We start from the raw sequence: 72089 nt of genomic DNA, 5'->3' as shown, positions 1-72089 counted from the left end.
CCTCCACCACCTCCTCCGGCAGCACATTCCAGACACCAACAACTATTTATGTGAAAATCGTTACTGTCAGATATCCTTTAAACCTCGTCCCTCTCCCCATGAACACTGCACCGTCTAGTTATAACATTCTTGATTGTATAGCTCAGTTGTTGTCCAGCATGGTTAAGCCCCTGTCCCACGATGCGAGTTCACCCAAGAGCTCTCCTGAGTTAAAAAAAAATCAAACTCGTGATACCTCATCACAAGTATTTTTTTACTCTTGGAAATTTTTCACACTGTTGAAAAAACTTCACATGTTTCCGCTTTTCCCGAGTACCTGCCGTTAGCATTACGAGCCGCTGTGAGACATCCACGAGCTCCGACGTACCCGCTACGTACATTCTACGTACTTATCACGAGTTTGATTTTTTTTTAAACTCGGGAGAGCTCTTGGGTGAATTGGCATCGTGGGACAGGCCCTTTAGTTAGTGAGTACCCTCTCGTTAGAGACACTTGTACCACTTGATGCTACTCACACATGATATGATTTGATTTGACTGTATAGCACACAAAACAAACTGTATCGTGGTACATGTGACAATAATAAACCAATACCAATTCTATGTGTATGCCTGCTTTCAGAAACCTCTTCCAAACTCTCTATAATTGTGAAACATCGATAATTGTACTTTCAGTTCCATTCTCATATGCAGCTTCAGAGTTTACTGCATTAATCCTCCATTCATTGTGAGATGTGTTTCTGCCAACGAGGCCATTGTATAAACGTAGTCATTTTTTTATTTTTTTTAAAGGACCCATTTATCAGATTATTTTGTAATGTTATTCCATTGATGATGCTATCTAGTAATGCCATCAGATATCAACTCCCCCAATCTAATTATTCTGTTAGTGGCTTTAGAGTTCACAGGTCAAAACGAAACACAGCAATAATCCTGGTTACATATACTATACCACCCATTCAAAAGAAATATACACCTTGCATTGGTCCAAAACTGTGCGTGGAGTTTGCAAGTCCTCACTATGACTGTGTCGGTTTCCTCTGTGTGCTCCGGTTTCCTCCCGCATCCCAAAGATGTGTGGGTTTGTAGGTTAATTGGCCTCTGTAAATTGCCGGTTTTCATGCTGTATCTTGCAATCAATTAATTTGCCTTCTAGTGTAGGGAGTGGATGCAAAAGTGGACAACATAGAACTAATGTAAACGGGTGATTGATGTTCGGCGTGAGCTTGGTGGGCTGAATGGCCTGTTTCCATGCTGTGTCTCCTAAGCTAAAAAGAGCCTGTGCTGGCACTCAGCGTATATGTTGCCTAAGGCAGTGAAGTCCTTCATAACTGTTCTCCTAGTACAAATTTAAGCTAAAATCAATCTTTAATGCAACCAAAGGTCCACCACACATGTCTTTATCATTCAAGAGAGAATCAAGAGTCATATGTATCGACAATGAAACAATGAAATTCCATGCTGCATCTCCAAAGTAAAACAAAAACAACACACACATGTTACAAACAGGAAGAAAATGCAATCTCTCAAACTGCACTCAAAGAAGTAAATATGGCCTTTATTTTAATGAGCAACATAAACGGCAAGGATGAGTTCTGATGATAGATGTGAAGCAACAGAACTGGGGTTTTGGAGCTTTGGAGAAGTTCCAGTGCTTGGCATTCTTGCATTGTTCTCTTAATTTAGCAAGTGCACATGTCACAGTAGAAGACAAAGAGTGAGCGAGGGCTAAGGTCAAAATCTTAAAAGTAGAACAGGCTCTGACGTATAACGTTTCTATAACCTTGAGGGCGCACATTCAAACACATCATACCAGGGATGAAACCAAATAGTTTTAAAAATGGTAGGGGTGGTGTTCCAAGGAGCAGATTACTAAATAATGCCCAAAGTAGGAATACATTTATTTTTACACTTAACGAAGAGTATATATTCCACTGTGTGCATTGTATGAGCATTGTGTCCCTCCTGCAAGCAACATCACAAAGGCTGTAGCAATGGTAAGCATCTGTGTTAATACCATATTATATTACATTAGAAACGGCTAGCACAGGGGAACAAAGCAGCTAAGGAGGACTTAGGAAAGCAACAGTTTTGCTGCATCTCCATCTACATGCTTGAGTTCCTACGGTATTTTAAAAAAAAATGGAAGCAAGATTTATTATGAGGTTAACAAAACTGTGACATTTAATTTTTGTGACTTGGCAGTTAGTTAATAGTTCTGGGCAAATCTCTTAATGATAAAAAAGATTTAAGTTTCTACAGGGCTTCTGGAATGAAGGAACAATGTAACTGAGATAAGCACAATGCGTTGGAGGAACTCAGCGTGTCAGGCAGCATCTGTGGAGGGAACGGACGGGCGATGTCTTTGGTCGGCGCCCTTCTTCAGACCAAATGGTCCTGGTAAATCTAATCCTGATCTCATCTGATAAAGAGTCTCGACTCAAAAATGTCGCCTGTCCATTCCCTCCACAGATGCTGCCCGACCAGCTGCGTTCCTCCAACGATTTGTGGTTTGCTCAAGATTCCAGCATCTGCAGTTCCTTGCGTCTCCAAGTATTTAAGATACTCAGGCAGCCAAGATGCAGATTTGATCCCCATTCCTCACTGACCTGGTTGCTTGCAGCTAAGTTAGATTGGGTTGGGGGATTCCTCCAGCAAGCTAGCTTTCAGAACTGATTAGGATGGTATTTATTTTTCAGGCACCCAAGAAGGCAAAGAAGAAGGCAGAGGGAGCAAACTCCAATGTGTTCTCAATGTTTGATCAGTCGCAGATTCAGGAATTCAAGGAGGTAGGTTTTGTTAAGTTTGTATTCAGTGTAACACTCTCTCAATGAGGAACAGCTGCAGAGAATTCAGAGCATACACCAACAAAGCCGGTAGGAATGAGGAATGGGAGGCCAGTGACCTGAATGACAACCTTCCACAATGCCGCCCGACTCTTCTCAACATTCTCAATGCGGGTTTCACATTTACACCATCCTTGGTTCTTTGTTTGATATTTCGTTAAAGTTAGCATTCTCCCTGAAAGCTAATCAAAATGCCCATTGATTAGAAATCTAAACCAATCATTTGTGATACACCAACAAAGTCTCAAGTTTGATCCCTAGTCTGTGCTGAGCAGCAGATGTTAACTAGGGAGCAATAAAAATCTATAATTTGACACTAGTAATCCAATTTTAAGAGAAGTACTTGCTTTGAGCATTGCACGGTAAATTCTATTGAAAAGTGTAAGTGTGAATGACAAGGAACAAACACACCACCTGTACGATATCTTTAACGTGGTTAGAAATTCCCAAGGTGCTTCACGTGTAATGAACAAGATCTGAGACCAAACTACATAAAGGATGCATGGAGTGGGAGAGGGTAGGGGAGGGACCGGGGTATTGCCCCCAGCACCTTGAAGGTCGCCTGCAGGAGGTGCCTCCTTGGTCACAGATGTGGTCGGGCGAGGAGGGGGATGTTGGGTTATGGGCCTGCAGCAGCCGGGGGCTTACCTGGATCAGGGACACTCCAATACTTCCAAAGTGTGGACAGACCAGACTCGGACTTTGGACTTGGGACATTTTCTTTGTAAAATATGGTGACTGTTCATTTTTGAGGGTTGTGCAAAAGAATTTCGCAGTGCTGTGCATATGTGACAATTAGGATATTGAACCATGTTTGGGGATATGATCAAATGCTTTTTGAAGAGGGAGGCTGGGAGGGATGCTTTAAATGGAGGAATGAGAAACAGGGTGATGGAGGGAGGGGTTTATGAGAATGAGCTTAGAGCTTGGGCAATGCCACACATGGTGGGGTGGTGGTGGGGTGGTGGGGGGGTGGGGTGGTGGGGGGTGGGGGGTGTTGGGGGTTGTGGAAGTGATTGGGGAAATCTATGACACTCGGGCTGCATTGAGAAGGCAGATTAAGGGGAACCAGATAACTAGGGAGGGTTTCAGGATGGGGAGATCACAGAAGTCGGAGGGATAATGTATCGAAAATAAATTGCTTAACCTTCTCCAGCCAACAGAGACCCATTATGGGCTCCATCCTTCCTGAGGTCATCTGTTGCCGGCCCAGATTTGTTCTGGACTTTTCTCACCTACACTTTATTTCCCTCCCTCCCCCCACCTCTACTTTCACTCTGTGGAAGGGTTCCAACCCGAAGTGTCACCTATCCTTTTACCTCCAGAGATGCTGCCTGACCCGCTGAGTTACCCCCAGCACTTTGTGTCCATCTTCGGTATAAACCAGCATTCATTATTCCTTGGTAGACACAAAATGCTGGAGTAACTCGGCGGGTGAGGCAGCATCTATGGAGAGAAAGAATTGTCGACGTTTCGGGTATTGCTTCCTTCCTATAGAACAGTATAGCATAGGAACCGGCCCTTCGGTCCACAATGTCCATGCTGAACATGATGCCAAATTCAACAAATCTTCTCTGCCAGTGAGCAGGCAGATCTGTATATCTGTGTCTCTCCATTCTCTGCCTCCACCACCCCCAGCAACATGTTTCAGGCACCCCACCTGTGTAAAAAAACATGCTCTGCACATCTCCTTTAAACGCTGCTCTTCTAACCTTAAAGCTATGCCTTTGACATTTCCACACTGCGAACAAGGGTTCTGACTGCCTACTTTATCCATGCTTCTGATAATCTTTTATACTTCTATCAGATCTCCTCTCAGCCTCTGGCATTCTAGAGAAAAGAATTGAAGTCTGTCCAACCCCTTCTTACAGCTAATGCCTCCTAATCCATGCATCATTCTGGTATAGGTTAAGGGACAGCAGTAAAGTTTTTGAGGGCTTCTCAAGTCTATGTACTGTTGACATGTACTGGCCAGAATTCTATAGGAATAATCTATAATTCTATAAGAGGGTGGCACAGTGGCGCAGTGTTAGAACTGCTGCCTCAGTGCCAGAGACTCGGGTTGGATCCTGACTACGGGTGCTGTCTGTGTGGAGTTTGGATGTTCTCCCTGTGGCCGAATGGGTTTCCTCCCACACATTCCAAAGACGTGAAGGATTGTAGTTTAATTGGCCCCTAGTGTGTAGAGAGTGGATGAGAAAGTGGGATAACATAGAACTAGTGAGCATGGGTGATCGATAGTCAGCATGGACTCAGTGGGCTGAAGGGGCTGCGTCCTAAATTAAACCTAAAGTAACTAATCATGGCTGCAGATAAATTATCTGTTTCCTTTGGCACTTTTCCATTCAATATTTATTCCTAATCTTTATTTTCCCCTCACAAAGTGAAGGGAGTCGCACTTGTGAATTTGTGTGAGGCCACTCTGTGGTGCAGAATGTTACGATGCTCGTGAACAGCCCTTAAGTGAGACACTGCTTGAGACCACAGCCCTCAATTAAACGTTAATGTTTAACACTGGCAAAGGACAAGGAATCCATGGTCGATGCTTCTGTTAGACAAGGAATGATGCATGGCACAGGCCACAGACCCACTATATTAAATGTGTCTCTGCTGAACCTGAACCATAAGTTATAATCAAGGATACCAGTTTTTAATACTGTATTGATTTTGCCTTGATTCCAGGCTTTCACAATAATGGATCAGAACAGAGATGGAATCATTGATAAGGAGGACCTGAGGGACACATTTGCCGCTCTGGGTTAGTTTTACTATCACAAACAGATTTCTTCTGCTGAGGTCAAGAGAATATTATTAATGATTAGTAATCTATTCTACAGGCCGGCTAAATGTAAAAAATGAAGAACTGGAAGAAATGATTAAAGAGTCTTCTGGGCCAATTAACTTCACAGTTTTTCTTACCATGTTCGGTGAGAAGCTTAAGGGTGAGTGGAATAAGTGATATTAATGAACTAATCCTCAAAAAAAAACGCCACAGATTATGAGAAACATTTTAACAAAACAAATTGTCAAGGGCTGTAGGGCAGAGCATTATAGTGAGAGGAGCAAAGTGAAAAGGGGTGTGCGGGCACAGAGAGCGGTGGGTGCCTGGAACGTGCTGCCATGGGTGGTGGTTTAGTTTAGTTTTAGTTCATAGTCACATGTACCAAGGTGCTGTCCCATCAGCGGAGAGACTATACATGATTCCCATTAAGCCGTCCACAGTGTACAGATACAGGATAAAGGGAATAATGTTTGGTACAAGATAAAGTCCAGTAAATACCGATTAAAGATAGTCCGATGGTCTCAGCTGAGGCAGATGGTAGGTCAGGACTGGTCTCCAGTTGGTGATAGAATGATTCAGTTGCTATATGACAATGACATGTAAGAGGCTTTTAAAGAGCCACATGGATATGCAGGGAATAGAGGATTAAGGATGACCTGCAGACAGAGGAGAGTAGTTTAAATTGGTATCATATTCAGCACAGACATTGTGGGCCGAAGGGCCTCTGTTCCTGTGCTGTGCTGTTCTATGCTCTAATGGAAAATAAACAGTTACCTGTCAACACTGGTGCTGATTTGCAACAAGCTTGTGTTGCATGTCCATCCCCTCCACAGAAGCTGCCTGACTCGTTGAGTTCCTCCAGCACTTAGTGTTTTTGCTGGAGGCAGTTAAAGATGAGCAATAAAATCTGGCCTTGCAAACGGTTCTCATAATCCCTGATAAAATTATTTAAGAAAAAAAGGTCATGATTAAGTTGACATCACCGTACATGGAAGGCACTGGCCAAGGTAAAGAAACAAAGAGGGATATGGGCCAAATGATGGGGCATCTTGTCAGCATGGACAGACTGGGCAGAAGTGTCTGTTTTCTATGCAGTTTAACTCTATTATTCCATGATTCCATGAACCAAAATAGCAGTTGCAATATTGATTTCTATGTCATGGGCCATGGATTTATGAGTGTATACTTACTCAATAAGATAGACACAAAGAGCTGGAGTAACTCAGCGGGACAGGCAGCAACTCTTGAGAGAAGGAATGGGGGACTATAATATTGAATCTCTCCATAATCTCTCCATAACACAAAGTGCTGGAGTAACTTAGCTGGTCAGGCAGCATCTGTGGAGGGAATGGATAGATAATGTTTCGGGTAAGGACTCTTCAAAGGTATCAAAGGTTTTGAAGGTCTTTTATTCTCACGTGCACCAATTAAGGTACAGTGATATTCGAATTACCATACAGCCATAGGGGGAAAAAAGCAACAAGACACTCAACTACATAAAAGTCAACATAAACATCCACCACAGTGGATTCCCCACATTCCTCACTGTGATGGAAGGCAAAAAAGTCCAATCTTCGTGCTTTTTATTCTCCCGCGGTCGGGGCAGTCGAACCATCCGTCGGGGTGATCGAAGTTCCCGCAGCACGCGGTTGAAGCCCTCGCGTCGGGTCGGTCGAAGCTCCCGTGTCGGGGCGGTCAAAGCTCCCGTGTCGGGGCGGTCGAAACTCCTGTGGCTTGGAGTTCCCGAAGTCGATCTCTGACCAGAGACCGCCGGCTCCGTGATGTTAAGTCCGCGAGCTCCCACAGATGGAGCTCCAAGGTTGATCCCTGGCAAAGGGATCGCGGGCTCCACGATGTTAAAGTCATGTAGGCTCCCCTCGGTGGAGCTCTCAAAAGTCGGTCTCCAGCAAAGGCCGCCAACTCCTCGCTGTTAGGCCACAGTGCGGATGGAGATATGATATGGAAAAAAATTGCATCTCCGTCGGGGTAAGAGATTAGAAAAAGTTTCCCCCAACCTCCCCCCAATAAAACAAGCTAAAGAACACTATAAAACATACATTTAACACATACTATTTAAACACAAAGAAGGAAGGGACAGACAGACTGTTGGCGAGGCAGCTGCTGGCACCACATAGTGGACATCGTTAGACTGATTGTTGTAGGGCAGAGGGAGAGAAAGCTGCAATAGAGAGGTGGGGGTGAGACAACGCCTGGCAAGTGATGGGTAGATACAGGCAAGGGGGTTTTGTGGCATGGCAGATGGTTGGAGTAAGTGACAAAGACTTAAGGTGGATAGACACTAAAAGCTGGAGTAACTCAGCAGGACAGGCAACATCTCTGGAGAGATGGAATGGATGACGTTTCAGGTCGAGACCCTTCTTCAGACTTAAGATAGGCTGTTCCCTTCTGATCTTTCATGTGATGGCGTGAATCAAAGGAAATTGATAATAGTATATTTCACTATAATGCATTTAAACTCAAAATCTACTTGCAATTCTCTAACCTTATGTTGTCAGACAGAAATAGAAAGATTTTTTGCTTGTATATTTTCACAGGTACAGATCCAGAGGAATCAATCTTAAATGCATTCAAAATATTTGATCCTGAAGGCAAGGGTGTGTTAAGAAAAGACTTGTAAGTACACACAGTATTTGACCTTTCATCGTGCTAATGTTTGTGTCTGATTTTTAAAGATCCTAAATTGTTTGCTTTTATTTGAACATTTTTTAACTCTTTTTATGCAGCATTGAAGAAATGTTGATGACTCAGGCAGAACGATTTAGCAAGGAAGAGGTAGGTTCTTTCAAGTAGTGAATTAACTTGGAAGAAAAATTGTAGATCCTTGCCCGTTGTAATATTGACTTACTGTATGCTAAGCGTGTACGCAAGTAAATGCCTCAGCAGAAATTGGCCATTTTGAGATAATGCTTCTTCATTAGATTCCCTTCTCTCTTGCTCCACAGTCAACGATCATTATTCACGTGTAAAGAGCAGTTCTGTAGGCTTCTGTCATCTCCCAAGTGAGGCCTCTACATCGCGCTCATTCCAAGAGCTAGTAATCTCGGATATCCATTAGTTGGCAAGCCATTTCACTTCTGTTGACTTGCAGAAGTCATCGTTTCTATTCCCTGGCTCGGAGGCCATTTGGTTGGAGAGGAGCGGATTACTAGTTTATTGAAGTACAGCTTGTTTTATCTAATGAGGGGTGTGGGCTTAAGTACTGTCCCACATTGGGAGACAAGTATGAACATTAATCATCTCCTAAATACTCTCTTCACCCAATTACTGTCCATTTACCCAGACCCCCCGCCACAAGAGAAGTTCTCTTGGGGGAGATGCCAGGAGCTTGTGAGAGACAAGTGTGCACTTTCTCCCCATCAATAAAGAGATGAGGTTCTCCAAAAATAACAGCTGCCAAATAAAAGCATCTAAAGTGATGGTGTTACATAAAATATCTCCAGCAGAGACTTTGAAACATTTTGCAAATACGATCTCCGCTTTTCAGTTGCCATCCTTGGGCTAATATTTCGAATCTACACTTTCTCTGTAGCTGTAACACTATGGTGGCACAATGGGGCATCTGGTAAAGCTGCTGCCTCACAGAGCCGGAGACACAGGTTCAATCCTGACCTCGGGAGCTCTCACAGTGGAGTTTGCATGTTCTCCCTGTGAATCTGTGGGTTGCCTCCGGCTGCTGCAGTTTCCTCCCACATCCTATCCATTTTCTCCAGAGATGCTGCCTGACCCGCAAAGTTACTCCAGCACTTTGTGTCTATCTTTGAAGGACCTTTTTTCATGCGGCATCTCGAAACTAAAACTATAACACATTGTTTATTTTCTCTTTACACCCCCCCTCCCCCTCCCCCCCCCCCCCCCCCCCCCCCCCCCCCCCCCCCCCACCTCTACTTCTACTTTCAGTCTGAAGAAGGGTTACGGCCTGAAAAGTAATCTATTCTTTTTCTCCAGAGATGCTGCCTTATCCGCTTAGTTACTCCAGCAGTTTCCTTCCATCTACACTTAACACGACCTGTTGTGCTCACATACTGCTTAATTTGCCTGGATAACACATAAAACAAAGTTTCTCACTATATCTCGGTACAATTGGCAATAATAAAACCAATGCTGATAAATCTACTGTACTTTTTCAGATCGATCAGATGTTTGCAGCCTTCCCCCCAGATGTGTCTGATAACTTGGACTACAAGAACCTGGTACACGTCATCACCCACGGAGAGGATAAAGACCAGGAATAAACAATCCTTCCCGACCACCGTGATCATCTTCTGCACCTTCCGCTCCTCTTTCTATAAACAGCCACTTTGTTATTATACTTCCTCTATTTAACTCTTCCAAAACGCAAGTAGAAAGCAAACTCCTGCACAAGCCTCAGAAAATCAAAGGTAGGATCCCGAACCGAAACGTCGCCTGTCCATTCCCTCCACAGATGCTGCCTGACCCATTGAGTTCCTCCAGCACTTTGTTCTTCAGCTCAAGATTTCAGCATCTGCAGTTTCCTTTTGTATCCAAAAGACGAGATAGCTTTTAAAAATTGGTTAAAAAAGTAAAATGGTTGTGAAAGAAAATATCATTTGTCAAACTGAGTGTGCAGAGACCATCTATTAACTATCAAGAAATGGAAGCGACAATTATACTTAGTCATCCTCTTTGTAAATACTCAAAATTCCCCCAAAAAATCCTGTTGTTCACGTTTTATAGGAACTTTGTGATAATAAGTTGCTTAGAGTGTCAAAAAAAACATATTACTTTCAAACTGACAAGAATTTATCGTGTTTGTCACGTTTTTGTGTAATTTGTTAGACCCGAATAAACAAACTCCACCAAAACCAGATATTCAATAACGTATGAAAATTGCAAGAGAAAATAAAGAGAATTCATACAAAATGCAATTGGGATACTTCTTCTGAGCAAGTAAAACATAAATGTTGGCCTTAAGTATCTATGATTTATGGTGATGCTTTTATGTGCTATTCAATTAAAATTTGCTTGTTGGCGGCACAGCGGCGCAGCGGGTAGAGCTGCTGCCGCACAGCACCAGACACCCACGTTTGATCCTGACCTCAGATGCTGTCCGTGTAGAGTTTGCTCGTTCTCCCTGTGACCTCATCGGTTTCCTCCGGTTGCTCCGATTTCCTCCCACATCCCAAAGATCCCAAAAATTGCCCCGGGCCGAGTGTGTAGGGAGTAGACGCGAAAGTAAGATAACATAGAACTATTGTGAAGGGGTGATCGATGGTCTCCATGGACTCGTGGGCTGAAGGATCAGTTTCCATGCTGTATCATTCAATCACACTTTGTCCCGCCTCTACCCTCTTTCTTTCTCCCAACCTACTTAGTCTGAAGAAGGATCTCGACCCAAAACGTATCCATGTTCTCCAGAGATGTTGCCTGACCCGCTGAGTTACTCCAACACTTTGTGGCCTCTTAGAGGAACCCTAATGGGCAGCTGTGAGCTACATGGCACAGAAAATATATAACTGCTGGATAATTTCAGAATTGTTAATTTTGTCCATAATATGCAGACATCTAAGCAATCACCGCAACTTCACGTTATGCACACAAGATCCATGAGTGGAGTCTGCAAGGCACAACATGCAGGCACGACCCTCGGGGCTTGTGTGTGTCAGAATTGTGCCACCAACCCCCTCTTCCCATCCCACCACTACAACAAGCCTGAATAGACTATTTCTACTCTGTAATGTCCAAAAGATTATTTTGAATTTATATTTTGACTGTGTCAGCTGGGGGCATAATATCATCCTAACCAGTGATAGACACAAAATCCAGGCAGCATAATATCTTCCTAACCAGTGATAGACACAAAATACTGGAGTAACCCAACGAGTCAGGCATCCGGAGAAAACGAATCGGTGACATCTCCGGAGAAAACGAATCGGTGACATTTCGGGTTGGGTCACTTCTTCAGAAGTCCTGACCGGAAACGTCACCTATCCTTTTTCTCCAGATATGTTACTCGACCCGCTGGGCTACTCAAGCACTTGGTGTCTATTTTTGGTATAAACCAGTATTTGCAGTTCTTTGGTTCTACATAATCCTAACCAAACTTGCTACAAAAGTGACTACGTTTCATGCAAACTAAAATCTGCTCCGGAATGTCATAAATGTTGCATTGTAAAGCCAATTCTGTCCTTCTCCTTGTCTGCACTTCGACGATTCAAAGATCGCAGGGTCGTCAAAATTGTGATTTAATTAAATATTTAAAGAAGTCTCCAAAATCAGATCTTACATTTGAAATATTCCCATACTTATTAATGTTATTGGGAATTGCAATGCAAACTGAGCTTTTAAGTCTCCCTCTATTGAAGGAAAGTGTACCTTTATTTACCAATATAGCTAGAATTTTTATTTTTTTTACACACAATGTCACTTTCTTCCCAAGTTTTGGAACATAGAACATGGAAAAGTAAAGCACTGAAACAGCCCATTCGGCCCACAATGTCTGTGCCAAACATAATGCCAAGATTGACTAATATCCTCTGCCTGCATGTGATCCATATCCCTCCATTCCCTGCATATCCATGTGTCTATCCAAAAGATTCTTAAATGTCACTATCGTAGTTGCTTCAACCACAACCCCTGGCATTGTGTACCAGGCACCCACCACCCTCTGCGTAAAAAATACTTGCCCTGCACATCTCCTTTAATCATTACCCCTCTCACCTATGCCCTCTAATATTTGATATAGCCACCTTAGGAAAAAGGTTCTGATTCTCTACCATATCTATGGCTCTCATAATGTTATATACTTCATAGTGGAAATTTATTTCCCTTTTTTATGTCCCAAAGCTTTTCACACCCAAAGAAACAGAAGAAGTGGTTGTAAAATAAGAAATCAGTTGCAAGTCCAATACTAATGATGCAAACAAGCATGTTTTGATGCCGGCAGCCCCTGAACTGGAGTGGGAACACACTTTGGCATCCTTTCACAACAGCATTTCAGGGTAACAAATAAATCCATTTCCCCATCAGCCCTTGTCTTACCTCAGGTGCAGCATCTCACATCACGTGTATTGATCATTCACGGTATTTATTGGTATCTTCGTGGGATTACAGAGATTCCTATCCCTCCTGCTCTTCCATCTCAACCTCGTTCAGGCTGATTCGGGGAGGTTTGTGAAGACTTATTCCATCATTCATCCACGTCTTCATGACTCCTTTGGTGGGCGTCAAGAAGAAATCCAATAAGATATCTGGGACCTGGGTAGCAAACCTTTTCGTTCGCCTTCACTCTTCTTCAAACTTGAACCATTGGATCTTTAGTTAAGTTTAGAGTTACAGCGTGGAAACAGGTCCTTTGGCCCACCTGACCAATGATCATTCTACACTCTAGGGACAATTTACAGGAGCAAATTGATCTACAAACCTGCACGTCTTTGGAGTGTGGGAGGAAACCGGAGTAGCAGGAGAAAACCCATTCTGGACGGTCACAGGGAGAATGTACAAACTCCGTACAGACAGCAGCCGTAGTCAGGATCGAACCCGGGCCTCTAGCGCTGTAAGGTAGCAACTCTACCCCTGTGCCGCCCAGAGTCTATTACATTTGCTTGTGAGAGAGTACTGGCAGCCGCTGCTAAAAACCCGTCGGGAGGACCGCATCACTGACTGTACACACACTCTCAAATGATGAAAAGAGTCACAACTATTTAATTGTCACATGTACTGACAACGGAGCAATGACATTCTTACCTGCAGCAGCATAACAGGCCTGTAAACACAATACACACGGAGGGCATATAATAATTAAAAAGTCAATAAATTAATAACTCCAATACTAGTGCACAAAAGCCCAAAGCCCTCAGTGCGACCAAAGACAGCCCATAGTTGACTACACACCGTCTGGGAAAAGCAGCCAACATATTCAAAGACTTATCCCAACCCAATCATTCCTTCTTCTCTCCGCTTCCGTCGGACAGAAGATACAGAAGCTTGAAAGTGAACACCGCCAGATTCAGGAACAGCTTCTTCCCCTCTGTTATCAGGCTTCTCAACAGTCTTTTCATAAGCTAGGGTACTGTCCCATTCACCTCTACCCCATTGTGGACATTGGGCTATGTTGCTGGAAGTGACGTGCTACAATGCTCAAGATTCAAGATTCAAGAGAGTTTATTGTCATGTGTCCCTGATAGGACAATGAAATTCTTGCTTTGCTTCAGCACAACAGAACATGACTACAGAACAGATCAGTTTGTCCATATACCATTATATAAATATATATACGCACATGAATGCTGGGAACTATATTCTGCACTCCGTATATCCCCCCTTGCTCTACACATTGTATTTGCATTTGGCTTGATTGTATTCATATATAGTGTTATCTGATTGGATTGGATTGCATGCAAAACAAAACATCCCTTTGTACCTCCGTGCACGTGATAATAATAGACCTAACCCTAGTGTTGTGTGGTGTTCAAGAGCCTAAAGTGCAGAGCCCAAGTCTCTGGTGTGGGATATGATCTGATAATGTTCTGATTCAAAGAACAACCAGCCTAATTAGAGCTACAAATTTGCAGCATTAATACTACCAGGAGAACCAGTGTCTCGTTATTACGGAATGAGGTAAACTGGAGGAATAAGAGTCTTTCTCATTTGTGAATATGACCATGGTGTGTGTGTGTCCCACCAAAAGAAACCTTGATTTCTGGGAAGCCGATCGGTGGCTCAACATGGTGTGTATCTGAAGAAGGGTCACGACCTGAAACGCCACCCATCCTATTTTTCCAGAGATGCTGCCTGACCTGCTGAGTTACTCCAGCACTTTGTGTCTGTCTTTGGTATAAACCAGCATCTGCAGTTGTTTGTTTCGACATGGTGTGTGTTTTGACGAGTTATAATGACAAGAGCAATGAAAACATTTATAGAAGCAAAGTGCTAGTTTTATATACTGGAGAACTAAAGATTGATGAGATAAATGACATGGAAGATTCCCGTTACATGAGCATTTAATGATGTATTGATTTTCACAGGCCGCGCTAGTTGAAACAAGCAACAATTGTCGAGCCTGTCCCTCTAAAGAAACATAGGGAGCAGAACTTGCACAGACAGCCCCAAAAATTGCCAAGTTCCCCCTCAACAGTGGATCATTCCAGGTTTGCAGATCCACTGTGAGTCCATGGTAACAACACCTCAATTTTAAAGAGAAGTACAAGAGACTGCATATGTTGGAATCCTGAGTGCTGGAGCAACTCAGCAAGTCAGGCAGCATCTGTGGAGGAAATGGATAGACGATGTTTGGAGTCAGGACCTTTCTTCAGATGTCCCTTTTAGGATTTTCACCAGCTTTCCATTTCCTCCTCTCCCCTGCCTCGTTCTCAACACTCATTCCCAAACCCACCCCAACTCCCCACACCTCCCTACTTCCCATTCTATTTTTACTTTCTTAAATTTAGAATGGATTCATCTCTACACCACTGCCCGTTGTCCCGGCAACTGCCGAGAATCCAAGCTCTAGAATTCCTTCATTAAACCTCTGAGTCTGATCTTTTATTCATCAGCTCTGTACATCCACTCCAGGGGTGGAGGGAACCTCTGTTTGCGAATACTCCAGTGAGTTTGCTGGTACTCCAGGCTCCCGGTGGCCAGATTCCAACGACAGGCCTGGTCCGCTCGGAGAAGGAATCCGCGGAGAGGAGGATGGAGGGAGACGGCGGTGGACGCTGGACAAAGGGCCCGGTAGGAAGTACCGGGTGGGCCTTACCTTCTACACCTTCAAGGTTGGCTACTGGGGGCGCCTCCACCCCGGGGAACAGGGACTGAAGAGCCCGCGCAAGGAGCGGGATGACGGTTTGCGGGACAAACGGAATGGCTGCAATGGGGCTTTGTGGCCAGCTGTAACTGGGAGCATAAAATGACACCAAAACGGCACCTCTTGCATAGAGACTCAGTGGGCTGCTCTACATTCTGTACCAACCAAGGGATTGTGGCTATGTACAGTGATAGTCTTGCTGAGCTGTATGCAAAAAAAAATATATTTCACTGTACCTTGATACACGTATTAATAAATAGACCTTTGACCATTGAATTTGTGATGCAAATATAGTAGCGAGGGAAAATCAGTGAAGTTTGTTACTGAAAATGCATCTCCCAAGGCAGAGTGGGATTCAATGCGTAAGGAAGGGTTCCACCTGCCTTTGTCCCCTCTGCACAGACCTCCCTTCATCATTCACATCAATCACTGCCAACAAAAGCCCTTTGGCATTCTCAAGTCAAACATAACAGCTACAGCTATCAAGGCAGCATCTGGTGGTGACCTTGCTGTGAAAAAAAATGACTTGTCAAAAGAGCAACATTAAAATACCACCGGCATAGAACATGCAAGAAACAACACATATATAACAAAATAAAGGTGCATATGTTATCATAGATTCTCAGATGTGTCTTTGAAAGGTAGAGATCTAAAAGGCCAGTTTGATAATTCCCAGCCACTTCCATTTTAATGAAAAATCAACACCAAGTGCTGGATTAACTCAGCAGGTCCTCAGGAGGAAACTCACACAGTCATAGGGAGAATGTGCAAACTGCACACAGACAGCATCTGAGGTCAGGATCGAACCCGGTTCTTTCAAACTTACATTGAGCATTGTTGGTATCGTACAGGAGGCTCTAGCAGATTGGTCATAGTGGGAGTAGGATGGGGAGTCAAGGTGGTTTACCACAAATATATCTCAAGTAGCCCAGGTACAAAACGGCAGAAACTGTGGGATAGAAATATAATGGCACGGTATGCAAACTGTATGTAATGTCCAAAGGTACAAGCTCTGTTACATTTAGATAAATGCCCAAGAAAAGCTTTGAGAATTCAATTCCCAAGTTCTTTAAGCCTTCTGGATAAAGCAAATCCTTACCAAAACACTCATAAATCCGACCTTGAACTTCCTTTGAGACACACACTGACGGGTGGGAAATCCAATGTTGCACATTCTGCCAAATGTACTTAAAGCAATAGAACCTAGAACATAGAGCATAGAACATAGAATATAGAACATAGAACCTAGAACATAGAGCATAGAACATAGAATATAGAACATAGAACATAGAACCTAGAACATAGAACATAGAACATAGAGCCTAGAACATAGAACCTAGAACACAGAACACAGAACATAGAACATAGAACATAGAACCTAGCACATAGAACATAGAAACATAGAACATAGAATATAGAACATAGAACATAGAACAGGACAGCACAAGAACAGGCCATTCAGCCCACAAAGTATGTGTCAAACATAATGGCAAGACCATCACACTTAGATAGACAACAAAAGCTGGAGTAACTCATCGGGACAGGCAACATCTCTGGAGAGAAGGAATGGGTGACGTTTCGGATCGAGACCCTTCATCAGACTGGTCAGTGATAAGGGAAATGAGAGATATAGATGGTGATGTGGAGAGATAAAGAACAATGAATGCAAAAAATTAACAATGATAAAGGAAACAGGCCATTGTTAGCTGTTTGTAGGATAAAAATGAGAAGCTTGTGCGACTTGGGTGGGGGAGGGATAGAGAGAGGGGGAATGCCGGGGCTACCTGAAGTGAGAGAAATCAATATTCATACCACTGGGCTGTAAGCTGCCCAAGTGAAATATGAGATGCTGTTCCTCCAATTTGCTTTTAGCCTCACTCTGACAATGGAGGAGACCGAGGGCAGAAAGGTCTGTGTGGAAATGGGAAGGAGAATTAAAGTGTTCAGCAACCGGGAGATCAGGTTGGTTCACGCGGGCTGAGCGAATGCGTTCCGCGAAACAATCGTCCAGTCTGCGTTTGGTCTTGCCGATGTGTAAGAGTCCACATCTTGAACAACGGATACAGTAGATAAGGTTGGAGGAGGTGTCCCTGGACAGAGTCGAGGGAGGAGGTATAGCGACAGGTGTTGCATCTTCTGCGGTAGCAGTGGAAGGTACCTGGGAAGAGGGGGAGGGGGGGGTTCCACATCTTATCAACCTGCGCAAAACCCATATTCGTCCATTCCCTGCCTATACATATGCCTATTCAAAAGTATTTTAAATGCCACTAGTGCATCTACTTCAACCACCATCCACGACAGCATAGAAACATAGAAACATAGAAATTAGGTGCAGGAGTAGGCCATTCGGCCCTTCGAGCCTGCACCGCCATTCAATATGATCATGGCTGATCATCCAACTCAGTATCCCGTACCTGCCATCTCTCCATACCCTCTGATCCCCTTAGCCACAAGGGCCACATCTAACTCCCTCTTAAATATAGCCAATGAACTGGCCTCGACTACCCTCTGTGGCAGAGAGTTCCAGAGATTCACCACTCTCTGTGTGAAAAAAGTTCTTCTCATCTCGGTTTTAAAGGATTTCCCCCTTATCCTTAAGCTGTGACCCCTTGTCCTGGACTTCCCCAACATCGGGAGCAATCTTCCTGCATCTAGCCTGTCCAACCCCTTAAGAATTTTATAAGTTTCTATAAGATCCCCTCTCAATCTCCTAAATTCTAGAGAGTATAAACCAAGTCTATCCAGTCTTTCTTCATAAGACAGTCCTGACATCCCAGGAATCAGTCTGGTGAACCTTCTCTGCACTCCCTCTAGGGCAATAATGTCCTTCCTCAGATTTGGAGACCAAAACTGTACGCAATACTCCAGGTGTGGTCTCACCAAGACCCTGTACAACTGCAGTAGAACCTCCCTGCTCCTATACTCAAATCCTTTTGCTATGAAAGCTAACATACCATTCGCTTTCTTCACTGCCGGCTGCACCTGCATGCCTACTTTCAATGACTGGTGTACCATGACACCCAGGTCTCGCTGCATCTCCCCTTTTCCTAGTCGGCCACCATTTAGATAATAGTCTGCTTTCCTGTTTTTGCCACCAAAATGGATAACCTCACATTTATCCACATTATACTGCATCTGCCAAACATTTGCCCACTCACCCAGCCTATCCAAGTCACCTTGCAGTCTCCTAGCATCCTCCTCACAGCTAACACTGCCCCCCAGCTTAGTGTCATCCGCAAACTTGGAGATATTGCCTTCAATTCCCTCATCCAGATCATTAATATATATTGTAAATAGCTGGGGTCCCAGCACTGAGCCTTGCGGTACCCCACTAGTCACTGCCTGCCATTGTGAAAAGGACCCGTTTACTCCTACTCTTTGCTTCCTGTTTGCCAGCCAGTTCTCTATCCACATCAATACTGAACCCCCAATGCCGTGTGCTTTAAGTTTGTATACTAATCTCTTATGTGGGACCTTGTCGAAAGCCTTCTGGAAGTCCAGATACACCACATCCACTGGTTCTCCCCTATCCACGCTACTAGTTACATCCTCGAAAAATTCTATAAGATTCGTCAGACATGATTTACCTTTTGTAAATCCATGCTGGCTTTGTCCAATGATTTCACCACTTTCCAAATGTGCTGCTATCCCATCTTTAATAACTGACTCTAGTAGTTTCCCCACTACCGATGTTAGACTAACTGGTCTGTAATTCCCCGTTTTCTCTCTCCCTCCCTTCTTAAAAAGTGGGGTTACGTTTGCTACCCGCCAATCCTCAGGAACTACTCCAGAATCTAAAGAGTTTTGAAAGATTATTACTAATGCAGCCACTATTTCTGGAGCTACTTCCTTAAGTACTCTGGGATGCAGCCTATCTGGCCCTGGGGATTTATCGGCCTTTAATCCATTCAATTTACCCAACACCACTTCCCGGCTAACCTGGATTTCACTCAATTCCTCCAACTCCTTTGACCCGCGGTCCCCTGCTATTTCCGGCAGATTATTTATGTCTTCCTTAGTGAAGACGGAACCAAAGTAGTTATTCAATTGGTCCGCCATATCCTTGTTCCCCATGATCAACTCACCTGTTTCTGACTGCAAGGGACCTACATTTGTTTTAACTAATCTCTTTCTTTTCACATATCTATAAAAACTTTTGCAGTCAGTTTTTATGTTCCCTGCCAGTTTTCTTTCATAATCTATTTTTCCTTTCCTAATTAAGCCCTTTGTCCTCCTCTGCTGGTCTCTGAATTTCTCCCAGTCCAGGCACCCGTGGTGTAAAAACGTTGCCCCGAACATCTCCTTTAAACTTTGCCTCTCTCACCTTAAAGCTGTCCCCCCTAATATTTGCTTTTTCCATTCTGGAAAAAAACAATTCTGACTGTCTACCCTGTCTGTACCTCTCATCATTTTAGATACAATAGTGAATGAATCCTCATATAATCAAATCAATGTCAAATCTTTGAGAAATAGGCAGGTGGGACTGATGTAGATGGGGCATGTTGGTCTGTGTGGGCAAGTTGGGGCGAAGGGCCTGTTTCCATGCTGTATGACTGTATGAGCTTAACAGAACTGCAAACACAATAACCGGCAGATATATATATCAAAAATACAATAAATTAACAAGCATAATACCTGTACTAGATAACCATAATAATGCAACAAAAAAAAACACAAATCAGTGCTGCAACCAAAGACACAGCCAAAACAGGGTATACACCAACAAAGTCTAAAGCTGGCTCTGAATTGTGCAATGCTCTTCGTCATATTAAAGGTCAATGTCTGAAGACCAGAGTGTTGCTGGTTTGGCAGCATAGTGGCCTTTGTCCTCACTGGTTGGATCTGAGAAAAGGATCAGTTCCTAGATTGCTTCATTAGGCCTGATTTGCCAAAATGCCAGGCAGCATCACTTCACCTTCTCCAGATATGCTGCCTGGCCCACCGTGTTACTCCAGCACTTTGTGTTATAGACCATAGACAATAGGTGCAGGAGTAGGTCATTCGGCCCTTCGAGCCAGCACCGCCATTCAATGTGATCATGGCTGATCATCCCCAATCAGTACCCCGCTCCCGCCTTCTCCCCATATCCCCTGACTCCGCTGTCTTTCAGAGCCCTATCTAGCTCTCTCTTGAAAGTATCCATAGATTCGGCCTCCACCGCCCTCTGAGGTAAATATTTTACTCAGGATTCCAGCTTCTTCAGTTTAGTTTAGTTTCAGTTTAGATTTACAGCATGAAAACAGGCCCTTCGGCCCACCAAGTCCGCACCAACCAGCCATCCCCGTATATATTAGCACTTCCCTACACACACTAGGGACTATTTTACATTTGTACCAAGCCAATTAACCTACAAATCTGTACGTCTTTGGAGTGTGGAAGGAAATCAAAGATTACAGAGATATGCCATGCTCCCCCACCCCAGTTCCTTGTATCTACAGGGAAGGACACTTTGCTTTAGGAGATAGAAAACAGCTGCAGATTAATCAGGAAGGATCGACTGAAAAGTTAATGTAACACATCGGAAAACTTCAAAAGATAACACAACGGAATCACAAGATAGCAATGAAAAACACATTTAAATTTATTATGTATTTATTAAAAACAACATTTATTTACGATTCATCCTCGGGTAGCGATTATCACAGGTTTTTACACACTATTCCTGATGAATTTTCAGGGATAGTTTCATGCCGTTGTCCCCCTACTTTGCTCCTTCCAGTTCATGTAAAACTAGGTCTCGCAACTGGTAGTAATTCATGGGAAATAAAACCTCCGAATCTGTGGACAAAAAGGACGAGCCAGACTTTACTACACAATGTTAAACCTCAATATGTGGAAGTTAATACTGCTAAACATAGAAACATAGAAAATAGGTGCAGGAGTGGGCCATTCGGCCCTTCTAGCCTGCACCACCATTCAATATGATCATGGCTGATCATTCAACTCAGTATCCTGTATCTGCCTTTTCTCCATACCCCCTGATCCCTTTAGCCCCAAGGGCCACATCTAACTCCCTCTTAAATATAGCCAATGAACTGGCCTCAACTACCTTCTGTGGCAGGGAGTTCCAGAGATTCACCACTCTCTGTGTGAAAAATGTTTTTCTCATCTCGGTCCTAAAGGATTTCCCCTTTATCCTTAAACTGTGACCCCTTGTCCTGGACTTCCCCAACATCGGGAACAATCTTCCTGCATCTAGCCTGTCCACCCCCTTAAGAATTTTGTAAGTTTCTATAAGAACCCCCCTCAATCTTCTAAATTCTAGCGAGTACAAGCCGAGTCTATCCAGTCTTTCTTCATATGAAAGTCCTGACATCCCAGGAATCAGTCTGGTGAACCTTCTCTGTACTCCCTCTATGGCAAGAATGTCTTTCCTCAGATTTGGAGACCAAAACTGTACGCAATACTCCAGGTGTGGTCTCACCAAGACCCTGTACAACTGCAGTAGAATCTCCCTGCTCCTATACTCAAATCCCTTTGCTATGAATGCCAACATACCATTCGCTTTCTTCACTGCCTGCTGCACCTGCATGCCTACTTTCAATGACTGGTGTACCATGACACCCAGGTCTCGTTGCATCTCCCCTTTTCCTAATCGGCCACCATTTAGATAATAGTCTACTTTCCTGTTTTTGCCACCAAAGTGGATAACCTCACATAAACGCATGGTTAGTTACCAGATTCTTTCTCCAACTCGACGTCAACCTCATCCTCGATGATCGGCGAGGAGATTTTTATAGGCTTCACATGTCTGGTCAGCTCTGCTCCAGCTATCATGATGTTCACTTTGGGAATACTGGATAAACTGCTTGCAGGACTGAGGATGGGAGATTCCTTCTTCAACTCTGCTAACTGGATTGTCAGCATGTGGAGCTGTAGAAGATCGATTGATTTCCTTTCAATGATGCCTGTAATGAAACAAATATTTGAGCTTCAGTGAACAGCCATCATTGCACCCATAGAAGCTGATATACTTTACAAGTGAAAGATGTAGCATGGAAACAGGCCCACCGCGTCCACGCCGACCGTCGATCGACTGTTAACACTAGTTGGTCAAACAGCATAGAAACCGGATCTTTGATACACGGTGTCATTGATTAAAAGGGGGGAGATAAAAATATTGATAGAAATCATCTCGAGATAGAAAATGTAGCAAGCAATTGTAGCGTCATGCAGTGGGGAAACAGGCCCTTCGGCCCAACTTGCCCATGCTGATCAACATGCCTCATCTACACTAGTCACACCTGCCTGCGTTTGACCCATATCCCTCTGAAACTATCCTATTCATGTACGTTTCTTAAACATTGCGATAATTTCTCCCTCAACTACCTTCTCTGGCAGCTTGTCCATAGAGACAAGTTTGTGTAAAAAAAGTTGCACCTCAGTTTTCTATTAAATTTTTCACCTCTCACCTTAAATAAATTACAACGCATAGTTAATAAAGCATCCAAAATCATCAGCACTCCCCTTCCATCAATAGAATCACTCCATCACAAACGGTCTGTGTCAAGGGTGAAGAAAATCATCTCTGATCCCTCCCACCCAGCTCACCACATCTTCCACCTGCTCCCATCAGGAAGGCGCTACAGCTCACTGTCCGCCAAGACATCTCGATTTTAAAACAGTTTTTACCCACACGCAATCCGAATTCTGAACACACTATGATAACAGCACATATCCTCCCCATGCATGAACTGTATATTGTATGATGTTGTGTTTTATGTTATGTTTGACGGGAATCAGCCTACCTTGTAACATCCTGTACTGAACCTGAATTCCACCAGCTTGACTGTGTGGTCATTAAATAATCTAATCTAATCTAATCTAATCTAATCTAAACCTATGGCCTCTGGTTCTTCATTGTCCTACTCTGGGCAAGAGACTCTGTGTGTCTACCCAATCTATGCCTCTCATGATCTTATACACTTCTATAAGATGACCCCCTCATCCACCTCCTCGCTTATTTAACTTCTCCCTGTAGCTCAGGCCCTGGAATCCTGGCAACACCCTCGTAAATCTATTTTGCACCATTTCCAAGTCCCTACACACTGGGGGTAATTACACAAACCTGCACATTTTGGGAATGCGGGAGGAAACCGGAGAACCCGGATTAAACACATGCAGTTACGGGGAGAACATGCAAACGCCACACAGACAGCACCCGAGGTCGGGATCGAACCCGGGTCTCTGGGTGGCTGTGAGGCAGTGTGTGACTTGGCTGTAACATCTTCTAGATTGTTTTCCCGGTATAGCCATTCCAGACCTGCCAACGTGTGCCTGGGATTTGGGAGAGGCAGAGGTCTGCAGGCTGGGAGATGAATGGGAATTGTGCTGGTTTCTCAGATGACTGGATTTCATGTCCCACCGCACTCCAGGACAGCAGAGTGCTCCAAGGCAGAGTGAACTGCTTGGTCCAAACATTAACTTATGGCAACAAATGAAACCTGGCCTTGAAGCGCCATCTGGTGGGGAGATATCCCACTGCCATCAGTCTGTTCAACAGCAACGACCTATTTTGATGAAGCACTTTCGTTTAGATTGGTTTATTGTCACGTGTACCGTGGTAAAATGAAACGCTTTTTTATTGCGTGCTAGTAAGACAATACATGATTACAATCAAATCATCCACACTGTGCAGGTACAGGATAAAGGGGCTAATGTTTAGTGCAAGATAAAGTCTAGTAGAGTCCGATTAAAGACAGCCCTTGCTGTCTCCTCCCCTTCCCCAGCCCTCGGGCTGTCTCCTCCCATCTCTCAGCCCTCGGGCTCCTCCTCCTTTTTCCTTTCTTCTCCCCGCCACCCCCCATCAGTCTGAAGAAGGGTTTTGGCCCGAAACGTTGCCTATTTCCTTCGCTCCATAGATGCTGCTGCACCCACTGAGTTTCTCCAGCATTGTGTACCTACGATTAAAGATAGTCCGATTCTTCAAAGTGCCACGGACGATATGCTCAATGTTTATCCAGTTTTTGTCCTTCACCTTTACTCTACCTATGTACTGGAATTGAGCTTGATTGTATTTATGTATAGTATTATCTGATTTGTTTGGTTAGCACATAAAACAAAGCTTTTCACTGTACCTCTATACAGATGACAATAATAAACTTAAACTAAGTCCGTTGAGTGTATTTGGAGGGGAGCCTCTTCTGTTTATGGAATAAAGATTGTGTGTTTGGGGATGCTGGTGAAGAGACCTCAGCGAGTTGCAGCAAACGGTTTGTAGGTGATTCATGGTCACGTTGTGTTGGTGGAGAAGGGAGTGGGTATTAGTGATGGACATGCCAGTCAAGGCGGTTGCCCTGACCTGGGTGGTGGCAACATCTTGAGTAATGTTGGAGCTGCACCCATCTTGGCGAGTGCAGATTAGTGCATCCAACTCCGTCCTGTCTTGTAGAATGTAGAGGCAGGGAGTCAGGAGGCGAGATGTACTGCATCTTTATCAGGACTGACATCTCCTCATTGACAATAACAAAAGGTGATGGCTTCTCGACACACTGTGAATGGTGTCCTTGTCTTACAAAGAAATATTAAGATCATTGACCCATCTAGGTTCCGCAGCTAGAATACTGTTTGATTCACCTCCACCCCGTTGCGGACAATTGACTTTGTCTACGGAACTGAGAACTATATTCGGCATTCCATATCTTCAAGTCAAGTCAAGTTTATTTGTCACATACACATACGAGATGTGCAGTGAAATGAAAGTGGCAATGCTCGCGGACTTTTGTGCAAAAGACAAACAACCAAACAACCAAACAAACTATAAACACAATCATAACACACATATTCTTTTACATAATAAATAATGGAAGGAAAAACGTTCAGTAGAGTTAGAAAATCTTCCCTTTTACTCTACCTATTGTACTTGAATATGACTTATGTATAGTATTATCTGATCTGTTTGGATAGTGTGCTGAACAAAGCTCTTCACTGTAGCCCAGCACATGCGGAAATAATAACCCGAACCTAAAAAAAAATTGTGACCTTTAGGTGAAAGGTCATTTCATGGGTCGTTGTCCAATGACACAATGGAGCATCAGTAGAGTGACTGCAGGTGCTGTTTGTATGGAGTTTGCATGTTCTCCCGGTAACCGCTTGGGTTTTCTCCTAGTGCTTCGGTTTGCTCCCCACATTCCAATGACATGCAGGTTTGTAGATTGATTAGTTTCTGTAAACTGTCCCTAGTGTGTTAGATAGAACCAGTGTAGGGGGTGATCGCTGGTCAGCGCGGACTCAGTGGACCAAAGGTCCGCATTGTATCTCTAAATTAAACTAAACAATGATGGAAGTCAACAGGAATTTATAACTTGCTGGTATGCACTTGCCAAGAATACATTGATGTATTAAACAATTATATTTGCTCAATTTTCCTTTAAATTAAAAAATAAAATTTCTAGTGCACATCTCTTACCGTGGGTCAATTCAGTGGTTGGCCTCCATAATTGGATGGTTCCAACTGCCCTCAGACCACCTTAGTGTCCCTATCCACAAGTTCATAAGTCATTGAGGCAGAATTAGGCAATACGGCCCATTGAGTCCACTCCGCCATTCAATCGTGGCTGATCTATTCAAGCCCCATTCTCCTGCCTTCTCCCAATAACCTTTGACACCCTTTACTGATCAAGGGACCTATCAATCTGTCCCACCGCGCAGTGTTCCCAATCTTCCAGACAACTCTCCACTTCCGTGACTGATCAATAGCACCCACCTAAATAATCCAGTGCGTTGAAATTTAAGATCCCATCGTTCCCGCACAATTTCCTCTGGATTGGTGTTAAGTCACAATGTATTTTCTTGGCAAGGGATTCCACGTTGGATTTCAGTTGATCCAGAGCTTTGCTAACATGTATGTACATCCTTTCATATGTATTCGTCTGCTGGGTTGTGTCCTCAAGGGCGTGCTGTGGAAAACAGGCAACGTGCTTTTAGTTTACAACAAGTCAAAGAGTCAAGGGGAAGGGTAGAGAAAATCAAGAGGAAAATAGATTTATTTATTAGCGGCAACAGAATCGGAATGCACCTGTTGGTGGAGTCATGGAGTCGTAGAGTAAAAACATAAAGTGCTGGAGGAACTCAGTATCTGGAGAGGGGATGGACAGAGACCATTCCTTAGACTTGTCTCGACCTGAAACCATCTAGCTATTTCCTCCATTGATGCTGCCTGACCTGCTGAGTTCCTCCAGCACCTTGCTTTTCCCAAGATTCCAACTTCTGCCCTTCCCTGTGCCTCCATAAAGTCATGGAGTCGTACATCTGGTAAACTAGAAGACATTTACCTCGAGCTCCTTGATGAGTTTGTGCATATCTTCCTCGCTCTGGCGACGTTGGTTTTGGATTTGTAATATTTCTTCCTGCACATTTAAAAATGCAAAATTATCAGTGGGTTTAATAATATAATCATTCCAGGTCCAGTAATTAGAATAAGAAATGTGTATTCTATTTTTGCTTCTTAGAAATTCTTTGGTGCCTGTCAAATATTGTCATGGTTGCAATGTGAAATGCTTCCCCTGAGGGCCAACTGTTCTATTGCACATGGTCCAAAGCTTACTGGACTCAAAGGCATTGCCCCTGGGTCTGCTTTCCAGGTCACTGAGTATTCACTGAGAAGAAGGGAGAGTAGGGCATCAAATACTTCCCAGTATTCATGCTCACTCATTCCTTCTTCTCCCCGCTCCTGTCGTACAAGGTACTGAACCTTGAAAGCGCGCAGGAACAGCTTTTTCCCCCTCTGTTATCAGGTTTCTGAACAGTCCTTCCATAAGCTAGGTTACCGTCTGATTCATCTCTATCCCATTGTGGACATTGGGCTTTGTCCAACAATTGATGCGCTACCATGCTAAGAACTATATTCTGCACTCTGTACCTTGCCCTTTGTTTTGGACTTTGGACTTTAGAGATACAGCGTGGAAACAAGCCCTTTGGCCCACTGAGTCCACGCAGACCCCATACACTAATACTATCCTACACCCCAGGGACAATTTTTACCAAAGCCAATTAACCAACCAACCTGCACGTCTTTAAAGCACGAGAGGACATCGCAGCATCCGGAGAAAACCCACCACTGGTCGGCCACAGGGAGAACGTACAAACTCTGTACAGACAGCACATGTAATCAGGATCAAACCCAGGTCTCTGGCACTGTAGGACAGCAACTCTACCACTGCACCACTATGCCGCCCCTTACGTATTGTGCTTGAAATTGAACTGATTGTATTTATGTGTGGTATACGTGTGGTATACGTGTGGTCTATCTGAACCGTTTGGTTAGCATGCAGAATAAAGCATTTCATTGTACCTCAGTATACATGACATTAATAAACCTAAACCTATGGGATTTGGATTGGTTCATTGAAAGGGCAGTGGGATCTCATCGGAATCAGCCTCGAGAGCAGCATTTCCCAACATTGCAACCAAGTCATGAGGGTTACCAGGTTTATAAATGCAGTCGTAAAGACCATTGGCAGCGTAATACTAGCTTGATTCTTTTTACTCTGCAGGTTAATTATTCTCAGCATTGTACCTCTTGTTTATACAATGAGATTTAAAATTAATCCATGTACTTGCACACAGTGGAGAGACGTGTTTAACCCTTACAATACAATATAACATGTTGCCTAAATACAGACTACATTATTTTGGGGGTGCAGATACCTTGCGTGGGATCATGACCTGGGGCAGCTTGGCCAAGATTGTGCTGGGAGGAGAAGGCACAAGGCACTGCAGTAAGTCCGTGGGTCAGGCAGCATCTCCGGAGTAAAGAAATAGGTGATGTTTCAGGTTGGAACCCTTCTCCAGAGATACTACCTGACCCGCTGAGTTACTCCAGCATTTTGTGCCTATTTTTGGTCATAGACCAGCATCTTCCGACACATCCTGTGCTGGGAGAGATGGCAGTGGGATTGCACGCTGCTGTGTTTCATGACTGATCAATGCTCCAAAGGCAAGTCTGCTGTTCAGGTAAAACCTCCTCAAGTTCGACCAATACATGAGCTGCAAGGGTCTTGCATCTGCAAGCGTGGTCCTCATCCTAGAAGGGTTACGTTTTGTTTAGTTTAAGTATAGAAATACATCATGGAAGCAGGCGCTTCGGCCCACCGTGTCCACACCGACCATCTGATCACCTGTTTACACCAGCACTATGTTGTCCCACTTTCTCATCCACTCCCTGCACACTAAGGGCAATTTACAGAGGCCAATTAACCTACAAACTTGCAGGTGTTTGGGATTTGGGAGGAAACCTTCGCGGTGACAGGGAGAACGTGCAAACTCCACACAGATAGCACCCAAGTTCGGGATCAAACCCGGGTCTCTGGGCTGTGAGGCAGCAGCGCTACCTGCTGCACCACTGTACCGCCCACGTATAACACAATTTATGTATAACAGAAATTAAAATGATGGAAGAATTCTCCATTAGAAAACAGTGCACGTCCAGATCTGAAAGGGGACTTCTTGAAGTGGACTTCACCCTGCAACCAAATTTCAGAGGTGACATTGTTGAACAGTGTACATAAATGTGTGCATGGGCAATATTGTGCAGATTTCTGTCGTGACATATCCTTTCATGTATATGATCAGGTTTCTTGTTCAGAAAACGCAAATGTTCTATTATATACAGCAAGACCAAAGATCAAAACTGACACCACTACATATAGAACATGGTTTGCATGCTGCCCATTACGCAGGCAGTGATTTAAATTAAAAACAACGATTAATAGAAGTTAATTATTTAACTTCTATTACTAGGCACAATACAATCTTGCTCCATCACCCATGCTATTAATTTCAGAAGAAAATTCATCTCAAAGCAGTGACAATTTACCATGTCTGGCTTCAGCAAGGGCAGCAAACTGGTAGAGATGCTCCCTAACTGTGCCAGAGATGTGGGTTCCATCCTGACCTCGAGTGGTGATGTGTGTGTTTGCACGTTCTCCCTGTGACCCCTTGGGTTTCCTTAGGCTGCTCTGGTTTCCTCCCGCATCCCAAAGGCGTGCACGTTTGTAGGTTTCCTGACCTCGGTAAAATTGCCCCTAGTGTGTAGGGAATTGTTGCGAAAGTGGAATGGCATAGGACGATTATGAACCAGTTGATCGATGACCGGCATGGACTTGGTGGGCATCGTCTGAATCAAAGTACAAAGGACACAATCTGACAAAACCTTGTTGCACATATAATTCACTAATGAAATATCCTACAGCCTCTAGATTATAGCTAACTGCAATATTTCTGTGAAACCAAGTGTAACAAATATTCCAATAAATTAAAAATATTAAAGAGGGGAAAGCAATTCAGTGCGAGATCAAAGTCACACTGGACACAGCTGCTATTATCTGTGATGATGAAGCAATTCAACATTATTCATTCAATGTTGTACAATTCTATTTCACAAACCTTAACATTCTGTATCTTCTCTTGCTTGTGTTCCAGTTGAATATTAATTTCATTTATAAAATTGAACAGTGCATAATTTTTCTCTTCTGTGGCAATAAACTCACCACCCAAACTGTAAAGATTGTCTCTGCCAGTCAAATGTCTAAGTTGATTATACACTTCCTCATATGCCTCGTATTCAATTTCCTGAGCAGTTTTCTTACTAATCTTATCCAGAGAATGATCTGAAAACAAAATGCACAAAAAAATGTTTCTTTTATTGAGGTTATTTGCCCAAATGCGTATTTTAATTTCTCAGTCGACACACATGGTAACTGGCCCTTTGGCCCGCGTCAACTATCGATCACCCGTTCCTACTAGTTCAATGATTTTTTAAATTTCAAAATAGAATTTATTCAAGTAATAAATATATACAATACGTGAACCGTGTGAAAAATTCATCCAACATTTTCGGAGGCTATACAAATTGTTCAATACAGTTTATACATTTTTCAAATTCCACATGTCATCCCACTTTCTCATCCACTCCCTACACACCAGGGGAAATTTACAATTAACCTACAAACCCACACATCTTTGGGACATGGGAGGAAACCAGATCACACGGAGGAAACCCACATAGTCGCAGAGAGAATGTGCGAACTCCATACGCAGACATTACCCGAGGTCTGGACCAAACCCGGGTCTCTGGTGGATAGGAAAGGTTTCAAGGGATATGAGCTCGGCATGGGGAAATGGGACCAGCTTAGATGGGGCATTTTGGTCAGCGCAGACGAGCTCGGCTGAAGGGCCTGCTTCCATACGATATGACTATGACGTAGATGTTACTTCAACAGTATCTCCCTTCCCCGTTTATCCTACAAACGAGACAGAAAAGAGGCGGGAAGTCATATGGAAATTACTACCATCAACCGCACTCCTACATTGCACCTCTCTAACACGGACATATAGAAGTCCATCTTGTACTGGGGACTTCCCAGCATCATTTGGCGTTCAATTTGGTACCATAACTGGAGCTTAGTGAAATAAAACCCATCACAACTTACTGAGGTCAAACAGGTCCAGCTGAAGAAAGGCCCCGACACAAAACGTCACCTATCCTTTTTCTCCAGAGATGCTGTCTGGCCCGTTGAGTTACTCCAGCACTTTGTGTCTATATCCAGCCAGAATTATCCACAAGCAAAATTAGCAAAGAATCTAGACACCGATTAGAAGCAATGCTCCACTATCCACCAGATGTTACAGCAATACACAAAGTGCTGGAGGAACTCAATGAGTCAGGACTCAGGAGGCATCTGTGGAGGGAACGGACAGGTCGTGAAACCTTTCTCAGAGTGGATATTATACCTCATCTTATTTTAACAGATACATTCATAATTATAGAGTCATACAGTGTGGAAACAAGCCCTTCAGCCCAACTTTCCCCACACTGACCAACATGCCCCATCTACACTAGTCCCACCTGCTGGCATTTGGCCCACATCCCTCTAAACCTATCATATCCATGTACCTGTCTAAATGTTTCATAAACGTTGCAATTGTACCTGCCTCAACTACCTGCCCCGGCAGCTCGTTCCATACCCCACCACCCTTTGTGTAAATAAAGTTACCCCTCAGGTTCCTAGTTAATGTTTCCCCCTCACCTGAAACCTATGTCCTCTGGTTCTCGGGGCAAGAGACTGTCTGATTGCCCGATCTATTCCTCTCATGATTTTGTACACCTCTATAAGATCACCCCTCATCCTCCTGCACTCCAAGGGATAGATTCCCAGCATGTTCAACTTCTCCCGATCGTCACTATAGTCTTTTAAACTTTACTCATGCTGATAGTCTACCTTCTTTCGAAAACTGTCGAAATTTAATCAGGATGAAGTCCTTGAGTTTTGTCTCGTGATCAATAACACGCATCAGTTCCTTTATTTCTGTGTTGTACAGCAGGATATCTTTTGCACTTCGTTCCTTCACTGCATGTATTCTAGTTTCTGCCTCCATCCTGGGAAGGAGAAACATTCACTTATTTTTAGAACAATCTGAGACACTAACGAAATCGTGCAGATCATAAATTGTTCAACAATTGTGCGCAGTCCTAGTTTTGAGTGGCATTGCTATTGGAGTCCTTCTTTCCAACAGGTTTTAATCACAGCGAAGCTGGCAAGGAGAATTGTCCTTTCAAAGGCCGTTTAGTATAGTTTAGCTTAGAGATACAGCATGGAAACAGGCCCTTCGGCCCTCCGAGTGCGTGCCAACTATCAATCACCCTAATCACTTCACACTAATGTAATAAGAAGGAACTAAAGATGCTGGTTTATACCAAAGATAGACACAAGGCACTGGAATAACTCAGCAGGTCAGGCAACATCTCTGGAGAAAACGGATAGGTGATGTTTCAGGTCGAGACCCTTCTTCAGACTGACTGAAGGGTAACAACCCTAAATATCCCCTATTCGTTTTCTCCAGAGATGCTGCCCGACCCACTGAGTTACTTCTGCACTTTGTGTCTACCTGTTCACACTAGTTCCATGTTATCCCACTTTCTTATCTCCTCCCTACTTATTATGGGCAATTTTACAAAATCCAATTAAATTACAAACACATAGGGCTAATGGAAATAGCTTAGATGGGCCATGTTGGTTAGCATGTATGGGTTGGGCCGAAGGGGCTGCTTTCGTGCGCAATGGTTCTATGAATTTATCTTTGGGATGCGGGAGGAAATTGGACCACCCAGTGGAAATCTGCATGGTCGCAGGGAGAATGTGCAAACTCCACACAGACAGCAGCCAAGATCAGGATTGAATCTGGGTCTCTGGTGCTGTGAGGCAGATGGTAGAGCTATTGGGCAGTGTTATGGTTACTAGGTCGTCATGGGCTACAGCTCAAATGCAGGCAAATGGGACCAGCCGAATGTACCAACTCAGTCAGCATGGACGAGATGGGCCGAAGGGCCAATTTCCACGCTGTACAGCTCTAGGACTGTCAGGAGGGTCGGACATAATTTCTGTTTTAGGGGACCCTGAATGATTTATTTTCAGAAATAAGGCAGTGTGAAAAATATACATTGCCTAGATGCGCTGGGATGCATCCTCAGTGATGTGACCTGGGGTCATCGGGTGATTCGGGTCTCCCAACATCAGACACCCTCGCCCAGGCGACCCAGCCAGGGCTGATAAAGCCCCGACTTGCGCCCCAGCAGGAACCGCCCACGGATCAGCCGTCTTAATAACTACTCTGCAGGGGTTGGGAGATTATAGTGCGTGGAGGGACTGGGCTCTGTGGGGTGAGTCCCGGCCGGGCTCCTCCTGCGTCTCACCAGGTTCAAGGCCTGTGCGCTGCACCTCTTTCTCCTTCTCCGAGCATTTCATTCTCGCCCGATGGATTTTTAGGCCATGGTGGTTCAATAGGCCTTTCCGTAGCTTTATTGGGTGACTTTCTCACGAAAGACACCGACTGGTGGTGCTAACCCAGCCTTTCCCGGGTGCCGTCTTTCCGTGCCGTCAACTGTCTCTCCAGTAGTCACCAAACTATTCTTGGTTTGTCACCCAGTCTATTCCTAGATGCCACTGGTTGAGCCAGACTTCAGTGTGAAAAATATACATCTTCTAGATGCGCTGGGACACATCCTCAGTCATGTGACCTGGGGTCATCGGGTGTTTCGGGTCTCACAACATCAGACACCCTCGCCCAGGTGACCTTTAACCTACAAGAGAAGACCATTGTATAAATATTCCCTATGCTGCTCGACCCACTGAATTCTTCCAGCAGATTGTATATTGCTACAGATTCCAGGGACTACAAAGTGTTGTCTCTCCACCTTTGCTATAAAACGTTTCTCACTGGTTTGTACCAGTAATTCTAAACGTTATAGTACCCACTTTCTGGCATCAAGTAGCAGGTGTGCGGAAGGAAAGAAATAAGGTCAAATCATTTCCAACTCTGTCACCTTCTTTAGTTCAGCTCCTGAAGAACAGAATTCCTGCTGTGTCTCTATGTTCCGACTCCCCCCGGTGGCATTGGTTAGAAGTGCAGAGCCGAGATTATCTTGATCGGTATAAACAGGGAACTTCTTCTGCACAATGAATGGGGCAGCGGTAGAGTTGCTGCCTAACAGCGCCAGAGACCCGCATTCAGTCCTGACCTCAGGTGCTGTCTGTACGGAGTTGACACGTTCTCCCTGTGACCACGTAGGTTTTCACTGGGTGCTCCAGTTTCCTCCCACACTCCAAAGACGTGCAGATTTGTAGGTTAATTGGCTTCTGTAAATTGTCCCTAGTATGTATGATATAACTAGTGTATGGGTGATCGATGGTAGGTGTGGACTCGGTGATTCCGTACACTAGTTCTATCCTACACACTAGAATGTACAAACCTCATACAGACAGCACCCGAGGTCAGGATCGAACCCAGGTCTCCGGCGCTGTAAGGCAGCAACTCGCCGCTGCGCCACTGTACCTCCCACATGCTCAAAACCAGGAACCTCACTCCCTGCAAAGGTGTTCAGCGAAACGATCACCGAGCCTGCACTTGGTCTTGTTTGATCACCACTTTCCACTTTCCACAGAGACCGTTCCCTCCACAACTCCCTGGTTAACTCGTCCCTTCCCACCCAAACAAACCCCCTCCCCAGGTACCTTCCCCTGCAACCGCAGAAGATGCAACACCTGTCCCTATACCTCCTCCCTCAACTCCGTCCAAGAACCCCAACAGTTTTTTCAGGTGAGGCAGAGGTTCACTTGCACCTCCTCCAACCTCATCTACTGTAACCACTGTTCCAGGTGTGGACTCCTTTATATCGGCGAGACCAAGCGCAGGCTCAGCAATCGGTTTATATCTCTCATTTCCCTTTCCCCTAACTCTCCAGTCTGCAGGAGGGTCTCGACCCAAAAAGTCACCAATTGCTTTCCTCCGGAGATGCTGCCTGACCTGCTGAGTTACTCCAGCTTTTCGGGTCTATCTTTTAAGTCATACTTGGGCACCCTTTTCTGTTTCTCGTTTTCTCTGCAGCGAAGAATTGGAAATGTTTCCATGCTCGAATTCTCATCACTGTTTTGACTGAAAGCCAAGAGTAAGTGAAACAGGCGGCGCAGTGATGCAGCGGTAGAGCTGCTGCCTCACAGCGCCAGAGACCCTGGTACAATCCCTACTTCAGGAGCTGTCTTTGTGGAGTTTGCACATTGTCCATGTGGTCGCATGGGTTTCCTCCAGGTGCTCCCATATCCCAAAGACGTGCAAGCTTGTTGGTTACTTGGCCCTTATAAATTACCCCTAGTGTGTCTGGAGTGGATGTGAAATTGGGATAACCAGGGGCCACAGTTTAAGAATAATGTGTAGGCCATTTAGAACGGAGATGAGGAAAAACCTTTTCACCCAGAGAATTGTGAATCTGTGGAATTCTCCGCCTCAGAAGGCAGCGGAGGCCAATTCTCTGGATGCTTTCAAGAGAGAGTTAAGGGCCTGTCCCACTAGAGCGTCATTTGCGCGTCATGCAGATGGTGCGTGAAGATTTTGTACATCCCAAAATCCTGGGAAGCCGCACGCAACCGCACGTCACTCCCTACGTCACCACGCACCATGTGTCGTGACGCGTAAATGATGTCGCGTAAATTACGCGCAAATTACGCCCAAGATAGAGCTCTTAAAGATAGCGGAGTCAAGGGATATGGTGAGAAGGCAGGAACGGAATACTGATTGTGGACAATCAGCCATGATCACATTGAATGGTGATGCTGGCTCGAAGGGCCGAATGACCTACTCCTGCACCTATTGTCTATTGTCTATAACATAGAATTAGTGTAAATGAGTGATTAATGATGGATATGGACTTAGTTGGCTGAATGGCCTGTTTCCATACTGTATCTTTAAACTAGACATAATTACTATTCAGATTGACATCACTGGTCCTTTCTGCCATTTAAGCACTGATGTGGCTGCAATTGACACTCAAAAGGCTGAATTGGACTTTAGTTTTGCATGATAGGTGCAGCTATTTAAAAGAACATGCTGATATTTCTTATCAATCAGCGATTGATCAAACAAATACTCACCGTTGGTCATAAGCTTGTACAGACTCCTCAACTATTTCTTTCATTATTTTCTTTTGTTCTTGGAGTTTTGTGCTAAGTTTGTTGTATAGTTTGGTGTAGATCTCTTTATTAATTCTCAGAACATTAATTTCTTCACGGAGCTTGCAATTTTCCGTCAGTATGGAGTTAAACTTTATTGTCGACTGAAAAACAAAGTGCTAAATTTGTCAAAACTTACAAAATACTTTCTGAAAGACCATTCAGACGATACAAGGCAAATAATGAACATAGACTGGATTTTAAAGATTATTCCTTGCTCTGGTCAACATAAACGGCACAGCACTGGAACAGGCCATTCAGCCCACAATGTCTGTGCCAAACCAGATCCCAAAATGAATTAAATCTCATCTACCTGCACATGACCCATATCCCTCCATTCCCTGTATATCCGTGTGCCTATCTAAAAGCTTCTTATTGTATCTACCTGCACCACCATTCCCTGCAGCACATTTTTACACACTTTTGTAACATTTAACAACACACCTTTGGCAAATAATAGTTGAAGTAGTTAATGTTTGCTGACTTATAAGATTAATGGTTCCTTCTCATTTCATGTTTACATATATATAACTTATAGGTATAACTTAATGATCGCAATAACATTTCATTTTAGTGAAGAATGAGTCACAGAAATAGGTGTTCCTTGCTTTTAATATTACATCGCACATCATCTGACAAAGGTTATTTTACTCTTCCAAATGGGAGACGTGACTGTATGCTTAGATACAATTGGAGCTTCAAGACTAACTAATTAACGCAGGCAGAGGAAGTTCATGTCATAGGAGCAGAATTAGGCCATTCGGCCCATCGAGTCTACTCCGCCATTCAATCGTGGCTGATCTATCTTTCCCTCTCAACCCCCATTTTCCAGCCTTCTCCCCATAACCCCTGACTAATCAAGAATCTGTCAACCTCCACCTTAAAAATACCCAATGACTTGACCTAGATAGTAGTTGGTGGCAATGAATTCCATGGGAAGCAGGCGAGCTTCCTAAAGAAACGGTGAATGATTTACCTGAGGATATTGACTAGGGAGTCTGATAAATGATTATACAAAGAGGACGGGATGAAGGTAATGACCAAGTAGAAACACATCATGGATTTCTTAATTAAAGTGGCGAGAAGAGTTTGGATTTGATGCAAGTTTGAGGATTGTAAATTCAATGTACTGGTTGAAGAGAACATGCTGACCTTTCAGTCCTGGGCCTCCTCCATTGCCACTTGAAATTGGAGGAACAGCACTTCATATTTCTCTTGGGTAGTTTCCAACCCAGCGGTATGAACATTGAATTCTCTAATTTTAAATAACTTCTACTTACACTCCCCTCACACTCCCCCCCCCCCCCCCCACCCCCCCCCCCCCCCCCCCCTAATTCTCCACATTGAGATCACACCATCCCAAGCCCGCAATGGGCTTACCAGGCACTGCCCTGCTTGAGGTCATTTGTGGCTGGCTCCGATTGGCCCTCGTCTTTTCTCACCTCCAGCTCGTCACCCCCTCCCCACCCCCGTCTTTCAGTCTGAAGAAGGGGCCCGACCCAAAACATCACCATCCTTTTTTCTCCAGAGATGCTGCCTGACCCGCTGAGTTACTCCAGCACTTTGTGTCCTTTTTTGTAAACCGCCGTCTGCAGTTCCTTGTTTTTAAACTAAGAGTTTCATGGTCCTGTTTTTGGAACTCATGACATTTAAACACTCTCTTCGCTCAACACTATTCTGACTTGAATAGGGGATGTAAGTCTCTATGAATTTGGAGTAGATAAAATGTTCAAGAAGGAACTGCAGATGCTGGAAAATCGGCAGACAAAAATGCTGGAGAAACTCAGCGGGTGCGGCAGCATCTATGGAGCGAAGGAAATAGGCAACGTTGCCTATTTCCTTCGCTCCATAAATGCTGCCTCACCCGCTGAGTTTCTCCGGCATTTTTGTCTACCTTCTATTATTATTATTTTATTATTTGTTTATTTGTTCCGAACAAGTAAAGACATAAATAGGAATAAATAATAACAACAAAATCGAAATAGTCAAACAATTGGACATTCCAGGCAATATTTGCAAAGCAATGAAAAGCATAAAGCAAAATTTAAATGTCCAACACTTTTTCTTTACAAGCTCGAAAAGGAGAGAGAAGAATAACTTATTTAATCTCACCCCTTCTCCCTAAACCCTTCTTCCATATTTAATAATTAATTAATTAATAATAATAATACCCCAGACAATTTTTAGAGATGCATACAGACATATATATACATACAACTGATATACACATACAAGTAATATGTATGAAGTAACCAAAAAACATAAATAAATAATAAATAAAATAATAAATAAATAAACATTAACCCCTGTTTGTCAACCATCCCCTTCATCCCCGTACCTTGTGGGGAAAAAATTTTTGTATGTCATTTTGAACTGGTTCATGTTTGGACATTGTTTTAACTCCACATTCAAACTGTTCCACAATCCTACTCCACAGACCGAAATACAAAAAGTTTTTCTGGTCGTGCGGACTCTCTTTGTACCTTAAAATTAAATATTCTTCTTAAATTATAATCCCCCATTCGCTCATTGAATAATTTTTGTATATTTCCAGGTAAGTTTTTATTTTTGGCCCTAAACATTATCTGTGCTGTTTTAAATGCAACCAAATCTTCTAATTTTAATAATTTTGAATGTAAGAATAATGGATTAGTGTTACCCAGATACCTGACATTGTGAATAATACGTATTGCTCTTTTTTACAGAATAGTTAATGATGTAGCGAACTTTTATAGTTATTGCCCCAGACTTCTGCACAGTAATTTAAATAGGGTAAGATTAGTGAACAGTAGAGAATGCGGAGTGATTTGTGATCCAGAACCTGCTTAACTTTGTGTAATACAGAAATGCTTTTTGACAGTTTGGATTGTACATGTTTAATGTGTGATTTCCAGCTGATTCTATCATCCATTATAACCCCAAGAAATTTATTTTCATGAACTCGTTCAATTTCAACCCATTTATCTTTATATTTGCTTGTGTATTTGTTCTGCAATTACCAAATAACATTATTTTGGTTTTGCTCAAGTTTAATGATATTTTGTTCCTGTCAAACCATGTTTTCAGTTTGCCCATTTCTTTTGTTATTTTGTCCAGTAGTATTTTTAAATTCTCCCCAGAACAAAAAATATTTGTGTCGTCTGCAAACAAGACCAGCCTCAAGGCATTGGACACATTACAAATGTCGTTTATATACATGATGAATAGTTTTGGACCCAACACTGACCCCTGGGGGACACCACAAGCAATGTCCAAACATGTAGAACTGTAGCTGCCCAGCTTCACAAACTGTTGCCTGTTACTTAAATAGCTTTTCATCCAATCCAGTACTAGACCTCTGATGCCATACCTTTCTAATTTTTTTAATAAAATATCATGATTGATCGTATCAAATGCTTTCTTTATATCAATAAATATCCCAGCTGCATATAGTTTATTGTCAATAGCGTTTGTGATATCTTCAATTGATTCTATTATTGCAAGTGATGTTGATCTGTTTGATCTGAATCCATATTGACTTTCAGTGATTAATTTATGCTTTTCTACAAATATGTCTAGTCTATTGTTGAACATTTTTTCTAGTATTTTGGAGAATTGAGGGAGTAAAGAAACAGGTCTGTAATTTGTGATATGATGCTTGTTCCCACAGTTTTGTATATTGGTATGACTTTTGCTATTTTCATTTTGATTGGAAAAGTACCGGTTTGGAAAGATAAATTACAGATGAATGTTAGAGGTTTGGAAATCCCCTCAATAACCATCTTAACTAACGACATGTCAATGTCGTTGAAATCAGTAGACATTTTGTTTTTATATGTTTTAACAATGTCCAACAGTTCTTTTTCATCTACTGCCATAAGAAACATAGAGCAGGGATTTCTCTCCAATAAATTCTCAGGAGTTTCTCCAGATGTCCCTGGATCAGGGATTTGTTTAGCCAGGTCTGGTCCAACATTTACAAAAAAATTATTAAAGCTATTGCAACATCCTCCATATTATAATTTTCATTGTTCTTATCAATAAAATACTTCGGGTAGTTTGTTTTCCCCGGGCCATTTCTGATAATACTATTAAGTATACTCCATATTCTTTTTATGTTGTTTTTGTTATCATCTAATATTTTCTTATAATAATCTTTCTTGCTTGTTCTTATAATATAAGTTAACTTATTTTTGTAATTTTTATATTTATTTTCTGTATCTTATGAAATCTCTGTATAGTGCTTTTTTTTTTTTGCAGGCATTTTGTAATCCCTTTGTAATCCATGGACATTTAGTATTTATTGGTTTTCTGTTATATTCTTTGATTGGACAGTTTTTATCATATAGTGACTTAAACATAGTAATGAATTTGGATGCCGGGCCATTATTTAAATATTTCACCCCAACATAACACTCGCCACAGAGTACCACTCCCTCAGCAATATATGATCAATCTGAATCCACATAATCACCTGAACCAAGTTGAGTGTTACCAGAAGCTAAAATGTTTGTACATCAAGCGGTTATATGTGACAAAGCGATCTAACAAAGAATGAACTAATGCTCTGGAAAAAAAAAGTATGGATGTTACACAGATTCAGATTCAGATTCAGAAAACTTTATTGTCTGTCGTAACAGAAAATCTTCTTTGACGTGGCTCAACATACAGACAGGACAATGTACTGATAAGCAGTCATACAACACAGATTTCTGCGAGCACACACAGTGTGTATAGATCTTAAAAGCAAGTATAAAGATTAAAAACTGTAAAAATAGACAAGATATAGTTGTGGATACGTGTAAAGTGACAGTACGTCAGGGTTAATTTGTCCCTTGTTCATTTTCTATTTAAGCTGTTTATGGCAATGGGTATGAATGAGTTTTTGTGGATGTTTTTCTTGGATAGGGGGACTTTATATCGGCGGCCTGATGGCAGAAGTTGGAAGGACTTGTGGAGGGGGTGGGTGGGATCCTGTGAAATGAGGTTGGCTTTCCTTTTAACTGCCTGGGTGTAGAGTACTGATAATTGATTTTGAGTTTTACCAGTTATTTTGCTTGCTTGATTGATGATCCGGGAAAGCTTTGATTTGTCTTTAACAGAGGTGAGGGTGAACCAGGATGTGATGTTAAAGGTGAGTACAGATTCTATAAGTGATTTATAGACAGCTGTTAAAATGTCCTGTCTGACATCAAAGCTCCTGAGTTTCCTCAGCAGGAACAGGCGTTGCTGTGCCTTATATAACCATATAACAATTACAGCACGGAAACAGGCCATCTCGACCCTTCTAGTCCGTGCCGAACACGTATTCTCCCCTAGTCCCATATACCTGCGCTCAGACCATAACCCTCCATTCCTTTCCCGTCCATATAACTATCCAATTTATTTTTAAATGATAAAAACGAACCTGCCTCCACCACCTTCCCTGGAAGCTCATTCCACACAGCCACCACTCTCTGAGTAAAGAAGTTCCCCCTCATGTTACCCCTAAACTTCTGTCCCTTAATTCTCAAGTCATGTCCCCTTGTTTGAATCTTCCCTACTCTCAGTGGGAAAAGCTTATCCACGTCAACTCTGTCTATCCCTCTCATCATTTTAAAGACCTCTATCAAGTCCCCCCTTAACCTTCTGCGCTCCAAAGAATAAAGCCCTAACTTGTTCAACCTTTCTCTGTAACTTAGTTGCTGAAACCCAGGCAACATTCTAGTAAATCTCCTCTGTACTCTCTCTATTTTGTTGACATCCTTCCTATAATTAGGCGACCAAAATTGTACCCCATACTCCAGAATTGGACCTCACCAATGCCTTGTACAATTTTAACATTACATCCCAACTTCTATACTCAATGCTCTGATTTATAAAGGCCAGCACACCAAAAGCTTTCTTTACCACCCTATCTACATGAGATTCCACTTTCAGGGAACTGTGCACAGTTATTCCCAGATCCCTCTGTTCACCTGCATTCTTCAATTCCCTACCATTTACCATGTACGTCCTATTTTGATTTGTCCTGCCAAGATGTAGCACCTCACACTTATCAGCATTAAACTCCATCTGCCATCTTTCAGTCCATTCTTCCAACTGGCATAAATCTCTCTGTAGACTTTGAAAATCTACTTCATTATCCACAACCCCACTTATCTTAGTATCATCTGCATACTTACTAATCCAATTTACCACACCATCATCCAGATCATTGATGTACATGACAAACAACAGTGGACCCAACACAGATCCCTGTGGCACCCCACTAGTCACTGGCGTCCAACCTGACAAACAACCATCCACCATTACTCTCTGGCATCTCCCATTCAGCCACTGTTGAATCCATCTTGCTACTCCACCATTAATACCCAACCATTGAACCTTCTTAACCAACCTTCCATGAGGAACCTTGTCAAAGGCCTTACTGAAGTCCATATACAACATCCACTGCTTTACCCTCATCAATTTCCCGAGTAACCTCTTCAAATAATTCAAGACGATTAGTCAAACATGACCTTCCAGGCACAAATCCATGTTGGCTGTTCCTAATCAGACCCTGTTTATCCAGATGTTTATATATATTATCTCTAAGTATCCTTTCCATTAATTTGCCCACCACTGACGTCAAACTAACAGGTCTATAATTGCTAGGTTTACTCTTAGACCCCTTTTTAAACAATGGAACAACATGCGCAGTACGCCAATCCTCCGGTACTATTCCCGTTTCTAATGACATTTGAAATATTTCTGTCATAGCCCCTGCTATTTCTACACTAACTTCCCTCAATGTCCTAGGGAATATCCTGTCCGGACCTGGAGACTTATCCACTTTTATATTTCTCAAAAGTGTCAGTACTTCCTCTTCTTTGAATCTCATAGTTTCCATAGCTACTCTATTTGTTTCCCTTACCTCACATAATTCAATATCCTTCTCCTTGGTGAATACCGAAGAAAAGAAATTGTTCAATATCTCCCCCATCTCTTTTGGCTCTGCAGATAGCTGTCCACTTTGACTCTCTAATGGACCAATTTTATCCCTCGTTATCCTTTTGCTATTAATATAGCTGTAGAAACCCTTTGGATTTACTTTCACCTTACTTGCCAAAGCAACCTCATATCTTCTTTTAGCTTTTCTAATTTCTTTCTTAAGATTCTTTTTACATTCTTTATACTCCTCAAGCACTTCATTTACTCCATGCTGCCTATAATTATTGTAGATCTCCCTCTTTTTCCGAACCAAGTGTCCAATTTCCCTTGAAAACCATGGCTCTTTCCGATTTTTACTATTTCCTTTCAACCGAACAGGGACATAAAGATTCTGTACTCTTAAAATTTCCCCTTTAAATGTACTCCATTTCTCTTCCACATCTTTCCCATAAAACAAAATGTCCCAATTTACTCCTTTTAAATCCTTTCGCATCTCCTCAAAGTTAGCCTTTCTCCAATCAAAAATCACAACCCTAGGTCCGGTTCTGACCCTCTCCATAATTATATTGAAACTAATGGTATTGTGATCACTGGTCCCGAACTGTTCCCCAACGCATACCTCTGCCACCTGACCCGTCTCATTTCCTAACAGGAGGTCCAGCACCGCCCCTTCTCTAGTAGGTACTTCTATGTATTGCTGCAAAAAACTATCCTGCACACATTTTACAAACTCCAACCCATCCAGCCCATTTACAGAATGTGTTTCCCAGTCTATGTGTGGAAAATTGAAATCTCCCACAATCACTGCCTTGTGCTTACTACTAATATCTGCAATCTCCTTACATATTTGCTCTTCCAATTCTCGCTCCCCATTTGGCGGTCTATAATACACCCCTATAAGTGTTGCTACCCCTTTCCCATTTCTCAGTTCCACCCAAATAGCCTCCCTAGACGAGCCCTCTAATCTATCCTGCCAAAGCACTGCTGTAATATCTTGTGTTCAAAAGGGAACTGCAGATGCTGGAATATCGAAGGTACACAAAATTGCTGGGGAAACTCAGCGGGTGCAGCAGCATCTATGGAGCGAAGGAAATAGGCGACGTTTCGGGCCGAAACCCTTCTTCAGACTCTGAAGAAGGGTTTCGGCCCGAAACGTCGCCTATTTCCTTCGCTCCATAGATGCTGCTGCACCCGCTGAGTTTCCCCAGCAATTTTGTGTACCTTCTGCTGTAATATCTTCCCTGATAAGCAATGCAACACCTCCACCTCTTGCCCCTCCAATTCTACCACACCTGAAGCAACGAAATCCTGGAATATTTAGTTTCCAAACACAGCCCTCCTGCAACCATGTTTCACTGATCGCCACAACATCATACTTCCAGGTGTCAATCCAGGCTCTGAGTTCATCCACCTTTCTTACAATGCTTCTAGCATTAAAATATACACATTTAAGAAACCCACCCTCTGTCTGTGTGCTGGGAGAAGGACAGGCGGGTGTCCCGGTTATTACTATAAATTTAAAGAATGTATAAATATTTTTTATTTTTTGAGTCTGCAACCTGTGATCCTGCATATTCTATATCTACAACCAGCCAAGTTACCTCTTACATGTAAAACAGTTAATCTTAGTTTCAGTTCATTTTAATTTCCTGTTGTTGCTGCCAAGAAAGTGTCTTTGTTACTAAGGACTCAGTCAACAGCATGGAACAATGGCTTAATGAAGACACGAGGAACTGCAGATACTGGAATCTTGAGCAAAACAAAGGGCCAGAGTAACACAGGGGGTCAGGCAGCATCAGTGGAGGGAATGGATAGATGACGTTTCGGGACAGGACCCTTCATTAGATTCAATGGCTTAATATCCAACACCAGAATATCCCAAAACTTTTAGTTGTACCACAAATCCCCACTAACGCTGACGAGCTGCAATAGTTGCACCCATTTCTTGCAACAGCCTCATTAAAGTCACATTCTTTCTACAAACAACTGCTATTTGTCAGTCATGGGTATTAAACTGCCATAGGAAGAACTTTTCTCCAAAGTCTACACCGCCAAATGTGTGCAAAAAAGTTAGAACCTTTGTCATGCTTATCATCTATTTTTGAATTTTATGTAAAATTATTTCTCTCCGTGTTAGAATGAAATGCATCTACTTTCATGGCAAAGCAACGACACAATAAGGACAATTAGTCCCAGTGGAATAGAATATTGTGCACAAGACTGCTCGAAATTGCAGAGAGTTGTAGATGTACCTGTAGCCCAGTCCATCACAGGGACCACACCTTCCCACCATTGACTTCACGCTGCCTCGGAAAAACAGCCAACATAAACAAAGACTTATCCCCACCCCAGTCATTCGTTTTTCTCGCCACTCCCAGCGGGCAGAAGATAGAGAAGCTTGAAAGTGCGCACCACCAGACTCAGGAATGGCTTCCTCCCCTCAGTTATCAGGCTTCTGAAGAATCCTTCCATAAGCTAAGGTACTGTCCGATTCACTAGCTCATTGCGGATAATGGACATTGTCCCTGGAACTGATGCACAACAATACTGAGAAGGACATTCTGCACAATGTATCAAAGGTACACAAAAATGCTGGAGAAACTCAGCGGGTGCAGCAGCATCTATGGAGCGAAGGAAATAGGCGACGTTTCGGGCCGAAACCCTTCTTCAGACTGTGTATCATCCACTTTGCTCTACCAATGGTATTTGCATTTGACTTGATTATATTCATATTATCTGGCTGCATTGGATTGAATGCAAAACAAAGCTTCTCACTGTACCTCGGCGCACATGACAATAGTAAACCTTGGTCTTTAGTTGTACCATTGTCATTGTGTTGTACCAACACACAATAGTCAACTTTGGTGGAGGCCAATGTCAAGAACAGAAGTACAAGAGCTGCAAATAACCAAAACTGTTTAAGATTCCTTTGGATATTTACACTGTTTCAATTACAAAAATTTCATCACAATCATATAACAACATTTTTTTGATATACATACAACATACATTAACATCAACTTACCAAGTTTAGTTGATTCTCCAAAGTATGGATTTGTTTTTGCAAATGTCTCCGTCGTTGGTGAACATTCCTCATCCCGCCTGTCGACATCTTGTGCTTCATAATTTTATCTTCTTGTTCTTTTATCTGCATAATAGAAAGGTACATAATCTGCAATTGTTTTTATGCATTCTTGTTTTTCTCTTGTATATTAATGTATTATGCGTTGGACAGCAAATATTTCCAGAGACTGGGATGAATGAAAAATTCAGATTTTTTTTGATGCATCATTTAACATGAGAGATTGTTATTAGATGAATGAATGAATGAATGAGATGCAGCCATGTGCATGTTCCAGACCAATAAATGGAGAATATCAGTGAAGACATACATTCATTGTACAGCCATTTATTGTCCTTATTACAGGCATGTAGAAGATGTTTCATAGACTCAGTGCTAGAGTAACTCAACGGCCTACCCCCTACTTTCAGACTAAAGAAGGGTCCCAACCCGAAACGTCACCTATCCTTTTTCTCCAGAGATGCTGCCTTACATGCTGAGTTACTCTAACATTTCGTGCCCATTTTTGAAATAAATCCGCAACTGCAGTCTTTATAAAAGGACTGGACAAGCTAGATGCAGGAAAAATGTTCCCAATGTTGGGTGAGTCCAGAACCAGGGGCCACAATCTTAGAATAAAGGGGAGGCCAAGTCACTGGATGGATTTAAGAGAGAGTTAGATATAGCTCTAGGGGGCTAGTGGAGTCAAGGGATATGGGGAGAAGTCAGGCACGGGTTATTGATAGGGGACGATCAGCCATGATCACAATGAATGGCGGTGCTGGCTCGAAGGGCCGAATGGCCTCCTCCTGCGCCTATTTTCTATGTTTCTATGTAGTTCTTTGTTCCTACATAGAAGATTTTTGAAGACAATCTACATATATGTTTCATAAAACACTGCACAGTACCCTGGGCCAACTATTCTTATTATATTCACTCGACCAACACAAGAAATCCAGCAGAATTTGGAAACCATTGTCACTTCCAATTAATTTGTTTTTGTTTAAGTCAGCAATATGCCATAAAAGGCAACACTTTCTTCCTGCTTTACATGTTTAGTTTAATTTAGTTTAGTTTACAGCACGGAAAAAGGCACTTTGGCCCACCGAGTCCACACTTACTAGTGATTCCCGCATATTAACACTAGCCTACACACGACACTAGGGACAATGTTTTTACATTTTACATTTATAGCAAGCCAATTAACCTACAAACCTGTATGTCTTTGGAGTGTGGGAGGAAACCAAAGATCTCGGAGAAACCCCATGCAAGTCATGGGGAGAACGTACAAACTCCGTACAGACAAGTTCCCATTGTCAGAATCGAACCAGGAGTTCCGGCGCTGTAAGGCAGTAGCTCTACCGCTGCGCCACCATGCCGCCCGTGTAATAACTTTATTCCCCATTTATAGAGATGAGGCCAATTCACCTTGGGCAGAGCTGTTGAAATGATAGTCAATTTTATACTGCCATCATAGAGTCTGTCCTCACCTTCTCCATCATGGTCTGGTTTGGCTCAGCCACCAAGCATGACATCCAGAGACTGCAGCGTAACGTTCGATCAGCCGAGAAGGTTGTTGGCTGCAACCTTCCCACCATCGACGAACTGTACACTGCAAGGGCCAGGAAGCGAGCGGGTAAGATCATCTCTGACCCCTCTCATCCTGGCCACAAACTCTTCGAAGCACTTTCCACTGCAAGGCGACTCTGGACTGTCAAAGCCGCCACAGCCAGACATAAAAACTGCTTTTTTCCACGAGCAGTAGCTCTACTCAACAACCAAAAGTCTGTAGCCTCCTTTCTAGCCTCCTTTTGCTCTGGTATTTTATTTAATTCTTCACCTGTTTAAATTATAATGTTTTATTCTTAATTATTCACTGTATATCGTGTTGTTACTAGCGAGCAAAGCACCAAGGCAAATTCCTTGTATGTATACATACTTGGCTAATAAAATGTATTCAATTCAATTCAATTCAAAACCTTCACCTCTACTTCCTCAGGAGATGAAGGCACGTCTCCAACAACTCTTCCCCAGTTTGACAGATGGCCTGGTGAAACTGTACTGTCGGGTTGTATCATAGCTTGGATTGGCAACAGCTCTGCCCAAGACTGCAAGAAATTGCAGGGAGTTGTGAATGTAGCCCAGTCCATCACACAGATGAGACAGACCCCCCACCACCGGCTCCATCTGCACTTCACATGGCCTCGGGAAAGAAGCCAACTTAATCAAAGGCCATTTATGCCCCTGGCCATCTCTTCTTCTCACGTCTCCCATTGGGCAGAAGGTACAAAAACTGAAAAACATATGTCACCAGGTACAGGAACAGCTTATTCCCTGCTGTTATCCGACAACTGAATGATCCTTTCATAAGCTAAGAACATAATACAGGCCTTTCGGCCCACAATGTGCATGCCGAACATGGTGCCAAATTAAACTAATCTCTGCCTGCATGTAGTCCATGTGTTTCCATTTCCTGCATATCCATGTGCCTATCTAAAAGCCTCTTAAACACCACTATTGTATCCATCTACATCACCACCCGACAGCGCATTCCAAGCACTTATAATCCTCACTGTGAAAAAACTTGCCCAACACATCTCCTTTAAACTCTGCCCCTCTCACGTTAAAGTTTTGCTCTCTAGTATTTGATTTTTTCCTTGCTTGGAAAAAGGTTCTGACTGTCTACCCCATCTATGTCTCTCATAATTTTATATACTTCTGTCAAGTCTCCCGTCAGCCTCTGTTGTTCCATTAAAAGAAACAACACAATTTTGTCCAACCTCTCCTTATAATTAATACCTTCTAATCCAAAAGGATGCAGTCCTGATCTCCCTCCTCAGCCTGCCACACCGTGGCCCTTGCACTTTTTTAATCTTCACATTCTCTGTAACTGTAACACTTTGCAACCTGGATATTTTTCTCTTTACACTTGTTAACGTGTGTGTGTGGCTCGATTGTACTCGTGTACAGTATGTTTGACTGAATTGTACGCAAAACAATGTTTTTGGCTGTAGCTTGATACACGTTACAATAATAAATGAACACCAACCTCTAGAAATATTCTCACTTGAAATGTTCATGTATTTTTCTCATTCAGTTGATAACTGTTCTGTCAATTACCATAAGACGATAAGACACAGGAGAAGAATTAGGCTACTGTATGTGGCCCATTGAGTCTGCTCCACCATTCGATCATGGCTGATCTAATATTTCTCTCTCAACTCCATTCTCCAGCCTTCTCCCGTAACCTTTAACAACCTTGCCAATCAAGAACCTATCAATCTCCACTTTAAAAATACCCAATGACTAGGCCTCCAGCACTGTCGATGGCAATACATTCTACAGATTCACAGCCCTCTCGCTAAAGAAATTCCTCCTAAGATTACTTCCTACATTATCTACTTCTAGATAAGATTTCTAGCAATATTTTGATGCCTCTCCTTTTAATCAATGACACCGTGTATCAAAGTTCAAATGTAATGCGGAATCATGGAAACAAGACTTGAGATTAATTCTAAGATAGACACAAAAAGCTGGAGTAACTCAGCGGGTCAGACATGAAAGATATGTAAACAGGTAACGATGATAAAGGAAACGGGCCATTGTTAGCTGTGGGCCTGGTGAAAATGAGTTACAGACAATGAGACCAGACAAGACGACTTTGAAGCTAGTACTACGACCTGGGTGGGGTGGGATGGAGAGAGAGGGGACTCTAACGAAGTTAGAGAAATCAATATTCTTACTGCTGGTTTGTAAGTTTCCCAAGTAAAATATGAGGTGTTGTTCTTCCAATTTGCATTTGGCCTCACTCTGACAATGGAGGAGGCCCAGAACAGAAAGGTCAGTATGGGAATGGGAAGGGGAATTAAACGGTTTGACCACCGGGAGATCAAGTAGGCCCATGCAGACTGAGCGAAGGTATTCAGCAAAACGATCTCCCAGTTTACGTTTGGTCTCGCCGAGATTGATATTAATTCTGTCTCACTCTGGATCCGCTACCACGGCATGCAATTTTTTACATATCAGAACCTTGAAACATCACTTCAACAATGGTTTCTCCATTCTAGAAAGTTACCTGTGCATCAAGCTTAGCAATCAGATTCTTCTCCTGTTCAGCCAGGCAGTCGTACTCCTCCTTGCTTTGTAGCAGTGTCTTTATCTCTGTTGAATCATTAATATCCTTCCGTACCTTCTGTGGGGACGTGGCCAGGGCTATGTTTGTTGCCAGAATTTCATGTTCGTGCTGTAATTGACTTAGTTCTCGCCTGTGAAGAAAAATATGAAAAGGCCCAAAGTTGTGGTGCAAAAAAACTCTACTTTATCATCCAGGACCGACACAGGTCACCAGCTCCTGGTGTGGCACCTCTGGACCTACTGCGTATGAACGAACTCCAGATGTTGCTTTAAACCAAAGATAGACACAGAATGCTGGAGTAACTCAGCGGGCCAGGCAGTCACCCATTCCTTCTTTCCAGAGATGCTGTCTGGACCTACTGCATCAGGTTACACACAATCCCTACAATGGGAGTTGGCCCACTTTTTCTTTAGTTTAGATTAAGTATACAGCATGGAAACAGGCCTTTAGCCAGCTATCGATCAATTTCCTGCATATCCATGTCTCTATCTAAAAGCCTCTTAAATGCCACTAAAGTATATGCCTTCACCACTCTATCGACCAACTAGATTAAAAAGCTCTGTGGAAGTAAGTGTTACTAAAATTAATGTATTAGTTGAATGAATGAATGAGTTGGGAAACGGACCCTTCAGCCCATCGAGCCCACGATGACCATCGATCATAGGGCTGGCATAGTGGCGCAGCGGTAGAGTTGCTGCCTCATAGTGCCAGAGACACAGGTTTGATCCTGACTACAAGTGCTGTCGGTGTGGAGTTTGCACATTCTCCTTGTGATCGCGTGGGTTTTCTCCGTGTTCTCCCATATTCCAAAGACGTGCAGGTTTGTAGGTTAATTGGCTTCTGACAATTGTCCCAAGTGTGCAGGATAAAACTAGTGTACGGGTGATTGCTGGTCGACTCGGCATCAGTGGGCCAGTTTCCACTCTGTATCTCTAAAACAAAAAACTAGAAAAAAATTACAGAGAGATATCCACCATTCGGCTTAATCCCTAAAGGCATCAGCAGTGCAATGTCAATGGAGATCGACGGCGGAACCCAGTGGCCGGACTGCATGCCCTTCAAGGATGGCGTCCTTCCACAGGACACAACAATGGAACTTTCTGAACCAATGCCCTACCGAGTACATAGCAAACAATGTATTCTTGTTGAACGGAGGCTTTAAGTGGCACTGACGGGGAGGAGAGGTGGGATCAGATCATGAGGAATTGCACTGAAATGTGTCTACAAATTTGACCCAACACATCATTCGTCCATTCCTTCCACAGATGCCGCATGACCCTCTGAGTTGCTTCCGCATTTTGTGTTTTGCAAAGAAGAATAAACTGCATTTGAAATGAAAGGGTTTTTTAAACAGCTAACCTACACCTTCTGCCTAAACTCTGCAACATTAAGCAATAACTCTTTGTATTTATGAATCACCATCAATGTCTCAAAATGCCCACAGTTGCATCAGAGGATGGTTATCAGACACAATATGCCACAGAGTGATAGTCGTGTAGACTGCCAATTGGCAGGTCAATGAGGGATCTCTTAGATATAGCTGGAGAGGTGGAGAAGTTTAAGGAGGGAATTTGGGTGTGGATCACGTGCGGGCAGGGGAGATTAGTTCAACTTGGCATCATGTTTGCCACGGACATTTTGGGCCGAGAGGCATGTTCCTGTGCTGTACTGTTCTATGTTCTATAATTTTAGGGCCCTGGCAGCTGAAGGCTTGACCAGCTACTGTGTGGAGGTGACGAATTGGAGATGATCATGAAGGGAGAATTGGGCTGGGTCAGGGTTATTAGATAGTCTGGTCGGAGAACAACACAATAGTGAGTGTCAGGAGCCCACAACAACCGTTTGAAAGGCGGTGTGATGGTGTGAAACTGATGGCCTGAATCTCACCCGAGTTGGTTAATTGAGTGCTGCATGAATATGAAGCTTTACATGAATAGTACACAATAGTAGACGTGGCAGTCACTGCAAAGTGCAATTGATTTGCTGATGCGTTCTTCCTTGTTTAATAGCATCTCTCCCCAGCATTCATAAGAAGACAACTAGCAGATATAACATATTAAGACAGAGAATAAATTACTAGATTACTCTGGACAAGCTTCCAGATTGCTATTGGTTAGCATTGACAAGATGGGCCGAAGGGCCTATTTCCGTGCTGTAGCGCTCTATGACTCCTGCTCTAATGCTTTCTCCTTGATTATTTCCGCACTTGTTTTGTTGTCTATTTAATGTTCTGCCTGCAATCTTTGAATGTCCTTGTCTAAATTGCAATTTTTCACGTTTTAATTGCTGCCATAAAGTTCCAGATATAGTAAGCAATACCTGGCAAGACTGTTTCTTGAAACCAAAGGTTCATTCTTTTTTAAGATGTCATAAACTATAAATCAATAACACACATAAAAAGTCACGGGATTTTTTTTTTAAACTGTTATTTATTTCTGCTCAATGAATCTTGCAATGCAACATCTTCTAGAAAGTTTCTATTTTATTTGTACAATGGGTAGAGATGACCATGGTAAATCCTTTGCTTTTTGCTCATCCATTATTAGTTGTAAGCTCTCATAGCCTACAGCGGTTCACGGAGAATACAAAGCCATCAACATCTCAGGAACATTTAATAATAAATAAAACGTAAATATAAAGAACATTCAAGGTCACAACATGACTCTGAACTCAACTCTAAAAAACCTTGTGACCCAGTTACAGTCTAAATTAAATCTTTTGTTTTTTCTATTGGAGGCGGCATGTTGGCGCAAGGGTAGAGCTGCTGCCTCACAGCGCCAGAGACCCAGGTTCAATTCTGACTACGGGTGCTGTCCGTACGGAGTTTGTACATTCCCTGTATGACTGCGTGGGTTTTCTCTGGGTGCTCCGGTTTCCTCCCACATGCAGATGGGAGAAAACAAGACGTGCAGGTGTGGATAGAACTTAGATAGCAGCATAGGATAGAACTGGTGTACAGGTGATCGTTGGTTGGCATGGACTTGGTGGACCAAAGGGCCTGTTTCCACGCTGTATTTCTAACATCTAAAACACAAAAACTAAAACCTATTTTCACTTGAAATTGTAAACTCATCGAACAGCGATCCGGAAAGCAAAATAATGTTGATATTGAAAATCCTAAATTATAAACAGAAAATGCTCACCAGTCAGGATAGAGATAGAGGGGGGAGAGGGGGGGGGAGAGAGGGGGGGGAGAGAGGGGGGGGAGAGAGGGGGGGGAGAGAGGGGGGGGAGAGAGGGGGGGAGAGGGGGGGGAGAGGGGAGAGGGGAGAGAGGGAGAGGGAGAGGGAGAGGGAGGGAGAGTGGGGGTGAGAGGGAGGGAGAGAGATAGAGGGAGAGAGATAGAGGGAGAGAGAGATAATGCTTCAGTTGCCATGATCATATTGAATGGCGGTGCAGGCTCGAAGGGCCGAATGGCCTACTCCTGCACCTATTTTCTATGTTGGTTGATCTTTCTATGGAAATAGGAAAATTAGCAGTGAAAGGAACTAACAGTTGCAAAGAAACCGGGTTGGGGAATGGAGTGGAAAGCAAAGTATATGACAGGTTACATTCTCCCCCACTCTAGTTTTTTTCATTTGTTTCAGTTCTAATTTTTCCCAGTACTGTAGGAGGGTGAACGACCTGAAACGAGAGGCACAAGAGACTGCAGGTGCTGGAATCGTGTCCACTGCCAGTGTAATTTTCTTTCTATACAACACATCCTTATTTGGGATAAACCGGAAGCTTGTGTTCTCTTATTACGAGAGAAATGGAGAAACAAGGAACTGCAGGTGTCAGTTTAAAAAAAAAGACAAAGTGCCGAAGTAACAGCAGACGTCTGAAGAAAGGTCTTGACCTGAGATGTCACTGATCCATGTTCTGTAGAGATAATGCCTGACCCACTGAGTTACTCCAACACTTTGTGCCTTTTTTTTGTAAACGAGCATCTCCAGTTCCTTCTCTCTACATTTTACTGCCACACTGAAATCTTCTCGAGATATGCCTAGTTTGAAGATGTTCTCCACCTCTCTCTGACAGGAGGTCTGCGAGATCCTCTCTCACTGCTCCCCTCTGTGATTCCTGCAGCTCTCCTGTTCTACCGGCATGTTCTGACCCAGACTCGCTGCCCCAGCCATGTGTGTTTCCTCTGTCTGAAAAAAGGTCCTGACCCAAAACGTCATCTGTCCATACCCCCCCAAAGATGCTGCCTGCTGCTGAGTTAGTCTATCACTTTGCGAGTATTTCTACTGCTAGTGTTGTTCAACACTGTGCTGGAATTAGCTCATGTCCCTGCCTTGTCCCTAGCTCCTTGTTTTGAAGGGTAGTGTTGTATTTCCATTCTTCGATCACATGGCACATGCTGACACCGACTTTAGGGCCAGATTCATTGCTGCTTTCTCATGAAAACTATCAACATAGAAAGTAATAGAACAGTATTACTCCAAATAGCAGAGCAGACTTGATAGGCTGAATGGCCTAACTCTGATCCTTGGTTTAGTTTAGTTTTTGTCACATTAACCGAGGTACAGTGGAAAGCTTTTTTGTAACACACTATCCATTCAGTAGAATGGCTTTACATGATTAAAACGGAGTCGTCCACAGTGCACAGATACAGGATAAGGGCTCTAACGTTTCTGTTGGAGTAGAGGCTTAAAAGAATGGAGTGATTGTAAGGAATGATTATAGATCTGTTTTTGGGACCAGCACTCAGGGAGTCGCCAGGCTCGGGCGCCATCATTGCATTGGTTCGTCATGCTTGGCTCCTATGTCTAACAATACATCATGGAACCTGACCAATCGGCCCACCTTGTCCACACCAATTAAGTTGGCACTTGCCCTCTGAATAAAAATATCAAAATGTTGGTATTTCACAACAATGATTGTCTGAAGAAGGATCTCTCTCATCATGCTGAGGCCGATCCCATCTTAGATGCTGAACGTGAAAAGCTATCATTACTTTGTCTTATCACTATCATTAGTTTGCAAAGGATCTAAGAAAATGGCAACAGAAAGATGCTCATGACACTTGTGTGCTCTTTTCTCACTGACGCTCTGAATTGCCTGGGTGAAGTCAAATCAGATGCTTATTGGATGAAATCCAGTTCCAGGTTAATGAAATGAATGCTCAGGAATAGCTCACAGAATAAACATGGGACTCTGATACAAATTACCCCCTTGAGATTACAGTCAAACTGTACAGGAGTGCATGTCAGTGATCAAAAGCAATAAATTCTAATTGTATACTATCCAATGATTAAAAGTAAGAGAGGACATGAACTATGTCTAATTGATCTCAATTCAACTTAAAGCTAAATGAAGAACATATTTCTTTGCAAAGCATTATTATTTGAGATAAATTATGATTTAATATAAACTGCAGCTGTGCTGTACAGAACTAGAAATCACTGAGGCAAGTTTATCCACTCTTACTTTCTTAATTTAACCATCAACTTTATTATTTTACCTGTTACTTATTATATTGTTCGCCGAATGATACATAGTTAAATGACTAAATTCATAAACACTTTTCCTGCCTTTTTATATAATTCCATAAGATGACCATAAGATGCTGTAGAATTATACCATGTGAATATACTTCAGCTGAGAACAGTAAATTAATAGTCTGTGCAAATTGATTCACCTGTGAATGGTTGCTGGAGAATTAGCTCAACAGGTGGTTTCTCAATCAACAAGGAAGTGTTTTTAATCTGTTGGTGAATCTGCATGTTACGCCTGGGATTAGCACTTGACAAAGCTTTATTGCCATTGGTTAATATTGGATGCATGACAGCACAAACACATCCTGAAGAGAGAGCCATTTTCCAATGGAAACAGTTCCATGTGCCCCAATTTAATCAACACAAGTATTCTCATTTGAGTCTGAAGAAGGGCCCTTTGGCCTTTGTCCACCCATCAAACAATAAACGCCGCTCCCCCCTCCTTTCATCTGCATCCACCTTTCGGACGGCACGGTGGTGTAGCGGTAGAGCTACTGCCTTACAGCGCCAGAGACCCAGATTTGATCCTGACTACGGGCACTTGTCTGTACAGAGTTTATACATTCTCCCCGTGACCTCTGTGGGTTTTCTCTGAGATCTTCAGTTTCCTCTCACACTCCAAAGACCTACTGGTTTGTAGGTTAATTGGCTTGGTATAAATGTAACATTGTCCTTTGTGTGTGTGTAGTAGGATAGTGTTAATGTGCGGTGATCACTGGTCAGTGCGGACTCAATGGGCCAAAGGGCCTGTTTCTGCATTGTATCTCCAAACTAAACTAAACTAAACCAAACCTATCACTTATAGACAGCGGGTCTGGCAGCATCTCTTAAGATTAAAAGATAGGTGACGTTTCGAGTTGGAACCCTTCTTCAGACTGATCACACCTTCCCTAGCCAACAATGGACCTACCAGGCACTGCCCTGCCTCAGGTCATTAGTGGCTAACCCTGATTGGTCATGGTCTTTTTTCGCCTTCAACCTCCACCTATCCATCTTCTGCAGTGATGCTGCCTAACCCATTGAGTTACTCCAGCACTTTGTGTGTTTTTTGGGACACCAGCACCTACAGTTCCTTGTATCTCCTTTATTCTCATTCCTACTCGTTACCCTTCATAACACCTTTGTTCAATCTAACTCAGGAAAAATAGTTAATGGGCAAGCCTGCAATTGGCTACAGTGTGCTCCAACTCCAAATGACTGGGGAAGCCAGAGTGAATGAAGAAGTGATAAAATAGAAAGCAAGAGCATGTAAGGCAAGCATTGGATGCATTTCTTATTATAATGAGTGGGGTATAAGTCTAAGGTCTAGTTACTCGTTCAGTTTAGGTCTCGACCTAAAACATCCTTCTCTCCAGAGATGCTGCCTGTCACGCTAAGCTTTTTGTCTCTATCTTTGATTCAAAGTTGAAAGGAGGCGTGAGGGGCAAGTGCATTTACACAAAAGGTGGTGGGTGCCTGGATGTGCTGTCAAGTGGAGGCAGATATGATAGTGGTGTTTAAGAAGCTTTTAAATAGACACATGGATATGCAGGGAATGGAAGGATGTGGATCACGTGCAGACAGCGATTGGTTTAAATTGGCATCGTGTTTGGCACAGACATTGTGGGCTGAAGGGCCAGTCCCTGTGCTGTACTGTTCTGTTCTCTTGACAAGGGTGAATATATTGACTAGAGGTGCCCAGCTGAATAATTAGAATGGCAGAATTCAACCTAGTAATGAATAGAAATGCATTTTACCCCGAAAATGTAATCGGTTTTCAAATGTGGATTCCTGAGGTATGTTTTTGTGCGTCAGAATTTCCAGGCCAATTTTTTCTTGACCTTTTTTTAGATCCTAACTGCCAATCAAAGTTACCGAACTAGCAATTAAATGCAATAGCTACTAGAATGTTATTTCATCTGGAAAATAAAGGTAATAATAATAGATGCTTTGCAATCTCCACAGTAAACTGTATTTATAATTAAGCTTTTGCCTGGAGTTATTTTTTACTTTTTATATTTTAGCAAACTTTGGGATCCAGATCATATATATTACATGTAATTCTTCAACATTTACTGGGACTTCAATGCTTTGAATAAATCCTTGGAATTGTACCAGTTGTACACTGAACAAAATAAGTTGCTGAAACATAGAACTGCAGATGTCGGTTTATACAAAAGATAGATACAAAGTGCTGGTGTAACTCTGCGGGTCTGGCAGCATCTCTGGAGAAAAGGGATGAGTGACCTTACGGGTCAGGACTGAAGGAGGGCCCCAAACCCGAAACGTCACCCATCCTTTTTCTCCAGAGGTGCTGCCTGGCCCGCTGAGTTACTCCAACACTTTGTGTCTAAAATAAATTGCTCATCTTTGCATTGAAAGTTAACAAGACCATTTTGTTCTGGAAATTATAGACATAAAACTATGAGAGGCATAGAGAGTAGCCAGTCAGAACCTTTTTCCGAGGGTGGAAATGTCAAGGACTATAGAGCAGAGCTATAAGGTGAGAGGGGCATAGTTTAATGGAGATGTGCAGGGACAGTATTTTCTAGAGAATGGTGGGTGCCTGGAATGCACTGCTGGTGTTAGCATTGGAGGTAGTTATGATTAAACCACATTTCGATAGGTACGTGGATATGCAGGGAATGGAGGAAATGGATCATGTGCAAACAGATGAGATCAGTTTATCTTGACATTTGTTTGGCACCGACATTGTGGGCCAAAGGGCCTGTCCCTGTGCTTTAGTTTAGTTTTGTTCATTGTCACATGTACCGAAGTACAGTGGAAAGCTTTTGTTGCGTGCTAACCAGTCAGCGGAAATACTACATTATTACAATCGAGCCTACAGATACATGATAAAGGAAATAACGTCCAGTGCAAGAATGATGTTTAGCATTGTGCTTTTCTATGCTCTATATACTTCTATGTTATCAGCCTTTAACCTGGAGCTAAACTTATCATAAAATGTCTCACTTTTCCCTGCTATTATCAGCCAGCTGAACCATCCTACCAACAACTAGAGAGCAGTCCTGAGCTACTGTCTACCTCATTAGAGACCCCTCCAAGTGCTGCTTTGCTCACTTCCAATACAAAAATGATTTATCTCCTGTCTCGTTTGAACTTACAATTGCCTGGTGATGGTGCGTTCAGAATCGTCATGGTAAGCCCTCTGGTCGCCTTCCATGTTGCGTAACTGGTGCATGAGTCTCTCTTTGACTGATGTCGCCATCGTTTCTGTCTCTGTCTCGGTGTCTAACAGCATACTCGCAGACGATTGAATGCTCGCCATGCTGCTACAAAATGGTAAAAAGCAAAGGATACGCCTTAGGCAACTTTTGAATTGTATTTCCTTTTTCTTATTTCAAATAATTTCGAATAGCATTAAAGGCTCAAAATATCAGTACTTTGTAAGATTATTGGTTTTACATGTTAATCCAGGTGGAAACTCTGCTGAGGAATCTCCCTGTTACTTAACAACACCCCCCTTTCAGCAGCACAGTGGTACAGAGGGTAGAGCTGCCACCTCACAGCGCCAGAGACCCGGGATTGATCCTGACCTCGGGTGCTGTCTGTGTGGTGTTTGCACCTTCTTCCTGTGACCACGTGGGTTTCCTCTGGGTCCTCCCACATCCCAAAGACGTGCGGGTTTGTGCGTTAATTGGCCCTCTGTAAATGGCCTCTAGTGTGTAATGAAAAGTGGGATAACATGGAACTAGTGTGAACAGATGATCGATGGGCCGAAGGGCCTTTTTCCATGCTGCATCTTTCAAGCAATCGTGCCCTCACGTGTGTTTAATATATGAACATCCATGGGTCGAGGGGAGAGAATGGCAGGATAACAAAGCAGCCACATTCTCATCCGTGCCCCAATCAATCATAAGCTTATACATTCAAAAATCATAGGAGTAGAATTAGGCCATTCAGCCCATTGAGGTTAATCCGTCATTCAATCATGGCTGATCTGTCTTTCCCTCTCAACCTCATTCTCCCGACTTCTCCCCATAACTTTTAACACCTTTCCTAATCAAGAATCTGTCAATCTCTGCTTTAAAAATACCCAATGATACCCAATATCTAATCGATTTAAAACAATATCAGGCTGAATTTTAATTTCCAATATCGGGTGGGTTCAGGCCAGATTAGAGGTTGAAGTTCTGTAACAGAATGCAATCCCCCTGAAGCAAAGGTCAGCCCCTTGTATTGTTCCCACCACTGTCTGGTCACTCTTCATCTCTCATCTCTCTCCACTGTGGCCCCACATGGTCAATTCACAACTAGCTCTTCAAATTGTGATGAAGTCTTGCCTCAACCCATCTCTGAACCCAACCGATTGCATTCTTGCCTTCATTATTTCAACTTCAATGTGATATCCGACCTCCTGTCAAGTGCTCTGATTCTTATTTTTCCTAAAACAGCTCCGATCCCCCAATCATCAGGTTGAAATTAGTTTTCTTAATTTTAAAATTCCCCCCAATGCCCTTATCACTTCTTATCTCTGTAAGTTCATCCCACTTATCGATGCATCTCCCAACTCACTTCATGAGTACAAGACACAAGTGCTGGAGTAACTCAATGGGTCAAGCAACATATGGGGAAGCAATGGACAGGTGACATTTCAGGTTGAGACTGATTTCTAGGGGAGGGGGGAGGGAGAAGGCTGGAAAGTTGGGGCAGAACAAAGCCTTGGGAGTGTGAAGTCTATCTCCCATCTCACTTCCCTCCATTCACCAAACTTCAAGCTTTGTGCGTATCTCCTTCCTTCCCCTCCACTGTCTGAGGCTTCATTCACCCACAGACCGCCCCCAGGAATTGCCTTACCGCATCCTTGTAACATTGCATCCTCCTCTGTCCTTTTAAAATGCCCCCACCGAAAACTCATCTGTGCAAGTTTAAGTTACGTAGAACAGAGAATATTGAACATTGATAGATCAGCCATGATTGAATGGCAAAGTAGACATGATGGGCCGAATGACCTAATTCTGCTCCTATAACTTATCAACAGTACAACACGGGAACAGCCCTTTCGGCGCAATTGTCCATGCCAAATATGATGCTAAAATAAACTAATCTCCTCTGCCTGCACATAAGGTCATAAGGAATAGGAGTAGACCTAGGCCATTCAGCCTATAAGTCTACTCCACCATTCAATCATGGCTGGTCTATCTCTCCCACCTAACCCCATTCTCTTGCCTTCTCCCCATAACCTCTGGCACCTGTACTAATCAAGAATGTATCTATCTCTGTCTTAAAAATATCCACTGACTGCCTCCACAGCCTTCTGTGGCAAAGAATTCCACAGATTCACCACCCTCTGATGAAAGATATGATCCATATCCCTCCATTCCCTGCATATCCATGTGCTATCTAAAAGCCTCTTAAACTCTACTATGGCATTTGCCTCCACCACCACCCCTGGCAGTGCACTCCAACCTGTTGACTTTAGAGACAGGCACCCACCACCCTCCCTGCATCGCCTCCAAACCTTGCCCCTCCCACCCCAAAGTCATGCTCTCCAGTCTCCGACATTTCCACCCCAGGAAATAGATGAAGACTGTTTACCGCATCCACGACTCTTACAATTTTACATGCCTCTATTATGTCTCCCCCAACCTCCAATGCCCCAGATACAACAATCCAACCCCTCCCACCCCTTCCCACAGCAAACACCCTCCAATCCAGGCAAGCACTCTGGCAAACCTCCTCTGAACTCGTTCCAAAACCTCCCATCTCACCTGCAAAGCGGTAGCCAAAACTATACACTGGCATGTACTGCAAAAAACAAAATGCTAGATAAACTCAACATTTCAGGCAGCATTGGTGGATGGAAATGGATAAGCAACGTTTCGGGTCGGGACTCTTCTTCAGTCCATAAGACCATAAGACACAGGAGCAGAAGGAAGCTGTTCCATTGAAGTCCATTGAGTCTATTCCACCATTCAATCATGGCTGATCTATTTTTCCCTCTCAGTCCCATTTTCCTGCCATCTCCCCATAACCTTAGATGCCCTTACTAATCATAAATCTATTAATCTCCACTTCAAAAATACCCAATGACTTGATCTCCACAATGAATTCCACAGATTCACCACCCTCAGCCCCATTCCTCCTCAGCTCCATTCCGAAGGTACATCCTTTTATTCTGGGGTGGAGCTCTGAACTGCAAAAGACTATATTATTATTGCACTATATTTGTTATTTATTGAACTTTTTCTTTTGTTTCTCTTCCCCCGTTATGTACTATGTTTACATATTCACATATTCTGTTGTGCTGCAGCAAGTAAGAATTGCATTGTCCCATCCGGGACATATGACAATAAAAACACTCTTGACTCTCTTGCCCTCTGGTCCTAGTCGCTCCGCCTACTGGAAGCATCCTCTCCACATCTACTCTATCTAAGTCTTGACTCAAAACCTCGCAGTTTCATTCCCTCCACAGATGCTGCCTTGACTGCTAAGTTCCTCCAGCACATTGTATTTTGCTCAAGATTCCAGCATCTGCAGTTCCTCGTGTCTCCACAATAATGCACATATTTTTTTTACCTTTTATTGTCCACTGCCATTATTACCAATTTCCTTGGAACAGTTTATCAATGTCAGGTATGAATGCAAAGTGATGTGTTTCACTAATAATATTCTATCCAGCCATGGGGATTTACATAGTACTGACTTGTTACCAAACAATCAACACCATGGAAACATCACTCATGCACCATTAGTGTCATTTCACAGGGTATTGTGATTCGTGTATTGAATGTCCTGGGTGTTAAAACTACAACACATTTTAGTGATGGATTGTTGGAAAGCTAGTAAACTACTAACCAAAATATGATTATGATTGTCCAGAATATACTAGTCAGATTGTTATTTTTGTTTTCATTAGATTTTTTTAAGATGTTAATGGTGACACCAAAGATGAGTGCAGTAAAGTTCTTCTTTTTTTTTTTTGGATAAGATTTTGCCAAAACTGGATGGGTCTCAAATTAAGATTCGGAGGAGGTTTTTTCTACTATAAACCTGAGCCAGGGAGTTCAACCAGAACCAAAAAGGTAATAATCTCTGGATTACTACTAGAGCGTGGAGCAAAGGGTTGATGAGATTAGAAAGTTAAATGCGTGGCTCAAATATTGGTGTGGGTGATAGGGGTTTGAATTTGTGGGACATTGGAATCAGTATTGGGGAAGGAGGGAACAGTTTCGATGGGATGGGACTCCACCTGAATCCTGCTGGGATCAGGGTCCTGGAGAATTGCATAACTAGGACTGTAGACAGGACTTGAATAGGACGTTAACTCAATAGTGACGTGGGGGGGTGGGGAGGTGTGGTGGGGAGGGATGGGGGAGGGGTGGATTCAATGCCTTGGAGAGGGCTGGATAAAATTAAACAGAAGGAGAGCACAAGGGAGGTTACCAAGGTCTTCAGAATAAGAAATAGGACAGGAAGTTGAGAAAGGGATGAAAGTCTAATGTCAGGCAATATGGTGACCATTTTGAGAAGGGGGTGGTAAATACTGAAATGAAGGTATTATATCTAACTTCACGAAGGATACGAAACAAGGTGGATGAGTTTGTACTGCACTTAGAAATCGGCAGGTCAGACGTTGTGGGCATGGGCTTTTAAACTACTAAACCATGGGGGGGGGGACGGGGGGGACACAATGAGGCCTAACTTCTAGTTCAGGGGTCGGCAACCTACGGAACACAGGCCGGATCCAGTCCGTAACCTGAAATCATCTGGCCCGCGGGGGTATTTTTTTTCAATTAGTTTTCGCGACCTGGGAACTGCAGCCAGTCTGGGGCACGCAGGCAACCTGGGAACTGCAAGTCCTTTGGCCCACCGTGTCCGCTCCGACCACCAATTACCCCATACACTAGCACCGACACACTGGGGACAATTTACAATTTACCGAAGCACTTAACCTACAAATCTGCACGTCTTTGGAGTGTGGGGCAGGCGAGCTGACCTGGGACTGGCTGTAGCGCCCAGGTCACAAAACATGGGGGGGGGGGGCGGGAGGCAGGTCCCCCCGCCAGGATTTCTGCCCATGTGGGCATCACAGAGATGTGGCTGAAAGAGGATCAGAGGTGGAAGTTGAATATCCAAGATTACGCATCCTATCGAAAAGACAGGCAAATGGGCAGAGGGGGTGGGTGGCTCTGTTGGCAAAAAACGACAAAGGATCAGAGGATGTAGAACCCTTGTGGGTAGAGCTGAGAAACTGCAAGGGTATAAAGATCCTGATGGGAGTTATATACCGGCCTAGGAACAGTAGTCAGGATGTAGGGCACAAATTACATCAGGAAATAGAAAAGGCATGTGAGAAAGACAATGTTACAGTAATCATGGAGGATTTCAATATGCGGGTAGAATGGGAAAATGATGTTGGTACTGGATTCCAAGAGAAGGAATTTGCGAATGCCTACTAGATGGCTTCTTAAAGCAGCTCGTGGTCGAGATCATCAGTGAAAAGGCAATTCTGAATTTGCTGTTGTGCCACAAACCAGACTTGATTAGGGAGCTTAAGGTGATTGAAGTAGAAGGCATTGATTATAATATGATGGAATTCAACCTGCAGTTTGAGAGGGAGAAGTGGAAATTGGATGTATCGTTATTACTGTTGAGTAGAGGTAACTACAGAGGCAAGAGGGATGAGCTGGCTAAAGTTGATTGGAAGGGGAACTTAGCAGGAATGATGGTGGAGAACCTCAATGGCAGGAATTTCTGGGAATAATTGAGAAGCTGCGGGATCTTTTCATTCCAAAGGGGAAGAAACATAACAGGGGGAGAATGAGGCCACCATGGCTGACAAGGGAAGTCAAAGATAGCATTAGAAGCAAGTGAGAAGTTATATAACATGGCAAAGATTAGTGGGAAGCTGGAGGATTTGGATCCTATGAAAAACAAAGAGAAGGCAACTAAAATATAGGGAGAATGGGCAAAGAAGTGGCAAATGGAATAAGCGTAGCAAGGTCATGCGCTTTGGTAAAAGGGTTAAAGGAGTAGCCTACTTTCTAAATGAGGATTCAGGAAATCAAGGTGCAAGGAGACTTGGGAGTTCTCGTGCAGGATTCTAGTGCAGTATTTCCTAAAGTTTAATTTGCAGGTTGAGTTGACGGCAAGGAATGCAAATGCAATGTTAGCATTTCGAGGGAATCAGAGTTTAAAAGCAAAGATGTCATGTTATGGATTAATGGATTAATAAGGCACTGATGAGGCCACATTTGGAATATTGTGAACAGTTTCTGGACCCATATCTGAGGAAGGATATGACGGGTTTGGAGAGGATCCAGAGGAGGTTTACACAAATGATCCTGGCGTTCTTTTGAAGGCTCTGGGCCTGTACTCATTGGAGTTTAGAAGAATTAGAGAGGATATAATTGAAACCTAAAGAAATGATAGCGTAGATAGAGTCGACGTGGAAAAGATGCTTCCAGTAATGGGAGAATCTGAAATCTGGGCTGGGATTCAGAATAATAGGACATATCTTCAGAATGGAAATAAAGAGAAATGTCTTTAGCCAGAGGTGGTGAATCTGAGGAATTCATTGCCACAGATGACTGTGGAGGCTGACTGTGTATTTTTAAAGCCGAGATTGATAGGTTCTTGATTAGTAAGGATATCAAAGGTTATGGCGAGTAGGTGGGGAGAATGGGGTTGAGAGGGAAGAATTGATCAGCCATGGTTGAATGGTGGAGCTGACTCGATGGGCCTACTGGCCTAATTCTGCTCCTATGCCTTATGATCTTAACCTGGTGGTCCATGCCTGTGCTACATGTTTGATGTACGTCTCTACCTTTGAAAGACGCAAAGTGCTGGAGTAACTCAGCGGATCAGGCAGCATCTGTAGAGGGTACAGACAGACAACATTTTGAGCTGTGTCGCATCTACAGATTCAGTTGGCTGGGGGGAGCGAAAGTTGGAAAGAAGAGGTGGGACAGAGGTGAAGGGGGTGATTTGCAGATGGTTGGAATAAGTGACAAAGGCTAGAGGCGAAAAGGTGACAAAAAGGTGTCAGATAAAGAGAGAAGACGAGGAGTGAAATGTAAAGTTGGAGGGAGGGACAAGCCCGGGTGGGTAAAGGAAGTGAGGGAAATGGGTGGATAAAAAAGAAATGGGGGACTCGGGGATAGGAGATGAGTGTGGCACTGTGGCGCAGCAGGTATGGCACAGCCTAAAGTTGTAGGACAACTTGTTCTATTTGATTGTGCACGCCGGGTTAATTGCATTCGTCGAAACAGAGGTTGCAATCTTCCACCCCGTTCTCCTTGTGACCGTGGGTTTCCTCCAGATACTCCACGTCCAAAGACGTGCACGTTGGTATGTTAATTTCCCATCTCTACATTACCCCTGCTGTGTAGGGGGTGGATGAGAAAGTGGGATAACATAGAATCAGTGTGAACGGGTGATCAATGGTCACTGTGGATTCTATGGGCTGAAGGGCCTGTTTCAATGCTGTATCTCTAAACTAAACTAAACTCAACGGGTCAGGTAGCATCTCTGGAGAACATGAGCAGGTGACATTTCAGGTCAGGACCCTTCCTTCTCTTGTCTGAAGAAAGGCCCCGACCTGAAACGTCAACTATTCATGTTCTACAGAGATGTTGCATGACCTGCTGAGTTACTCCAGCACTGTGTCATTTTTTGTAAACCTGCATCTGCAGTTATAGTCATAGAGACATACAGCATGAAAACAAGCCCTTTTGTCCAACTTGTCCACACTGACCAACATGTCCCATCTACACGTCTCACCTGCCTGCTTTTGGCCCAAATCCCTCTAAACCTGTCCCATCAGTCTTACTGTCTCTGACCACATTTTATCTCTGTCCCGCCCACTCCCCTGACATCAGTCTGAGGAAGGGTCTCGACCCGAAACGTCACCCATTCCTTCTCTCCAGAGATGCTGCCTGTCCCGCTGAGTTACTCCAGCATTTTGTGTCTACCTTCAATTTAAACCAGCATCTGCAGTTACATAGAAACATAGAAAATAGGTGCAGGAGGAGGCCATTCGGCCCTTCGAGCCAGCACTGCCATTCATTGTGATCATGGCTGATCATCCCCTATCAATAACCCGTGCCTGCCTTCTCCCCATATCCCTTGACTCCACTAGCCCCTAGAGCTCTATCTAACTCTCTCTTAAATCCATCCAGTGACTTGGCCTCCACTGCCCTCTGTGGCAGGGAATTCCATAAATTCACAACTCTCTGGGTGAAAACGTTTTTTCTCACCTCAGTCTTAAATGACCTCCCATTTATTCCAAGAGTTCTTTCCTACACCATCCATGTACGGCTAATTGTTTCTTAAACATTTCTTAAACGTTTCTTAAATAGTCTCTGCCTCAACTTCCTCCTCTGGCAGTTTGTTCCATATACTCACCACCCTTTGTGTGAAAAAGTTACGTCTCAGATTCTTATTAAATCTTTTCCCCTTTACCTTAAACCTTTGTCCTCTGGTTTTTGATTCCCCTACTCTGTTCCTTGTTTCTTTACCATTGAATAATTTGCTACTTTTCACTGTCAATATTTCACATAGTTAATTAAATTCAGTGGTGGGTAGATTATGTGAATCTGTTCTGAGGCTCTGCGTAAACCAACCACTAAAGGAGCATGGTTAAAGGAGACTAGAAGAAAATATAGCTATGAGAGTCAACGTCGTTAGACAAAGTAAGGAGAAATTAATTGACATAATCATTCATCAGAAAAGCTAAAAATCATTTAACATTCTGTGCAGGGGCATAAGTCTTTGTGCAAGGAAGCAGTTCATCTTATTTACATCTTCCCCTCAAATCATCGCTTCACATCAAGAGAATAACCCAACGTCTACTGGTCTGCATTAAGTCAACACAAAACATACTTTAAGAAGTGTGAAACATCTAATTACAAATGTTTTGATCACATTAGAAAAACTTACTTAAACACTGTTAAAAAGAGAGAGAAATTGAGTTGAAAAATCAGACAAGATGAAGAACCTTCAAGCTTCGTCTTAAAGTTTGAAGTAACTGAAATTCTTTGTTGCCATGGTTATAAAGGCTAGTGACGCGATTATTTGTGCCTTCTATTCCAGGGTGACCATGACAACCAAGACTCTGAAGAATAAGAAAGCAGGAACTTTTTCTTAAAGTGCACAAAGAGAATCAAGAGACCTGCACTTTCTTTAATACTGCATTGTCAAGGATTCTATCGGAGAGGCCACAAGATCTTATTTTGGCAATAGAAGTTTTGACATTTCAGTATTAAGAAAGTGCAGGTTACTTAATTATTTCCTTTATAAAAAAAATCCAGCATTTTGTCAAAATTAAATGATATCAAATCAATCTACATGTCCCAGGCGGCATTGGTGTGTTTGGGGGCATTTGGGGACTGTACATAACATAGTTGCCAAAATAGTCAGATGGAATTTAAAGCATGCTTCTATCCAACTCTGGACAAAATGTAGATGTGAATATCCAAACTCATATTACTATTTTTTATGATTAGAAAAACGAAATAACCAAAATAAGAATTGCGAGAGAGATATAAAAGTTATGAGATATTAAAATTTGGAATAATATTGCAGGAATACATCACTTAGTTGGAGAGTCTAGGACTACCGGGAAGAGGTGGCGGATCTGGCACTCTGGTGTCAGGACAACAGCCTCCTCTTGAACATCAAAAAAACTAAGGAGCTGATCGTGGATTTTAGGAGGGCACATCATCCGAGGACGTACACACCATTGAGGATAAATGGGGATACTGTGGATAGGGTGAGCCGTTTTAAATATCTGGGAGTCTACATCTCTGAGGATATGACATGGACATCACACGCCGCAGCACTCGTGAGTAAGGCAAGGCAGCGCCTTTACCACCTCAGGCAATTGAGGAAATTCAGAGTGTCTCCGAGGATCCTCCAGTGCTTCTACTCAGCGGCTGTGGAAAGCATCTTGTCTGGAAATATTACCATCTGGTTTGGGAATTGCTCTGCCCAGGACAAGAAGGCTCTGCAGAGAGTAGTGCGTTCGGCCGAACCCACTATGGGAACTTCACTTGCCCCCCTGCAGGAACTATACATCAGGAGATGCAACTCCAGAGCTAATAAAATCATGAGAGACCCCTTCCACCCCTGCAACGGACTGTTCCAGCTGCTACGGTCAGGCAAACGCCTCCGTTGCCATGCTGTGAGAACGGAGAGGTTGAGAAGGAGTTTCTTCCCAGAGGCCATTAGGACTGTAAACTCCTATCTCACCAGGGACTAACTTTACTGGACCACTCTACTGCTTTTTTTTTTAAGTGCTGTTTTTTCCCTTTTTCCTTCTGCCCACAATATTTAATATGTAAAATAATATGTGATTCTGTTCCATTCTGTTTGTAGTTTGTTTGGTTGTTTGTTTGTTTGTCTTTTTGCACAAAGTCCGCGAGCATTGCCACTTTTCATTTCACTGCACATCTCGTATGTGTATGTGACGAATAAACTTGACTTGACTTGTCTTGACTTGAGGGTGCAACCTCAGAATAAAATGATGTACCTTTAGAAAGGGGAGAGATGAGGAAGAATGTATTTAGCCAGAGGGTGATGAATCTGTGGATAATAAGAGTGTCAAAGGTTATGGGAAGAAGAGGGGAAAATGGGGTTGAGAGGGCAAAATAGATCAGTGATGATTGAATGGCAGGCTAGCCTCCAAAGGCCGAATGGCCTCATTCTTCTCCTACTTCTTATGAACATGAATTTATTAGCCCCTCGGTCATTTTACTATTAGATGTCATGATTAAAGTGTGAGGTAATTTGAAACAAACTTGTTTTTTCCCCAAATTCCTGCAGATGTATAGGAATTTTTTCGGAATTTAAATTAACAGTGGACTTGGCGTCCATTGTGTCTGTAGAAATGTCCAGCACAATGAGGTGGGGTGGTTGTTGGCAAATGGGTGGACAAAGGCCAGAGATGAAAAGAGCAAAGATTATGAGATAAGGAGAGAAGAGATATGAAATGTGAAACCAGTGGGGGGGTTATAGGTGGTTAATTATAAATAAGGTTAATTACTACCTGCCTCCTCAGATGTTTTTCTGAGCAAGGGTGTGACGTTTACAATTTTCCAGTCCTCGCAACCCTGCTTATATATTCGCACGTTATTGAAAGATTGTTACACGTTCTCCCTAAGATCTGCTCCGATCCCTGTCACCGGCAGAGAGGCCAGAGGAAGCCCGCAATCAGCACCCCGGCTGCCGGAAAACCCCGGAACCCAGGACTGAACCGCGGCCACAGTCAGAGGGGAAACAGCTGCGTACAATTAGTGTTTATTGGATCAACTCACCTGCACCTCGTCAACCCAGGTGGACCAGCAGGAGGACAGTTCAGTTTAGTGATGCTGCACATGAAACAGGCCCCTCTGCCCACTGAGTCCAACAGACCCGCAAACTAGCACTATCCCACGCACTAGGAACTATGTTACCAAAGCCAATTAACCTACAAACCTGCACACGTCTTTGGTGTGTGGGAGCAAACCGGCGCTTATACATTTGGTAACCCACCAACTTCCGCACAGACAGCACCTGTAGTCAGGATCGAACCCGGGTCACTAGCGCTGTGAGACAGCAACTCTACTGCTGTGCCATTGTGCTGCCTTTCTTACTTCTTAATTTTTATCCCACAGTATCTTAACTGTGATCAACTACATCTAAAGTAATAATAGAAAATGCTGAAAACACTCAGCAGGTCAGGCAGCATCGATTTAATTCATTTCTGCTTATAATATATTATAGTGAATCTAACCACCCAAAGGAAATAGTTATTAGGTTTACCCCTTGTGGGGAATTCACATTAGGGTCTAATTATGATTTGATTACATAATAATTACCCAAACAGGAATATTATCTGATTGTTATGTCAACCACATTAGCCAATGTTGAGATAAGTGATTTTGAAAATAGAACTCAATCTGTTCTCAAGTCTAAAATACTGCCAAAATCAGGCAGTGCTTGCCAAAATGGTTCTGCTGGAGTCATCTCTCTTTACATCATGACATTTTAATTGTCTGTGATTAATTCTGCCCCTGTATCTTCTTCCTGATATAGAGGTTCAATCTTCTTCAAAATAACCTCAATAATTTTCCATCCAGATTATTTTGGATTCAAGCACTTTGTCTTTTTCAATGTTATTGTTGATGAGTTGCTATTATTTATGGATAGGATAGGTTTAGAGAGAGATGGGCCAAACGCAGGCAGGTGGGACTAATGTAAATGGGATGTGTTGGTCGGTGTGGGCAATTTGGGCCGAAGGGCCTGTTTCCACTCTGTACAACTCTATGAATGCTTTAATATTTTAGATTGTGAATTTAAATCTAACTCATGGACGGTGCCACTTTGCACTTTGTTAACCTTTCTCATCAATCTGTTTCCTACTATCTATGATTGAGCATGATCAGGCTACAGCAAATATTTGGACTGCCCAGGACTAGTCCTATAGTATTTGGTGGAGTGGTTCTCTGGATTCACAGAGCCAGAGAGTCATATAGCATGGAGAGTTGTCCTCGACGCCACTGTAGGCAAACATACAATGTAAATTAAACAAGACTGGAGAACTGCATGTTTAATTGGCCTTGTTGTCATACAATGTTGTGGCAGTAGTAGTGAAAAGACTAAACGAAAGGGTGAGATTGGCTCTTTAATATTCATGGATACAATGTGCTCAAAAATACAAGAAAGAGAAGGGGAGAAATGATGGGTGTGGGGATAGAAGCGTTAATTTTGGGAAGGAAGAGTGTGCACAGTGGCTTAGCGGTAGAGCTGCTGCCTCACAGCGCCAGAGACGTAGGTTCAATCTGTTGGCGAGGTAGGGTTCAGGTTGCGTATAGAACATAGAACATGATGCAAAGTTAAACTAATCTCCCCTGCCTGTGCATGATCTATACCCCTTGTGCGTCGGGGATGATGTTGGGTCGACAGTGATCACACTGACACTCGCAGTAAGGTGAAACACGTGATATGGTTTATTTATAGTGACGAGCTGGTCCGGGTCCGCGTGGGGGAGCAGTCCCTCATCATCAATGTGCATATGAGGCGGTTCTAATTGCTATCTTATCTTTGCTTCTCAAACTTTTATATAGAGTAATAATATTTCTAATAGGTCTCCCCCAGGCCCTTGACACTCCAGAGAACACGATCCATTTGTTCACCCTCTCCTTGTAGCTAATACCCTCTAATCCAGGCAGCATTCTGATTAACCTCTTCTGCACCCTCTCCAAAGCCTCCCACATCCTCACTGTAATGGGGCGACCAGAACTGCACGCAATACTCCGTGCAATCTAGACAAAAGCCTGCAGAGCTACAACATGCCTTCCTGACTCATACACTCACTGGCTGGTCTGAAGAATCTTATAGTTGTAGGAAAGTAGCTGTTCCTGAACTTGGTGGTGTGGAAAACGGGTCTAGTAGCCTGTCTCTATGTTGTATTATTCAATGAGTCTATGAAAACCAACAAATTATCCTTGTCAATGGATATAACAATAATTTTCATCACATCTCGGACATTAATCAGCCTGTGCCCCTTTCCACTATTCTGCAAGGGAAGAGTTGAAATGCAAAAAATATTATAAAAATAAGCAGCTGCAAATGTAAAACATGCACAGACATCAATCAAAATAATGCATTGCCTTATGAAAGTCTTA

The 72089-nt window shown here is 43.1% G+C and overlaps 2 protein-coding genes across 2 annotated transcripts; one reads left to right on the top strand and one right to left on the bottom strand.

Annotated features, from left to right (window-relative positions):
• The first annotated feature begins 1864 nt into the window (after positions 1-1864).
• Positions 1865-10531, top strand: myl2 (myosin light chain 2). Its single transcript, XM_033043295.1, has 7 exons — positions 1865-1996; positions 2699-2788; positions 5528-5603; positions 5683-5787; positions 8183-8261; positions 8372-8420; positions 9776-10531. The coding sequence occupies exons 1-7, from the start codon at positions 1994-1996 to the stop codon at positions 9878-9880; spliced, it is 507 nt and encodes a 168-aa protein (XP_032899186.1). The 5' UTR covers positions 1865-1993; the 3' UTR covers positions 9881-10531.
• A 10476-nt stretch (positions 10532-21007) lies between these two features.
• Positions 21008-58747, bottom strand: ccdc63 (coiled-coil domain containing 63). Its single transcript, XM_033043024.1, has 11 exons — positions 58584-58747; positions 49940-50129; positions 45829-45951; positions 35835-36016; positions 31632-31789; positions 29797-30020; positions 27593-27659; positions 26685-26875; positions 26117-26309; positions 22089-22319; positions 21008-21189 (listed from the first exon to the last, which is right to left on the bottom strand). Exons 1-11 carry the CDS (start codon positions 58745-58747, stop codon positions 21113-21115), a joined length of 1800 nt encoding a protein of 599 aa, XP_032898915.1. The 3' UTR covers positions 21008-21112.
• Positions 58748-72089: the final 13342 nt, after the last annotated feature.

This window comes from Amblyraja radiata, chromosome 25 (genome assembly GCF_010909765.2).
Source record: "Amblyraja radiata isolate CabotCenter1 chromosome 25, sAmbRad1.1.pri, whole genome shotgun sequence".
NCBI classification, from domain to species: Eukaryota; Metazoa; Chordata; class Chondrichthyes; order Rajiformes; family Rajidae; genus Amblyraja; species Amblyraja radiata.
The sequence above is the reverse complement of the archived record's forward strand: the minus strand, read 5'-3'. Positions and strand labels throughout refer to the sequence as shown.

Bases quoted from the DNA above. Each gene is read 5' to 3' on its own strand.
- myl2 (XM_033043295.1), top strand. The intron at 5,604-5,682 runs GTTAGTTTTACT...TCTATTCTACAG, and splicing joins GGACACATTTGCCGCTCTGG to GCCGGCTAAATGTAAAAAAT. The intron at 8,421-9,775 runs GTAGGTTCTTTC...GTACTTTTTCAG, and splicing joins AACGATTTAGCAAGGAAGAG to ATCGATCAGATGTTTGCAGC.
- ccdc63 (XM_033043024.1), bottom strand. From the start codon at position 58,747: ATGGCGAGCATTCAATCGTCTGCGAGTATGCTGTTAGACACCGAGACA. The intron at 27,660-29,796 runs GTTTGTGAAATA...CAAACGGTTCAG, and splicing joins AGAAGATACAGAATGTTAAG to ATAGACCACACGTATACCAC. The intron at 26,310-26,684 runs GTAAATGTCTTC...TGTTTTCCACAG, and splicing joins AACTCATCAAGGAGCTCGAG to CACGCCCTTGAGGACACAAC.